We start from the raw sequence: 72,089 nt of genomic DNA, 5'->3' as shown, positions 1-72,089 counted from the left end.
CAGCCAACATGGCAGATGCCTGTAGACTTACTGATGACCAGTCTAAGCATTTTGTGGCAGTCCCTGTGGTTCAATGAATTGTGATTACACTTTCTAAAAACTAAATAGGAGTAACAAAAAAAATACAACAAAAGAAAAGGGCTCAGTTTTGGGGCCAGTCTTGTTTCATGTCTTTATTGATGATCTAGGTAAGGGGATTGAGCGCACCCTCAGTAAGTTTGCAGATGACACCAAGCTAGGTGGGAGTGTTGATCTTCTTGAGGGTCGGAAGGCTCTACAGAGGGACCTGGACAGGTTGGATCAATGGGCCAAGGTCAATGGGATGAGGTTTAATAAGGCCAAGTGCCGGGTCCTGCATTTCGGTTACAACAACCCCAGGCAACGCTACAGGCTCAGGGAAGAGTGGCTGGAAAGCTGCCCAGCAGAAAAGGACCTGGGGGTGTTGGTGGACAGCCAGATTAACATGAGACAGCAGTGTGCCCAGGTGGCCAAGAAGGCCAACAGCATCCTGGCCTGCATCAGGAATAATGAGGCCAGCAGGAGTAGGGAAGTCATCGTGCCTCTGTACTCAGCACTGGTGAGGCTGCACCTTGAGTGCTGTGTTCAGTTCTGGGCCCCTCACTACAGGAAGGACATTGAGCTGCTGGAGCGTGTCCAGAGGAGAGCCACCAAGCTGGTGAGGGGTCTAGAGAGCAAGTCATATGAGGACAGGCGGAGGCATGGGCATGTTGGGCATGTTTAGTTTGGAGAAGAGGAGGCTGAGGGGAGACCTCATTGCCCTCTGCAACTACCTGAAAGGAGGTTGTAGAGAGGTGGGTGTTGGCCTCTTCTCCCAAGTGAATAATGACAGGACCAGAGGAAATGGTGTAAAGTTGTGGCAGGGGAGGTTGAGATTAGATATTAGGAAGAATTACTTTACTGAGAGAGTGGTCAGGCACTGGAACAGCCTGCCCAGGGAGGTGGTGGAGCTGCCATCCCTGGAGGTATTTTAGAAACGTGTAGACATGGCACTTTGGGGCATGCTCTAGTGCCTGAGATTGTTGGTTTGTGTCTGTTTGTGGGTGGGTGTGGTGTGCAGTTGGGGGTGTTTGTTTTGTTTAGGTTTTGGTGTTAGGTGTTGGGGGTTTTTTGGTGGGTTTTTTGATTGTTTGTTTGTTTTTGTTGTTGTTGTTTGTTTGTTTGTTTTGTTTTGTTGGGGTTTTTTTGTTTTGTTTTGTTTTGTTTTTTGTTGGTTGGACTCAATCTCAAAGGTCCCTTCCAACCAAGAAGATTCTGTGGTTGTGTGATTCTGTGAAAACTATAGGTAAAATTGAAAGGTTCAAAAGGTAAACAACTCCAGACTGTCTTGTGGCAGACATTTATAATAACATCCATAGTTTGCTTACCATTTCCTTACTTAATTTAACTTAGCAGATGAATGAAGCTAATAATATTTTCTGACAGCTATTCAGCAATTTTATCAGATGCTAAGGTTTGGGTTTAAACACTGGGGTTTACATAACTCTTTTGAATTCACTTGAGAAAACTTAGCAGAATGAACCATGTTTCCCTGAGTTACTGAAGCCCAGAAAAATGTGTTAGTGAGTCCCTGTTGAAGAGACAGTGAGATACAATACACAGAAATAAAATCCTCCTACACACAGAGGCAGAAAGGAAAGGAAAGAAAATGGAAGAAAAGAGGAAAGAAAGGGAAAAAAAATGAGATAAAATTCTGCATTTATGTGAAGTAAACTTCTGCATTTCCTACTTATATCAAGATAGGATAGATGTGTAGAGTGACAGTTGCAATTATTTATAAACCTTCACTGTGATAATCTCTTTTCTGTGAAAAAGAGGCTCTTGGAAACAGAACATCTTTGTCCATCTCATACTTTTAAAGTTTACAATGAAAGAAGACACAGCAGAAGGACTGTATACAACTGAAAAATGGTAATATTTTCATAGTCTTCCTCTCTGAGTATATGATAAAAAAATATATTAAATAAATGGATTTGTGTGTGTGTAAAAGTATACATACTTTTAATATTATGCCTTGCCATAATATCTATACAAATTGTAACTCATTTCCTCTTCCAACACAAGTCCTTTAAAATATGACATTTCATCCTAATATAGGATTTAAAGATTAATCTGGCTTTCCCTTTTTTTCTCTCTTTGTTTCTCAGCTTTCCACTGACAACAAAAGAGAAATGGTAGTTTAAATGACAGAGGTGGGTTCATAATTGCAAAATAATATACCTAAACCCCTCATAAAATAGAAGATTCAGAGTGTAGTTATTTTGCCAACAAATACAGTATTCACTGCATTGGGAATGTATTTGTCAGAGGGAAAAATGATAATTCAGGTGGTCTGTGTACATATGGATGATAACTCAGAAATGTGGCCAAAACTTGGAAGGGAAAGTTTTTTTGTTCCCTGTTTATCTGGAAGAAAATGAATAACCTGTTTTGAACACATGTATGATATTATAGGAGAAGAAATTAAAGAAGCTACTTTAACACTGAACATCAGCTCTTCTAACATCCTGTAGCATCTATGTTTTGTTATCTTGCCTACATTGCCAATATGATATTACTAATACTAGGAGACTTTAGAGGTGACACCTTTCTTTTCTGTTCTTTGTCTAAAACATTGGAGTGACTTATTTTTTATATATAACACTTATATGAAACTTAAATGATGAGTGACCATAGTATTTATGAAAACTGAAGTCTTCCAAGACCTTAGATCAAGCTCTCTTGGTGTGGGCTGGGATCCATGAGTCAGCTTAAGGAAGTAAATTATCATAGGTGGAGGTGATGATTTATAGAAGTCAGAGTTTTCTTGTGCTGTAGATCGTTGTACAAATTGAGGTTTTTCTTTTCAAAGAATGCTTTATTACTAATCCTGACCCATTCAAGGGACCTTCTTATTTTAGTCATGCCAGGTATCTGCCAGATCTGTGTTGACTTTGTGGTAGATGAGAATTTAACTGGTTTAGGGGCTTTTGGTCATTTAAAATCTTGTTCTCTGAGTATTGAGAATTAAGCTTCATTGGTGCAGACTCAACACATCCCTTATTCTAACTGATGATTTCAGTTGATACAAGCAATTTGTGAGATCTTGGAGATGGATCCAGGAGTGTGCACCCTGATCAATGCACCAAAATGAGAACTAATGTAGGAGAACTTTCAATGTAATGCTGCTATGGACTCTATGCAGAGAGAGAGGTTATTTTCAAGAACGGTTCACATCCAAGCTGGTAATGGAATACCACAGTCTGAGCTTAAGCATCTTAGTCATATCTGTGAAACTACTGATAATGTTTTTTGATGTTTGTGCTAAATTCTCATATGACAGTTCCCTCAGCTGGAGAGAAATATGGGAAACTAGTGAATAGGGGACAACAGACAGCTGTGGCCTTTCCACTTACCAGACACATGACATACAAACCTCTTTGGGAAATAGATGTTGGTTTTACTTTTCAAAAATTAAGTTGGAGTCAGTCATTTATTTAGAAAATGCAGCCAGGTGAAATGAGATATTTGTCTGCTTCCATCCTTTATACAAAATTCTGTTGTTTATAGACTTCTCATATGTGATGGGGGAGATTGAAGTTCATATCTCCTGTCCATCTGCATGGTTTCAAATTGCGGTTGTCACTTTCAGAAAAAATCCAATTGTGGGTCTCAGAAAAACAGCAAAGTAGTGAGCAACTGAACAGAAATCTTCAGAACCACAGTTGGAGTTAATCATTTAAGTTGCAAGCTTTATTGAATCTAGTTATCCATTAGAACCATTCTATAAAATTGATGTTTTGTACTTGAAGTTAACATATTGTAATTGTTTTGGAACAGGGACTATAGGGTGGGTTTTTTTCACATGTTTAGGAATCTATTAATTACTAAATAATGCAGAATATGATTTCTGAGCACATGAAATATTTTTGATTTATCATTGTAAGGAAAACCAGACTTTTATGAAGCACTGATGACATAAAAAAACTTCAAGGTGAACATTTTCTTGAAGAGACTTATTTTTAAATGTACAAAAAACTATTAGAATTTTTTAATGTGATGGCAGATATTTGAGATTTGGAAAGGCACCAGAATGCTAGTATAAAAAATACTTTGGCAAATAAGACTACAATAAAAATATGGAACTATGAACACATTGAATCTCTGTTGAGGTTCACAGTAACGTCTTGGCTACAGAACAATTTATACATTTGAATCAAAATATTACTCTACACCTTTTTTCTCTATTAGAAATGTATAATTACGTGATAACAATAAAATGGAGATTTTATTCAAATGGAACAAGAGAGTCATCTTGCTGGTATAATGAAAATAAAATCATACCACTGATCCTGAAGGAGCTCTCACTGCCAGGCAGCAAAATTAAAAGCACAGAAAGCAGGAAAGCTGATTTTTTAGGAAAAACTAGATGGATGGAAGAAAAAAGGAAAGAAAGAAAGAAAGAAAGAAAGAAAGAAAGAAAGAAAGAAAGAAAGAGAAAGAAAGAAAAGAAAAAAAAGAAAGGAAGAAAGAAAGAAAGAAAGAAAGAAAGAGAGAAAGGAAGGAAGGAAGGAAGGAAGGAAGGAAGGAAGGAAGGAAGGAAGGAAGGAAGGAAGGAAGGAAGGAATAGAACCAGTAGAGATTCAATAGAAAAAGGAAGAGCAGGGAAAATGTAGGCCCACTGACAAATGAGGCGGGTGCCTTAGTGGTGGAAGACACAGAAGGCAGAGTTACTGAATGCCTTCTTTGCTTCGGTCTTCACTGCTAAAACTGTCCTTCATGAATCCCAGACCCTGGAGACAAGGCGGAAGGTCTGGAGAGAGGAAGATTTTCCTTCTGTAGAGGAAGACCAGGTTAGAGACCACTTGGTCAAACTAGGCATCCATAAGTCCACGGGCCCTGATGGGATGCACCCACAAGTGCTGAGAGAACTGGTAGATGTTATCACTGGGCCACTCTCTATCATCTTTGAAAGGTCATGGAGAACAGGAGAGGTGCCTGGGGACTGGAGAAAGACAAACATCACTCCAGTCTACAAAAAGGGCAAGAAGGAGGACCCAGGGAACTACAGGCCTGTTAGTCTCACCTCCATCGCTGGGAAGGTAATGGAGCGACTTGTTCTGGATGTCATCTCCAAACATCTTAAAGAACAAGAAGTTATTGGAAGTGGTCAACCCAGATTTTCCAAGGGTAAATCATGCTTGACCAATCTGGTAGCCCTCTATAAGTGCATGGCTAGATGAGGGGAGAACAGAAGATGTCATTTACCTTGACTTCAGCAAGGCTTTTGACACTGTCTTCCATAACATCCTCATTAGGAAATTAAGGAAGTGTGGGCTAGACGAGGGGGCAGTGAGGTGGACTGAAAACTAGCTGTGTGACAGAACTCAAAGGGTTGTAATTAATGGAACAGGGTCAAGCTGGAGGCCTGTAACCAGTGGTGTCCCCCAGGGGTCAATACTTGGTCCAGTCTTGTTCAACATATTCATCGATGACCTGGACGAGGGGACAGAGTGTATCCTCAGCAAGTTTGCTGATGATACCAAACTGGGAGGGCTGGCTGAAACTCCAGAGGGCTGTGCCACCATCCAGCATGCCCTAGACAGGCTGGAAAGCTGGGCAGAGAAGAACCTCATGAGGTTCAACAAGGGCAAGTGTAGGGTCCTGTACCTGGGGAGGAAGAACACCAGACACCAGTATAGGTTAGGTGTGGACCCGCTGGAAAGCACTTCTGAGGAGAAGGATCTGGGCGTCCTGGTAGATAGTAAACTATCCATGAGCCAGCAATGTGCCCTTGTTGCCAAGAGGGCCAATGGAATCCTGGGCTGCATAGGGAAGAGTGTGGCCAGTAGGTCAAGGGAGGTCATTCTCCTCCTCTACTCTGCACTGGTGAGGCCACAACTGGAATACTGCGTCCAGTTCTGGGCTCCCCAGTTCAAGAGAGACAGGAAACTGCTGGAGAGGGTACAACAGAGGGCAACAAAGATGATTAAGGGATTGGAGCATCTCCCTTATGAGGAAAAGTTGAGAGAGCTGGGACTCTTTAGGCTGGAGAAGAGACGGCTGAGGGGAGACCTTATTAATGCTTATAAGTATCTAAAGGGTGGGTTGAAGGAGAATGGAGCCAGACTGTTTTCAGTGGTTCCCAGTGACAGGACGAGGGGCAACAGGCACAAGCTGGAACATAGGAAGTTCCATTCAAATATGAGGAAGAACTTCTTTCTGATGAGGGTGACAGAGCACTGGAACAGGCTGCCCAGAGAGGTTGTGGAGTCCCCTTCTCTGGAGATCTTCAAGATCCACCTGGATGCAGTCCTGAGTAATGTGCTCTAGGCAGTCCTGCTTTGGCATGGGAGTTGGACTAGATGATCTCTAGAGGTCCCTTTCAACTCATATAAAATGCATGAAAGAAAATTATCTATGTTCCAAACAAGTTAGAATGTGTTTTGAAACAGGAAACTCATATACTCATTTGTATGACCAAAAGAAAAAAAATAAAAAAAACCAGACAAAAACCAGAATGTAGAGACTTGGGTACAAGTGACAAGAAGTCATAACAAAGATCATGGAGTTATGTGCACTGTGTAGAAATGCATGCTGTGCTAAGTAGTATAATAGCTCTACTTAGAATTGGCTAGCTGTTGATTTTCACCCTTTCCCTGTCTTGTGCACTTGTGTTGTATGGATTTGGAAAAAAGAGGCAAAAGACTAGGGTCTTTTGCTTTAGAAGTTCCATTGTGTCAAAAAATGAGATTTCATAACGTGTCTTTATGCCAATTTGCACAGAAGAGTCCACCTTTTATGTTTATTTACTTCTCCATCTTTTTTTTTTTTTTTTTTTTTTTTTTTTAAGAAGGAGGGAAGTAAATCCTAGAATAACTAGTAGGATGATGATATCAAACTCAAGGATTGAATTAGTTCTTAGGAACATGGATTCATGCTATTTATTTCTCCTGTGTATAAATGCCTACGAAAGCCTTGCAGGTTTTGTTTTGTTTAGATTTGGTTTGTTTTGATTTTTTCCTTCTCTGAGTTCCCAGGCTTGCTATTGGTATTTTAATAGAAACTGACACATTTCCCCAAATTTCCCTAGTTTGAAGTTACAACATTTCTCATCCATAACTGTTTTGATCAGCTTTACAGCAGATACCTTCATTTATTTATATGTTCCATAAATGGAATAAAGGAAGTCTGGGTTTGTTGCTAAGTAGTCTATTTTACACTAAAATCCTTCCAGTAGGTTAGCATGTAATGATTTACAAGTAATGATTTACAAATACGTGACTGGAATTGGTAGTATTTTAATCTTGGAAGTTTGTGGCAGTGTTTAATCAATCCTTTGACTAATCATCTAGGCTGAATCAATAGAGGATATAAGTTGTACTGTTCTTATTGTGAATATTTAATTCGTAACTTCAAAGAAGTAAAGTATAGGTTTTCTTTATATTTTTTTTTGTTTCGAAATACAGACCTCAGACTGTGATTGTGACAATACTCACCATGGAAATAGAAGCTTGTCTGGTATTCAGTTTATTGTTAGCATCAGATTCTCAGGACAAACTTAGTCTGTTCAGAAAAGATGGAGCACTGGCCAGGAGTCTGACACATCTTCCAGCATGCACGTGAGACTGGAGTAATTTGGCTAGTGTCTCTTTTGGTTCCACTGCTACTGAATTAGAATGACAGGAAATTTTTTTGCAGACCTTTGCAGATCCATGAATTTTCTTCTGTCTTTCTTCTCAGACAAAGCATGTTGCATGTGGACACAGAGGTGTGTGCAGTACGTGTTTGTCATCAGCAAATCACTATTGTTCTTTTTGGAAGGCATAGAAAGTACATGAACTTAGGATTCTGTTCAAAGAACCACGGTAGTTTCTTATACTTACAAAGTGGTATAGTAATACTTCAATTTACATTAGTGATGAAAATCCAAAATATTCCTGTGGAAAGTTCAGAAGTATGTCAAGATAATGGAAAATGGTATATATTGGTGGTAATTAGTATATATGGTGGTAATTACAGTGGCTTGTGGCAGATTTTTCAGGTTTGATCCCTTGGGTTGTTGGTTGTTTTTTGTTTGTTTGTATGTTTTTTTTCTTAATGCAACTGCTTCCTCTCCTACATCTTGTCCAGAACTCTTTACCCACTCTTGGGTAAGATATCGTTGCTGTGAAACAGACTAAATAATTATTCTTGCACTTTGATACCAGTAGAGATTCAAAATGTAATGCTCCTCAAGCATGGAATACCAGCAGTACTGTATTGCATGCACTACAGCTTCCTTCAGGGCATACACCATATTTCCTTGGGTTGTCATCATCCTTCAGTGCAAGCACAAAGCTGGTGAAGTGCACCTATGGAGGAGTACACTGGTAGGCTCTTTGTGAACAGGTTGTTTGTTCCATGTTATGAGTATTTATCTCTGGAGCTGTGTTCCTTTCATTCAGGTGCCCATTTGTTGGCATTATTTAAAATTTTGGCATTTGACAAAACTTCCACAGTTCAAATATCCTGATTATATTTTCTGTTTCGCACCAAGGAAGTGATTCTGTTCCTAAAACACAAAAGTATAGTTTGGATTATGGTGTTAAAGTGCTACTTAAACCTGTTCTGTTTTCTCATTAGAATGTTTTCCCCATCTTATTGGCCTCAGGAGACAGAACATGTTTTCTCCATGCAGATCCTAGGGGATAATAAGCAATATGCTACATGTCAGTTACATCATATTAGTTTAATAACACCTGGAGTAACTTAACTGTAAATGCTCAAATTATTCTCCTTACCCACAGATCTCTAATTATGAATAGGAAGCCAAGGATTTAATGAAGAATTGTATAATTCTTTAATGGCAATTTTATGACAGTATACTTGGCCAGGTTCTCACTTTCATTTGGATCCATTTGCACAGCTGGGGGCAGCTAGGCAATCCCCCAGGCAAACAGCTTTCCATAAATGCAATACTGAATTGTACTTCAGCTGTCTGAAGCAGCCGTTTGCACTGTGGGGTTCTGGAAACTCGGCAAAGCCACAGAAAATGCTTTATCTCTGTGTGCAATGCTGGATGGCCAGACCTGAAGATCAGAGCTAGTCATTCCTGACTGTTTTGTTATGCAGAGCTGCCTAAATTACCTTTAGATGACCTTGTTTATGAACCAGGGGTGTTCCAGCCACATCAGCAAAACTCTGGTTTTATTCTTCTGAGATCTAGGTCTGACTTTGCCTACAACCCTCAGATTTGGCAAAGGTGGGAAAATGAGTATAGGAAAAAGTGCTTTATCACCTTTGTGATTCATGTTTGAAACTGAATAAGAGGCACCTCTGTTGTAGAGAACTGAATGTGATGAAGAATCTGAAAAAAAAAAACTGAGATAAAATTTGCACTGATCTGAAAAAAAAAAAAAAGCTTAAAAATCCTCTGCTTCAACATGAACTGAAGGCTTATTATGTAGTCTGTCACCTGTTGTTGAAATCAGTGGATTAGAGCCTTGCAATGTGTATGAAATACACTGCTGAAGTTACTCTGCTTCCTGAGAAAAAACAAGGCTAGAACACAGGGACTGCCTCTAACTTATTTTTTTTCATCATTGTTGTGTAAGTTTTGTTTGAATAATTAAGTTGAACAATAATGTTGTCTTTATAATTCTGTGGTTTTGACTCATTCCCATCTCTGACTACTCACTTAGGAAAGGAGAGATTCCAGCATCCTTATCACACTGGCCTTTACAAGGTACATAAACTATTCAAGGCTGAAGCAGTGATCCTCCTGCCAATGTTGCCTCATGTTTAGTTTCCTGGGAAGAATTTTGCCCCCAAAGATAAATGTTTTCACTGTTGAAAAGCAGTAATAGAGCTGCAATAGAAAATGGTGTGCAATCCATCCCATCTGTGGGTAAACACAATGTTAGACTTCTTTTCAAAAGTAAACAACAGATGCTTTTCAGACACTATTCCTTTAGAGTCAATTTAAAATGTGAGAATTCCTACAGCATATAAATGTCTTGCAGTTCAAAGTATAAAATGTTTCAGCCTTGAATAATGGTCTTATAATTCAGAAGGTGATTAAAACAGCACATTGACTTTTTAATATGAGTGATGATATCCTAGGGATTGACTGTCTTATGGGACTCCTAAGCTGCTTTTTATTCATCGTCTTTCTAGAAAACACCATAAATTAAGTAGCTAAAAATTAATAGAATTATATGCAGATGTTGAGTGAGCCTTTAACCCAGCAAAACTATATAGTGTATAAGGTATTTTGTTTGCAAACTCAAGTTCAGCATAACTTCTAGGTGACTTTCAGGAACAGAATTATGGAGAAGTTATCATCATAATGGAAGTGTCTCAGATGTTAATATTAGTTTTGCATCACCGAGCTCTAACCAGGGTTATCTTTTCCTTTTGTAATGGAAGAAGTTCACATAAAGGTGCGATCTCCACCTAGACACTACTTCTGTACAGTTATGATGCCAACTATCTAACATATGAGGGAGTAGTGGTCTGGGAACTTGACAATTGAAAACTTAGCTAAGCAAATTTATTCCCACTCCACCCCCTCTTTACACACACCCCTCCCCGACCCCCTGGGACTTTTGGACGTGGTGTAGGTCACAGTCTCCATTTTTGCAAACTTAGGTGGTGCTGTGAACTGCCACAAAGAAAAGCCAATTATAATAATTATTGTAGATGACAAAAAATAAATACAAGCATACTCATTGTGGATTCCTTGACAAATAAACAAATCTTGAAAAGTCAGTAGCTTCATACACTTAAAAGCATTTCTTCTGTCTAATTCCAGCTTATCTTTTAAGTATGTAGAACTGTTGTTATAGTTTTTGCAGCCAGTAACTTTCAGAAAAATATATTTATCTAAGAGAAACTGTATTCACTGAAAGTAATAACTTAATAGTATAATGTTGTTTGACCATCTCTTCTAACAAGTATGGTATGAAGCAAAAGAGGATTTGCCTTCTGAATTTTTGTTTCATTTGATTTCATGTCTTAAGTTTGTCACTGTCCCAAATATGATAATCCTTTTTATGAGTAAAGCATAGACCTTGTTTTATTTTAATCCTTAGTCAAACAGCTAATTAAAAATAGTTCCATAGAATAGAACTTTCAGCTTTCAGAACTTAAAGTAGCATAAGAAACATCAAGAATAGACTCCTTAGGATCACTTTTGAGATTTGGAAATCCTCCTATCTGTATCTAGTTCATCAGTGGTATAACTGAAAAGAAATTAGTCTGTATTGCGCCCAGCTGAAGTGCCTTTACACAAATGCATGCAGCATGGGCAACAAGCAAGAGGAGCTAGAGACGTACGCACACCTCCAGGGCTACGATCTTATTTGCATTACTGAGATGTGGTGGGATGGCTCTTATGACTGGAGTGTTGGAATGGAGGGTTACAGACTCTTCAGGAAGGACAGGCTGGGCAGACGGGGTGGGGGTGTTGCCCTCTATGTCAATGACCAGCTGGAGTGTGTGGAGCTCCACCTGGGGATGAATGAAGACCTGACAGAGAGCTTATGGGTCAGGATTAAAGGGAGAACAGGGGCAAGTGATGTTACAGTAGGGGTCTGCAACAGACCACCAGATCAGAGTGACAGGGAGGATGGGGCCCTCTATAGGCAGTTAGAAGCAGCATCACGCTCGCACACCCTGGTCCTCATGGGGGACTTCAACCACCCTGATATCTGTTGGAAGGACAACACAGCAGGGCACGTGAAATCCAGGAAGTTCTTGGAATGTGTTAATGATAATTTTCTTCTTCAAATGATAGAGGAGCCAACAAGGAGAGGAGCCGTGCTGGACCTTGTCCTTACCAACAAGGAGGGACTGGTGGGGGATGTCAAGTTCAAGGGTAGCCTCGGCTGCAGTGACCACGAAATCGTAGAATTCAAGATTCATAGGAAAGTGAGGAGGGTGTGCAGCAAGCTTGCTACCCTGAACTTCAGAAGAGCAGACTTTGGTCTCCTGAGAGATTTGATTGGCAGGGTAGTGAGAGAAAGAGAGAAAGAATTGGGAGAAAGAACTGGAGGGGAGAGGGGCCCAAGAAAGCTGGTTGGCATTCAAGGATCACCTCCTCCAAGCTCAGGAGAGGTGCATCCCAAAAAAGAAGAAGTCAGGCAAAACAGCCAGCAGGCCTGTGTGGATGAACAAGGAACTGCTGGATAAGCTCAAGACCAAAAAGGAGGCCTATAGAAGGTGGAAGCAGGGATGGGTAGAATGGGCAGAATATAAAGAAACTGTCTGAGTGGCCAGGAACCAGATCAGGCCAGCGAAAGCCCAGGCAGAACTAAATCTAGCCAGGGACACTAAAAACAATAAGAAAAACTTCTGCAGATATGTCAGGGATAAAGGCAAGACTAGGGAAGTTGTGGGCCCTCTCCGGAAGGAAACAGGAGACCTGGCCTCCCAGGATATGGATAAGGCTGAGCTACTGAACAACTTTTTTGCCTCAGTCTTCACCAGCCAGGGCTCTAACCACACTGCCCAAGCCACGGAAGGCAAAACCAAGGGCTCTGAGAATGAAGAACTGCCCACAGTAGGAGAAGATCAGGTTTGAGACCTCTTAAGGAACCTGAAGGTGCATAAGTCCATGGGACCTGATGAAATCCACCCACGGGTCCTGAGGGAGCTGGCGGACGAAGCTGCTAAGCCGCTTTCCATCATATTTGAGAAATCGTGGCAATCTGGCGAAGTTCCCGCTGACTGGAAAAAGGGGAACATAAACCCAATATTCAAAAAAGTTAAAAAAAAAGACCCAGGGAACTATAGGCCAGTCAGCCTCACCTCTGTGCCTGGCAAGATCATGGAGCAGATCCTCCTGGAACCTCTGCTAAGGCACATGGAAAATAAAGAGGTGATTGGAGACAGCCAGCATGGCTTCAGCAAGGGCAAATTGTGCCTGACAAATTTGGTGGCCTTTTACGATACTGCCACAGGCTTGGTGGACAAGGGCAGAGCAACAGACGTCATCTACCTGGACTTATGCAAAGCGTTTGACACTGTCCCGCACGACATCCTGGTCTCAAAATTGGAAAGTCATGGGTTTGACGGATGGACCACTCGGTGGATAAGGAACTGGCTGAGTGTCCGCACTCAAAGGGTTGTGGTCAATGGTTCAATGTCCAATTGGCGGCGAGTGATGAGTGGAGTTCCTCAGGGGTCGGTACTGGGACCAGTGCTCTTCAACATCTTTGTCAGAGACATGGACAGTGGGATAGAGTGCACCCTCAGCAAGTTTGCCGACGACACCAAGCTCGGTGGCGCCGTCGACATGCTGGAGGGAAGGGATGCCATCCAGAGGGACCTGGACAGGCTTGAGAGGTGGGCTCGTGCAAATCGCATGAAGTTCAACCAGGCCCAGTTCAACTGGGACATGGCAATCCCAGGCACAAATACAGGTTTGGCAGAGAATTGCTAGAGAGCAGCCCTGAGGAGAAGGACTTGGGGGTGTTGGTGGATGAGAAGCTCAACATGAGCCGGCAGTGTGCACTGGCAGCCCAGAAAGCCAACCGCATCCTGGGCTGCATCAAAAGAAGCATGGCCAGCAGGTCGCGGGAGGTGATTCCACCCCTCTGCTCTGCGCTCGTGAGACACCACCTGGAATACTGTGTCCAGCTTTGGAGTCCTCAACACAGGAAGGGCATGGACCTGTTGGAACGGGTCCAGCGGAGGGCCACAAAGATGATCAGAGGGCTGGAGCACCTCTCCTATGAAGACAGGCTAAGAGAGCTGGGGTTGTTCAGCCTGGAGAAGAGAAGGCTCTGGGGAGACCTCACAGCAGCCTTCCAATATCTGAAGGGAGCCTACAGGAGGGCCGCAGAGGGACTCTTTGTCAGGAAGTGTAGTGACAAGACAACGGGTAATGGTTTTAAATTGGAAGAGGGGAGATTGAGATTAGATATTAGGAAGCATTTCTCTACTGTGAGGGTGGTGAGGCACTGGAACAGGTTGCCCAGGGAAGTTGTGGATGCCCCATCCCTGGAAGTGTTTAAGGCCAGGCTGGATGGGGCTTTGAGCAACCTGGTCTAGTGGAGGTGTCCCTGCCCGTGGCAGGGGGGTTGGAACTCGATGATCTTTAAGGTCCCTTGCAACTGTAACCATTCTATTATTCTATGATTCTAACTTGTGATAGTTACAGTTGAGGACAACAATACAAAATCAGGATGTATGTAGCCCTTATCTGATTAGGGTAAGAAGGAAGAAGGGGAAGGAAACAGTTAGAGAGCTACAGAGCCATGTGTTTCTTACTTGCTTAATAGCTACAGGCTGTATTGCTGCTCTAGGTAGTGTTAATAGGCGGAGTAACGCTCCTCTACCCTTCACTGTAAGTATGAGGCTAGCCAAAAAGAGGAAATACTTTCTTGCAATTTAGAGGACAGTTGTGGATAAAAGTCAGATTCCACTGAATTCGGTTAGTAAGAAAATACTACCTTGCTTTCTCAGAGGAATGGCTATTAATTTTCTAGTTCAAGAAAATTGATATGCCTGAAGGTTACATTTTGTGCATTGCATAAATTCATATCACTGACACCAGACAGGACATGTATCTTTGGCTGTAAAGATTTCATCTTGGTTTTCTTCGACTCAAAGCTAGTCTAGGTAGTTCAAAAAGGCACAATAAGGGCTTTCTAGTTAAGAAAACAAATCCAAAAATAAAGATATGCATTTTGGACTGGATCCCACAAGCTAGTCTGTGCTGTCTCACACTGAAACTCAGAATGTGCTTTGCATGGTTGTGCTCTCTACCCTTAACTAGATATTTGATTTTGGACAGAATTCTAACAGAACTAGTCAAATGAACAATGCAAGACATACAAGTTTTATTTCTTACCCTCAGGTAACAGAGCTATATAAACAAGTCTTAGTTTATCTCAGAACTAAAAAAGACTGTTTTCAGCTATAAAATAATACAGTTTTAGTGAGAAAACAATTTTGCAATTGAAAATCAACTGAGCTTTGATTAAACGTTAGCTTTGATTACAAATTGAGGACAGTAGTTTAGATAATAAAAAAATTTAATTGCACATTCCTGTTTTTCAAAACAACCCCTGGATTGACCTAAATAATTTTTACATTTCAGTATAAGATAACATTTTCTTTTATTTGAGTTTATTAGAGGAAATTTGAAAACCAATTTCAGATATTGTTGCCACATGAAGGTTAAAAAGGAGAATTCTGGTTAAATGAAGATAATACATGAAGTATCTGGAGTTAGTGGAAAATACAGGACATTTAAATTTTAAATCACACACTTCTAAACAAATATAGCATCAAAATGTTGGACCTTTAGAAAAACTCAATTTAAAATAGTTGAAATCACATCTGGTTTTCATTTAGACAAAGCAAACACACAAGCACTTTTCTTCCCAAATAAAGTTTGTCAGTCTTTTTGTTTTCCGCTATACCTACAATCAACCTACAATATAAAGAAACAAAAAAACCCACCCACCCAACCAAAAGTATTCTGCTAATTATTGAAATCAAGCTAATTATTGAAATAAAAAAAAATATTTTTATTGTATAAAATAGACAATATTTTATACAAGAAGGGTTAAATGAACACAAATCATTGAATTCAGTGATGTAAAATTCTAATTTTTAGATTCTGGCTTTGCAAAAAAGTCATGCCTCAGAAGCATGCACCTAAGGAGCCATGCACTTGGGAAAGCAGTAAGGAAGTCTGCAGGCTGACTCAGTAGCTCATGGAGAGGGTTTATCGTTTGTGTAATCAAGAATTAGTGGATGTGCCAAAGCATGTAATAGCAGGGGAAGGAGACAGCAGCATCTGCACTTTTCTTGCTATTTTAGGTGAAAGGGCTACGTGTAATCCAACAAAAGGAGAACAAACAGATATATTCTGTAGAAGGATTGGGCAGTATTACTGCAATAAGTATAAGGTAGGAAATAGAGTTGCGTAAAGAAACAGAGTGACTATTGAATTTTAAATGCTGGGATTTTCTTCCTTTTGGAAATCCCACATTTCACCAAATATGTCCAATTGACATAAAAGCTGACGTCTACGGTAAATTATGGAGAATAGGTCACATAATGTTTTTAAAAAGAGCTGATTTTCAAAGATGAAGTGAGTTTTCGATCACGCACTTTAAAAAATTATCTTATAAACTGTATTCCGTAAGTCTTTGAGAAAAAAGGATTTTGCAGATCATTATATGATTTTACTGGCAGGAGAAGGGAACAGGTTTTCTGTTGGCTATTAACAATTATTACATGACTGTTTGCAACAATTATTGTACATTATGTATCACATTTGCATTTTAGATCAAGTTTTGTTCTACCAATACTTTCCATATCTAGAAACCTCTTAGCTCTATAAAGACTATTTTGCTTCAACCCTAACTTTTCTTTACTCTTCCCTCCACACACACTGCCCCTTCCCTCCTCCGTCTCCCCTTGCCCCCCCCCCCCCCCCCCCCCCCCATCCCCACCCTGGCCTTCTTCAATCCCTGGAAAGGAAGCAAAAGAAACCTAAGATTAATATGGACAGTCTCTGCTATCTCCTCAACACAGGGCCTGTTTTCTGATTGTGAATTTTTTGCGGGTTACCCAACAGACAAGGGAGTTTTGTTGCTTGGCAACTCTGCCTGTCTGTTAGGACTACTGTGCAAAGGACAAGGTGTTAAGGGTGTTATTCCTGCTTGAAAAATGCAAACACATCTCAGATGTAAACTGGAGCAGAGTAAGCTCCTAGAACTTGGCTAAAAGTTTATCTAATAAGCTGTCCAAAGAAATGAAATGAGTTTGTCATAGATACTATATTGCACAATATGATTTTGTTTACATTGAAACTCTTGAAATTACTTAAACAGTGTATATGAAGTACTCTTGTTAGCTAAGTGCTTTTACAAGTGTTGCTGGAATCAAAGTAATGTACACAGGGAATTTAATAAAGATGTTAAACTGCAAAATGATGAGGACTAGTGTTTACAGATGCTAATACTTCAATTTCTAATCAAGATATATGATACGCATGTGCATTGCCCACATGTGCTGCAGATGGCAGGCTCCATGAAGGTATCCTATAATCATTATGATATTTTAGTAACAACCTTTTCAGGCAGGAAGGAACAAGCGTGTGGGAGAAGAATAAGAGAAGTTATGGGAGATCTGGAAGCAGGTGCGATAAATCATAACAGATTTGTGCTTTTACCCCCAAAATATATTTCAGTTATTTCAAAGCTAGCAGTCTGGGGAGTAATTTTCCTTTTCCAGGCAGAATATGCTTCCTTGTGAAGATTTTATGCTTTTTTGATCAAGAAGTGACCCAGAGAATTGTGTAAGAGCAAGAGCAGGAAATATTACTCACTTTAAATGATCACTAATTCAAGAAGTATGCTTTGTTCTAAATTAAAAGTGAAGATAAATATTTTATCTGGAAATGCACACTTCTTTATATTCAAAGTTTTAGGAAAAAAAAGTAGGACAAGCTAACTTTTCATGCAACAATGTGTATAAAATGCTTACTGACCTAACTGCAGGCACTGCACTGTTTTCATGATCTGATCAGCAAGCATGGTGTGATCGCTTTACAATACTAAGCGATTGCTAAGTATTGTCATTAATTGGGTATGGTCACATTCAAGACTTTGAAAAACTGAAATGAATTTGAGCACTAATTCATTATAGTTATAATGGGTGCTTTTATTCAGGACAATTTTAGTTTGTCAGTTTGTACCAAACTAAATAACACTTAGGTATTCCAAAACAGTCATCCCTGAAAGAATGACAAACACACTGCTCTCACATTAAACCTGCTCAGTGAATAAATAGAGAGATTATTATTATACATTTTTTCTAATTGCTTGACTCATTTCTTTTGTGAAAAGCTTCCTAGATTTCCAGGTCATAAGGAGTTGTTAAAATAAGATAGATGTACAGCTGAATACAAGGACCCTTTGGAAATAATTTCTGAAACTAATCTCACACATCTAACTGAAATGAAATGTATTTGTTTATAAAAGTGTTCCAGACTTGAAGACATAAGCAAGCTGATAACAGCTTTAAAACATACTGCTTCAAGTTCATGAGGCATTCCAAATACTAGAAATCTGGTTAGATGCAAATTGAGACAAAACAAGCGTTCTTTAACTTTTTTCCTTCAGAAATAGGAAGTATTTCTTATCAACATCTCCACGTGTGTATCGGTCCATAGCAAAGATTCTGGGTATCTGTCAGCTTTCAGTGCTTTTATTGAGAGTGAAAAATATCAGTACTGGTTAGTCACCACTGCTGTTTTCCGTATAGCTCTGGCTATGTGGCAATCTAGAGGACAACTCCAGGGTGGCAACTTGGAGCTTCCAGCAAAGCTGGACTCCTCTATCTGCCTCCTCAAGAACAGTGCATGCACCTGGAGAGACCTAAACCCCTTCTACAGCTTTGAGTGGAGGTATGCCTCAGATAATTCATCTATCTTCCATCAAATGCAAGGACAATGAAGTTGTTAATTTCCTTTCTCAGTTGATGGCCAGCAAAAATGGAAGCCCTGATGTCTTAGCTGAAGTATGTGAGGTAACGCTTTGAGTCCTTCTGGGACTGTGGAACATGGCCCAGGCACTTTGGCACAGCTGGCTGTTACAGAATAAAGTATCCTCCAAGTGAATAAATGAAAGCAAATTTCTATCTATATTACATAATATATAAATAACCACTTATTTCAGGTCAATTATATATTATTAATTAACTTGGGTTTTTTTTGTTCTTTAAGTCCATATTAGCTTGAATAAAGATTATGTAGGAATATACACATTCAGCAGTTGCTAATGATGTAGGAGGCAGAAGAGAACTTTTCTTCTGTACCTTCAGTGTCCTGCCATGTAATTTATAAAGTGAACATGAGCAGATGATAATGAATATATTTATTTAATGATTTTTCCCCCAAAAGGTAGTTTTGCAGTAGAGTGTAAATTGCATGAATATAAATCAGGATTAAATAAAAATAAAGATTAAATTAAAAGTATGATTTTTTTCAGTGCAAAGTCTGTCCACAAAGTTCTCCAAAAGATCTGCTGAATATATATAGACTTTCACAGAGAATAGATTTTGAAGCAAGCTGAAACTAAAGGACTGAAGCTTTTCAAAAGTTCAGAGTTACCAAAATTGAAAACTAAAATTTAAACCAGCATGTAACCTTTATGCAATAGTCACTACCACAATTTTTATGTAAATTTTATCTTGACCATAGATACAATTCATATATTTGCATAATAAGAAGCTGCACTTTTCTTTCATTTGAATGAAACACAGTAATGTATTCATTTCAGTAAAAGCAGTCTTTGACTTCACAATAGTTTACTTAGAAACATTACTCTGAAGGTTGCTATAATATACCAATCAAAAAGGATATCTTTCACAAAATCTTTTTACCAAGACGGTTTTTCCTATTGAGAAGTTAACATAGAGTTGTGTATTTTAAAATAAAGCCATCTGTGTGTTCAAAACTCTATTATCTTTGTCTTCCTCAGTTCACAAGTATGCCACCCTCAGCTTGAAGAAACTTAAAATATTCTGTTTTGAATACACTGAATTACTTGTGCCAAAAGTTTCTCATTGTGGAAAAAGATTTGCTACACTTAGTTATGTTTGACATTTCTGCTGTCAATTTAGAGCTACATATAGATTGCATAATGGAATTATATTGGCATTTCAACATATAACGTACATTCAACTTGTCTAGTATGACTTATGATAGCATGCCTGTGTTTCAGGTGGAGGATTTCAGCAGGAGGGAGGGCAAAGAGGTATCAACAATTCAATGTGATTACAGTCCACTCAGATTGAGTCTTAGCACGTTTCTGAACTGCTGCAGAAGAAAATAAAGGGCTAGAGAACTGTACCATTTTCCAACAATGTCATTCTTGGATGATGCTTAGATGCTATCTATGTTTGAGGTGGCTCTAGATTGCCAAGACAAATAGACTGCTTTTTAACATTTCATCATTTCATTTCATCCTCATGTCAGAATACAAAATGACATGTCAGATATTCTGATGATTTGACATAAATAATGTCAAGTGACACAGAATAGTAAGAGACTAATACTTATAAACAATGGGTTATGAATGCCAGAAAACTAACCAAACATGTACCTGAAGTTCACCTATTTGCTATATTTAGCCTTAGCACTGCCTGAGAGAAGTATAAGCACAGGCTCTGGCAGTTTACGTGTATTTTTCCTCTGTTGTATTGTATTACTTCATATACAATATAGTAAGTCACTATAATTAAATTGAACCCACATGCTTTGAAATCTGGACCATAATTTAATCTACCATAATATTCCATATATAGGAAACCAGAAGTCACATAGACTTTGGAAGGAAGTAACTTGGAGATTATTTGACTCCTTTAAATTAAAAATACATTAGAAAATATAGAAATGCCTATTGTTTGTTTGTACACATAGTGGAACGCTTCCTAATTTCCAAGAAATAAATTACAGAGGAATTTGATTTGAATTCACACTAAACTGTGCTCATATTCCCTGAAACACAGAGTTAGTATTGGCTGTGCAATATAACCCCAAAGGCCACACTTGATTTTTATAATCCAAGTAAATATATCTTGGTGCCCGATTTTCTGTTTTGATCAAATCTATTTTAAAACGATATTTTATAAGTGTCTGAATAGTTTGATCCCCCATAATTTAGAAACCAGTATTTGAATACCTTTGTTTCACTCAAAGACTTCTTGTTATAGTAACTAATAATCCACTCACTTCTGCTGTGTATCACTTCCGCTAATTAGAGTTAGTTTCAAGGGCTAACCATTTCCATTGGACTGGAAAATCCACAAAAATCTTGAAAGTGAGTCAGTTTTGGTTAAATTCACTCTTTCCCTTTCCCCTCCCCACTCAACCTTAAACTTCATTTGAAACATGAATTAGAGCTTTTCAACCAGGCCAAAAATCAAATCCTTTACTGAGTTCAAAAAAATATGACTGTTTTGTTTTATTTTGCTTTGTTTTTCTGTTTTTCCACATAACCCTCAGATCTTTATGGAAACAGAAGTCCTGCACTCTGTGAGGAGGATTGGGCTGTTGACATTTTCAGCTGGATCAGCTGTTGGATCATCGCCTAATTTTCTAGATGCTGTTCTGAAGTGCATTTCTTAAAAGGCTGAAGTTACCCATTATGCCTCCAAAGAAACATTAAAACATTTTCTAGGTGTTTAACTTGGTTGGAAATAATCTTTTTGCTGTTGTTGTTTGGTTTGTCTCAAATAAAGTGAGGTGCTTCAGTATTTTAGTGACCTGTCTTGGTTCTGCTGCCCATATTCAGAATCTGCCTTTGTGTCCCCTTGGCGCATAGGTTTAACCTGTAGCTAGATCCAGGACTCAAGAACTGTGATCTACCTCAGTGCTTCAGTTCATGGCATGTGTACATCCCCAAAAGTCTCACCTACTGAAGTTAGGATCATTCTTCAGTAGGAGTACAGATCTTGCAGGACTTAACAGATTAAACCTAGACATAAAAATGAATGGCTGTAAAGTTTTTGGAACAAAATGAATATTCTCACCAAAAAAAGTATGAACTATAATTTGCACTAGCTAAATTTCCTGATTGTCCTGAAAGGTAGTCCCAAACTGGGCACTCTTCATTATTATTGGTGATAGAGGTATTTAAAAGACATGTAGATGTGGCACTTGGAGACATGGTTTAGCGGTGGACTTGGCAGTGTTAGGTTTACGGTTGGACTCGATAATCTTAAAGGTCTTTTCCAACCTAGATGATTCTATGATTCTGTGAAAAAAGTGAATAATCCTCGTGAAATGTGCATCAGAAAGGATAGATCCTAATTTCTTCGCCACTTGATACATCCAGGAGCTGGCCTTGCTCTCAAGCAAAATAAACCTCTTAAAAATCACTGTAAATGAAATATTTTTTGGATTTTCACAAAAACTGCTACTTGCTTCTCCTTCTCTTATTCACAAATACACATAATTTTGAAGGGTGCAGAGAAAGAACCAATAAAATGAGATTTATTTTATAGCTACACCATTAGAGCAAAACGAAAAATTTCCCTATTTTTTTTTGCTCTCAACACACAGAAGTCAGTACTTGTTTCTCTTGTAGATGTATTTTACTTCAGTAAAATATGTTAGCTGTGAACTTGCTGGCAAAATATAGAGAAACACTTCTTATGGACACTTATAAGAAGGATGGAGGATTTGTGCTGTGTCTGGTCTGAAATAGGAAGCACCAAGGTATGAATTAACTCTACACAGCTCCCTACACATTTGATGACTATTTGAAATGTAAGATTGGTAAATCACAATCATTTAGATAAATATCAGCTAGCTAATCTGGCTGACTCAAAGAAATTGCCCAAATGTAGCTGTGGTTGAAGCAGCCCATTGTATCTGCAGTGTATTCAAACAGTTTAATTTTTGTTGCTCAAAGACTCTGTCATACCCCAGGGATGTGCTGGAATGGTTTCATTGTAATCAGAGGTTCTATGCACATGAAGGATTTGTTAAACTCATTCTGATCAGTTCATTAAAAGCTTGAATGCCATTTGAAAGCCTTCTGTACTGATTGGATTTCACTCAAAAATTCTAATTCAGAGTAATAAGCATAGACCAAAAGTTACAATGGGGATGGATAACAAAAAATATCTATTTCCCCATGATATATCTTCTTTGAACAGTACTGTCTTGCATGTGATGTGACACAACAATACACTAATACTCAAAAAAAAAAAAGATCTTTCCCCATTTTTTTCTCAGGTATATTTTGTATTTATATTTGTATGAAAGAAATAACCACAATGGGTATTCTGTCTCAGAATTTAGAAGGGACTCAATAAAAATTTGTAAAGCTATACTTTCCTCATTTAAACATCTGACTTCTAATCCTTTGTTTTAGAATAAGCCTTCCCAGTAAATAAACAAAGTGAATAAACAACACTAAGCTCTATTCCATTTCAAATGGTTTTATTCCATTAAAGGATTGGGTCATAAAGAATGGGCTGTAAGTGATCTTATCAGTGCCTTGTATCTAAGGCATGATGCAATTTTCTACTGAAATGCATAAAACCATAATATTTGCATTTCTGATGACATATTGTGTTCTATATTTTCACTCGTAAGAGGCAAATAAGATTGCTACAAAAAGAAATGAACTGGAGGAAAGAAACCCTGTTTACCAGCTAAAGCAAGTATCTATATTCAGTCATGCCTTAAAATCATCTGATCAAATGCAAAGGAAACATTTAAGCTTCCATTTCAAATTTTTATGCAGGACAATTAAGTCATTCAACTGTTTATAGAAGAATATAAATATGGTTGGTCTTACAGGGTTAGACAAAAAGCCTATTAGCCAAGTATTTTGCTACTCTGTAGGGGCCAAAGCCTGGGGAAGATGGTGGAGATAAGGTGAGTTTGTAGTAATATTTCTTCAGCATATGTCAAGTCCCACAAGGGACTTCCTGAAGTAGAGACAGTGTTTTTGCACACATTTATAAGTAACATGGAAAAGTGAGAAAATAAATTCCTCTCTATGATAGTTTCTCTTCTGGAGAAGAGAAGGCTGATGGGGGGATCTGATCAACACCTATAAATACTTATAGGTGGCTGGGTGTCAGGAGGATAAGGCCAGTCTTTTTTTCAGTGGTGCCCAGTGACAGGACAAGAAGAAACGGGCACAAACTTGAACATAAGAAGTTCCACCTAAACATGAGAAGGAACTTCTTCATTTTGATGGTGGCAGAGCACTGGAACAGGCTGCCCAGAGAGGTGGTGGAGTCTCCGTCTCTGGAGATGTTCAAAACCCACCTGGACAAGTTCCTGTGCGACCTGCTCTACGAGGACCAGCTTTGGCAGGGGGGTTGGACTAGATGATCTCCAAAGGTCCCTTCCAACCCCTACAATTCTGTGATTCTGTAAAAGTATTTTTAAATTGTATTTTTAAATATTTTTCGATCTTTATCAAACAACATAGTTAACTTAAAAGAAAAAAATTACATAAAATAAAAAATTTAAATTCTCATTACCTCATCAATAACATTAAAATTGTTAAGCTTCGTTTTGACATATGGTCTTTTATTTATATGCTTTATTTATACTTCTGTACACAAGTGCTTATATAGTACTAAAATATTCTGATCTGCAGAAGTCTAAACCAAAGCAAAGTATTTTGCTGTTAAACACTAAGTCTAGTGTCTGAAAACTGCAAAGAAGGTATTTAATTTTCTCATCAGTTTTACTTCTGAGTGTCATGCTGTATATGCAAACAACATCTCAGAAGGTAGTTCCCTTTAGAAACATGATTTCATCACTCCTACTTTTATGCTTTTACGTTATGATAGTTTCATGTGTTATTTAAATTTACTGAAGCCATGGAAGTCCCATATTGTATTTTTTCTTACAGGGGGCAGATAAAGCAGGTTTTATTTGATTCCACAGAAACTACTCTCATACTATCAGGCGTGACTGGATCTAATAAGTAGAGAGAATCTCATATTTTTCTGTATGACCTGAAGAAACAATGCTTCTTTAAAGAGGGAAGGAATGGGGGGAAAATACCCTAGAATGTTTCTGTCTTCTCTTCTTGTGACTCTGCCCTTCAGACTGTAAATTAATGATCTGCTGTCCCTGCTAGAGACTGAAACAATGTGCTACAGTGCCAAAATACTTCCTGTATTTATCTTACTGAAATATTAACTCTGAAGCCTTGTTTTGACTGAGGTCAAATTGGGCGCTGGGGATTCTGGCAGGGAGGCATATGTACTGCAAGAGGCACCTGCCTTGCTGGAGAGACAGTTGTGCACTTCTCTCCCTTGGTGCTGACCATGGGCTGCAGCAGGGCCCTTCCTTCTTTCCTTCCTTCCTCCCTTCCTTCCTTCCTTTCTTCCTTCCTTCCTGCCTTCCTTCCTCCCTCCCTCCCTCCCCCACCTCCTTCTCCTCTTTCTTTGTCCTTTTTTCTCCTTCTTTATTTGTTTTGTCTTTGTCTTTCTCTCTTTCTCTTTCTCTCTCTTTCTCTTTTTCTCTTCTCTTTTTCATTTCCTCTCTTTCTCACTCCCCCTCCCCCTCTCTTCCATTTTGTGTTCTCTTAGAAAATGAAATCTCTTGTGATGTCTTCATGGACTATCTAATTTTACACAGCAATATACACCTTGAGTCATCATCTTATTTAGAATCCCATATTTATATGTTCCAATCACAAAAAGATTTTCAAATTTCTCAGTTTAGGGAGATTTCTCAAAAGTTCACTCAGGCATCCAAGAGAAAACTGCAGTTATGAGTTAAAGAGACTGTTCTTGTGCAGATAATGTCTAAAGATATAAAATCTTACATCAATTCCTACAAATGACTGGACAAACAATGTTATGCAGGTATAAGCAATAATAGCTGTCTTGTAAAAGGTCTCCTTTGGAATATTATGGGGTGGACAGTGAGCAGGGAAAGGATCAGAATGAGTACAAGCAGGCACCAAGCATCTACCACACTTGTGCACATTTATCTGTCTAAGATTCACTGGTTGCTTCAGAAAAAGAGACTACTCAGAAGGATTTCTTCAAGTATTATCTTACTACTATGATTTAACAGCATGTGCTGGTGGTTATTAAGATCAAGAATGATATGACGACATGGGTAAGATGATGTGAACAAATGAGCTTCAGCTATATCATATTTTAATATTGCTGCATATTAGGATGAACCAGATAGTGACTATTCCATGTGATTTTTCCCACTCTATTCTAATTTTGTTCCTGCTGTTACTAAGATGAATCACCAGTCATTTCCCATTGAAGTGTGGGGGCATCTATGTCTAGTCCACTCTTTTGTAATAATTGTTAACAGGACTCACACCAGCCCAAGAATATTACTCCCTTTCTCAAGTAACCCATTTATGAATTCTTTCTTACACAAAGAAAAAGCACCTGCTCGTTCTATCCTATCACCTATGTGAGCTCTGCTGGAGGTCAACTTTTTAAAGAACCACCTTTATGTTCAATCAGTTCCTTTTATTTCAAGGATAACATGGTATATATTTTTGGCTTGTAGGAGAATGAAGGAAGTAACTTTCAAGAAAATAAATTTAGAAGCAGAATTGACACTGACAAAAAGGGTTATATATGAGCCTGTGGTTCTGTACACAGGTATGTGCGTTGCAGTGGAGGAAAAGAGATTCTTAGGAGAAAGCTACGAAATTAATGAACTAAAATACCTTGTGAATTTATAGACGTCTAAGAAAATACAATTAGAAATACATTAGCTGTGTATTGTGGAAATTTCTGAATAACAGGAAATCAGCATGCATTTCACTTGACCTTTCCTAAAATTAATTTTTTGTGTCATTTAAAGCATAGAAATTGTCTACAGAATTCTAGGTATGAATTCTTCCTAGCTCCTCTGATGTCAGTTTCCTTCCTCAATTATGGGATTAAATGAGCTTTAAATACTTTGCTTTCTCAGGACCTGGTTTCTTTTTATAAGGATCACAGAAGGAAGATCACCACAATCAGGGATTCTTTCTCAGTTTAACTGATACAGCAAAAATGTCACCTATATGATCATAATTAGGCTATTTTCTTTACTTACCTAGGAATTGCTTAAAAGTGCATTGAAGGTGCAAATAATGAACTTTTCTGTAGTAATTCATTTGTAGTGAAAAACTTCCAGTAACCTTCCATTCATCTGAAGTGAATCCTGGTCTGCTGTAGTGACCCTGCTTCTACTCTGACCCTGTATATCTACTCCACTATTAGATCAAAATTAGAACAACTTAGATGTCATATATGACTTAAAAAAGCTATGGAAGGTAATGATTTTTTTTCATCTCCAATGATTCATCATAGCTTCACTGATATAACCTCTGTTATAACTTTTCTTATCAATTTTCAGTCATAGACACGCATATATACAAAAAAATAAAAAAAATACTAGATTTTCTCTGACCTCTGTTTTTGAACTAAATTAAGAATCAAATTATCTGATCTAAGCAGACTTTGCTTAGAGCAGAACTTTGTGAGAGGGCAGTGTCTTTCATTCACTATTATTTGCCCATGATCCTAGTATCCAATATTGCAGTACTTGCCATTCCTAAGAACCAGACAGATTGGGCTGACAGCAGGAGACTCCACACAGACTGATTATCCTACCCATCATCCCAGTCAGGTTATCCTTCCTGTTGCAATGTGTTTCTAGGTGGTACTTTGTGGTAAAGTTTCTAGGTGGTTACAATGTGTTTCTAGGTGGTAAAGTTTCTAGGTGGGTACTTTGTGTCTTAGAGATTTCCTCTGATACAAGATGAGTGAACTGAGGACTGACAGAATGGTTTTATCAATGGTTTGTCAATGCAGTAGGAAGGCTTTAGGGTGAAGTTGTAGTATGCTTTGATTCTGAATATCTGTCCACATATTTTTAAAGGATGAAAATCTTCGGTCTGAAATGTAGGAAACACTGTTTCGAGTAGGTTCAATGACATTAAAAGGCACCGTATTATTTGGAAGCTGAGTGCTAAAATTTATCTCCAAAATTTGGGATAATAGGGCAGAGATTGAGGTTATTTTTATTTAGCTTGTCCTCTTTTCTCTTGTGGGTTATGGCAGTTAAAAGGGCACCTCCTTGAAATACAGGAGACTAATTCCAAACATAATTTCCCATAACTGAAAGTGGAAAAATATACCTCGTTTAACAACAGTAAAATATTTCTTACCCATCATTCTGTTCAGGATTTGAGAGCAAACAATGTTAATATTTTTAATTACTCATATTGTAAAAAAAAAAAATTCATAAAAATGAAAATTTTTCCTCCTGGTTGCATGATAATTACAAAATAAATGAGTCACTTTTAAAATTCAAGTGCATGTTTATTTTATCTTTAAGACTGAAAAACAGGGAGATTTTGTCATCAGGTGCTAAATTATATCTTAATCTTAATTTTAGTAAGGCTGTAGAAATGACAGTTTTCTGGTGAGTAAGGGCTGGCATACCCTCTTCTGTTGGTAGCTCTTGATCAGCTACCTAAGATGAGTGATTCAATTCCATGTTTTGACTGAGGGGATATAAATCAGAGGCAGCCTGTGTACATAGGTATAAGCAGGAGAAAAGAGACATTCTTACAGAAAATCCTTTGTCCTTTGGACATTCTGGAGATTGTAGTGGGAAGTAGTCTTGTGTTTTCTTTTCATACTTGTATATATTGTAAGGTAAAATCTAATCTGTATATATAATACTATAATTAGTGTTATGGAAAATATTGTTGCTTTGAAATCCTTTGTTTCTTTACAAAAGAACTTTAAGCCCAGTTTTTTATATATATATTTTTCCTTAACCTACATTCCCTCAAGGCCCATGTCCAAGTAAGAAACAGTTCACATCACAGCTAGTTTGCACAGGTGTACACACACTTACCAAGTAACCAAAATAGACCTGCAATTAGCTAGTCCTTCATATGTGCTGATTGGCTTTTATGGAGTTTCATTTGCTTTTCTCTTACTGAGGGTACTATCTTGAATCACTTTCCTCTGTACAGATCTTGTTCGTTTAGAAAATTTGGTTGATGTGAGGAGAGAGGGGAGAATTGGTAGTGTAAGTATACAGGCTTCAATTCCAAGCAGTGGATGTAACAGATCTAGTGTTTTCAACAAATGTGCTTGTTCATTAACACTTCGATATGACAAGCCTATATTATTCCCTTTTATGATTTTTTTTAATCTATCTATAGGTTAAAAGGAAAGCTTTACTGATGGTTACCACCACCTCAGGCTTTAACGAATTCTTTTAGCATATGTTCTGAAATCCTGTTATAGTGTGATACTTACTCAATAGCATACAGTAGTCTCCACTACCATATTAAAGCTGGGTGGAGAAGCAGTTTACTACATAGCTCACCACTAAATGCCTGGGAGAGGAGCTTGCTTGTGTTGATGGTCCTGATGTTCCCGGTGGCCCCTGAAGTACTTGCTTACTACTGCTGTTGCCACTTTGCGAAGTTGAGCAGTGTCACTTGTTTTGGTATTCTATGCCAAAAAAACCTTCTCCTTTTCCTGAAAGATGGAACATAAAAGCAGGTCACTGAACATTAGCTGTGACTCCATAAGGTTGAAATCTGTAAGAAGGAAAGAAAAAAAAGAGCTGACCCACATTTTTGACTGAAAAGTAGTTTTATCCATTTTAAGAGAGAAAATGTGTCACTCGATCTCACTGTGCTACGTATGCCAACATATAGAGATTTTTTTTTCCTTTGTTTTCTTTGTTAAAATAGGAATGTATGATGATGGAAAACAAATATTCAAAGGGAAACTATGTTTGTGAATGGCACACTGGAGACATTTCTAAAGAACAATGGAAGCAAGCCATACTTCTGACAAAATCAGTGTCTACTGGATTATGTCTGGTGTACTGTGGCTGTCTCATAAATTTAAAGTCCACAGGAGAGATTATTAAAAATGGTGAATCTCAATTTTATGATATTTTCTTAAGAAACCATAGTTAAATTCAGAGAGATATCATCCACAAAGGAGGAGTTTAAGACAGGAATGAATTTTCAATACTACTGTTTTTTTTAATGTTTTGACAGATTCGTTTTCAAGGAATTAATCTTAAAAAAAACCCCAAGAGATCTGAGCAATATGATATGTAGGCTAAGAATAATTTTTCCAATGAATATTTATTTTTCAGAAAGAAGCAAGGGTATGGCATCATCGTTCAATTGATTTTTCTTTTGGAATAGATAGGATTGTATAGTCTAATTCTCAGCATTGTTTTTCAGTGTAGAGTATAGATGGAAAAAAATAGCATGAGTAATTTGTGGAACTCAAAAAAGACATATAGGATGCAGCCTCAGAGTGTGGAATCACTTGAGAAGAGAATATGACATTTATGTATTTTTTAAAACTTTTTTCATTTTATTATTCCAGAATGAATTGGCTTTGGGAATATAGGGCTCTGTGACACTTGAGAGGGATGAAGGGATGAATTGTCATGCTGACTTTTATGATATGGGATTCAGTTTTTAAATTGTTTTGACTTCTAAAATTATAAACACTTAGCGTGAGATTGATAATGGTTATTTGTCATATAGAAAATATGACTTGGATTTATAGAATTATTTCACATTTTTTATTCCTTGTCTTACACATCTAGAGTGATTTTATTCTAGTTGTATATGCTTTTGGAATAAAAGCTACCAGCCTTCCTAGTAGATAAGTATACTTAAAATCTCATCCTCTTGTATAAGTGGAGGCAGTGACATATATACACACAAGCATGCACATACCATGCTGTCACAGCCTTGCCAGGAGTAGTATATTTGAACCAAATACTTCCAGCAGTAACATTATTCCTAGAACACCCATTTTTAAAAACGGTAGAAAGGAGGACCCTGGGAACTACCGACCTGTCAGCCTCACCTCCGTGCCTGGGAAGATCATGGAACAGATCCTTCTAGATGCCATGCTTGGGCAGATGGAGGACACGGAGATGATTCAAGATAGCCAGCATGGCTTTACTAGGGGCAGGTCCTGCCTGACTAACCTAGTGGCCTTCTATGATAGTGTGACTAGGTCAGTAGATAAGGGACGACCTACGGATCTATCTGGACTTCAGTAAGGCCTTTGACACGGTCCCTCACAACATCCTACTTGCCAAATTGGAGGGATACGGATTTGATGGGTGGACTGTTCAGTGGATAAGGAATTGGCTGGATGGTTGCACCCAGAGGGTGGTACTCAATGGCTTGAAGTCCAGATGGAGAGCAGTGAGAAGTGGTATCCCTCAAGGGTCTGTGCTGGGACCCGTACTGTTCAACATTTTTATCAACGACATAGACAGAGGGATTGAGAGTACCATCAGCAAGTTTGCAGATGACACCAAGCTGTGTGGTGTTGTAGATACACCAGAGGGACGGGATGTCATTCAGAGGGGCCTGGACAGGCTGGAGAGGTGGGCCCAGATGAACCTCATGAGGTTCAACAAAAGCAAGTGCAGGGTTCTGCACCTGGGCCGAAATAATCCTCAGTATAAATACAGACTGAGGGATGAGGTATTAGAAAGCAGCCCTGAGGAAAGGGACTTGTGGGTGCTGATGGACGCGAAGCTGGACATGAGCAGGCAATGTACACTTGCAGCCCAGAAGCATAATCACATCCTGGGCTGCATCAAAAGAAGTGTTGCCAGCAGATCCAGAGAGGTGATTCTGCCACTTTACTCTGCTCTGGTGAGACCTCACCTGGAGTACTGTGTGCAGGTCTGGAGCCCTCAATATAGAAAGGACATGGACCTGATGGAGCGGCCAGAGGAGGGCCACTAAAATGATCAGGGGGTTGGAGCACCTCTGGTACGAGGACAGGCTGAGGGAGCTGGGGTTGTTCAGCCTGGAGAAGAGGAGGCTCTGGGGAGACCTAATAGCGGCCTTCCAGTACCTGAAGGGGGCCTACAGGAAGGCTGGGGAGAGTCTGTTTACAAGGGCCTGCAGTGACAGGACGAGGGGCAATGGGCAGTTGGAGAAGGGGAGATTTAGCTTGGATATTAGGAAAAAGTTCTTTACTATGAGGGTGGTGGAACACTGGAACAGGTTGCCCAGGGAGGTGGTTGAGGCCCCTTCCCTTGAGATATTCAAGGTGAAGCTTGACGAGGCCCTGGGCAACCTCGTCTAATTGGGGGTGTCCCTGCTGACTGTGGGAAGGTCGGACTAGATGACCTTTGGAGGTCCCTTCCGGCCTGGACCACTCTATGAATCTATGAATCTATGAACTACTGTCTTCTGGGAATGTGGTTAGAGCTAGGGCCATAAATAACATTAGAATGATACTACACCTAATAAAGAGAAAAAATTTCTGATCCCAATCAGAAGCTGCACAGCTGATACTAGCGCTGTGACCCAAATCATGTTAGTATCAGCTCAGCTTAGGCAAGAATCAAGCTTTCCCCCCCTCCTGTCTGTCACCTACCGCCAGCCACATGCTAATGTTTTCCAACCGGAGGGAATATTACTGTTCAAGAAACAGTGCCTAAAACCACCATTTTGGGGGAAACATGTCAGCAGCAGAATTAGGGTTTTGTTATTTTTTTTGCAAAGAACCATGTTTGTAATGTAACAGCTCTGAACATACAGGGAGTACACCAAAACTAAGACCCAAGTATTCTGGCTTTTGTACTGTCTTCTAGTAGCTTTTAGTTCTTTAAATATATAATCTGAAATATCATACAAAACAGAGCTTTAGAGAAGGGTCTCCCTAAATGTAACATTAATAATCTAAGGAAGCTTGGTACCCCCAGCTGCTGTTGATACAGCTCCTTTAACTCATACTTTTAAAATACATTATAGTCTTGTTTTTAATTTTATTTCTTACCTTTTCCCCACCTCTCTCTGCCTATAAATAAAGAATACCTGGAAGGAAGTATTCATCTGAACAGTTTACAAAAAGTCCCCAGTGGAGTTCAATTTGAGTTTTGGCTCGAGGCCTAGAGAGGTAAGGCAGCTTTGTGCTTTTAAAGCGTTGGTTGGATTGACAAACAATGGTTCAGCTCCCTGGTCCATCACATAAATCCTGTGTGACCATGGCAAAATTGCTTACAATCCTGCTGTGTCTTAGTTCCCTTTGTGAAAGATGTAGTTTGTAGTAGTTCCTTGCCTCAATGAAGTAATGTGAATAATAATAATGAAGATAGAAATATTCTAGTAACAGAGGTCATAGAGTACCATGGTTATTTTCTCCTCAATAGCAGACCCATTTTAAGCCAAGAGCCCCCTTGTCCTATTGCAAATGGAATCGTTTTCCACAGATGTCACCACAAAATATCTCAATCTATTCTATGTGTCAATAATGTTCTTCCAAAACAGTTCACTTCATAATGAGTTCCTCATGCTGATTTCTCCCAAAGACTACTTCTTATTTACAAACGTGCATAGGGAAACTAGGAAAACCAGGAAAAATAAAGAGTAAAAACCCCAAGACTATAGACAATTAAAATATTGCATGAATTTAATTTTAGATATGTTGAGGTCTGTTCTTCATTTGACATTGGGAGATGATGCTCATTTTTATTAATCTCTGCTGAGAAATAAGAAGTTTAAAAAAAATAGGAATTTAACTCTTTCAGGAAAATAAACCCATTTCTCACATAAAAAAGTCTTTATCTATCCTTCTTCTCTTTCAGAATTTTCTTGTTCTAGAACAAAACACTTCATAGTTTTTTCTCCTTTTTTCCTTGAAACTGGAAAGAACCAGTTTATCTGGAGTAAAATAGACTTCTCTATCTTTTCTACCCAGGGCTGTTCACTGTGCTTTTCAGAGGTTACTCTTCAAAACTCCACTTTGTAATCAGGCCCTCTGTTCACCTTCAGACTCTGTATTACAATTAAATACTTGTTCTTCTCAGACGTTCCTTAGCTTTCTTCTCACTGTTTCATCAGTGATAGACCCTTTTGAGGCTTTTTATTTTAGAACAGCACAAACTCTTTTATTGGTACTTCCTTGTATTCTAAAGAAAAACAATAACTTGTATAGTCTTTACTTTGCCCACTTGATTTGTTTTTGCAGGTACTTTGGCTTTAGGCAAGAGGTTAGAAGATCTTGGCCTGTGGATGGACAGTAGATCTTTAGATAACCATCTCTTCACAACTTTTTTCCTCTTTTATCCTGTACTCAAACTATTGCATTGTCACTTTTACACAGAAAAGTTTTGAAGAAGACACCTGTACTACCTTTTCTTTTTGTGAAGCCCTTATTTTTTAAACAACACCTTCAGCCATGTGTGAATGGTTCCTGATGTGTATGGCAATTAGTCCTAATTAGTTAGTTTAAATTATGCATGCATAGTAACCTCTCATTGGAGAAATATCATTTGCCAATCAGACAAATGACTAGAATTCACTTAGAACAGGTAAAAATTAAAGTGTGTGTTTTATCTCTGAGTGACATAAGTAGGATTCACTCTTAATGATGTATACTATGAGCAGAATGAGGCAGAATTACATCTGCGTGATGTGCCTACCAACTGGTAACCAGATGTTATTACAGACTTTACTAATTATCAAGGTTGCTTTTTGGTAGTGTACTTGCTTACTACACACAAATGAAGCCAAAAGTATAACCAGACTCGGATGGTCTGCAAATGTACCTGGGGCGCCAAAAATATGCAGTCGCTGGCTAGGTCCAATGAGCTGCATTGGAAATTGCCTGTTTTATGTGTTGTATCTAGTTCTACTCTTATTAAAGTAGGCTGAATCTGGAATAATTCTGCCAATCTCAGAGAAACTGATTTGTGATCTTTCCACATATATGACTATTGTCAGAAGAAGGCTCCACATCTCTTATTCATCTGCATTATTTATTGTGAATTAAGGTCTAATTGTAGTTTTAAAAGAAATTATATCCTTTCCACTGCAAATGTGAAATAAACCCTGCAAATTTGTGGAATAATTATTCACAGTCACACTTACAATTAACAATGATGGAAAGGTCTTACTTAATATTATCACACATAAGTGAAAGTCTTAAGGCAAAAGTAATTAAGAGATGACAGAAACAGAAAGAGTTATTGCTGGCCAATGTGAGATTGAACAGATCTGATTTTATATCTTATAGGAAAGAGAGGATGTAGAAAAGCTGTGAGGGCACTTAAATTTAAATTATGTAGTATGACTGAGTTGCTAAAATATTTCAAAATTAATCACTAATGAAGAGTGTTGGGAAAATCTGGAGAAATGAGAGGAAGAGAGAAATAAAACCACATTATTAGAGGACAAGTTTGTGAATGAAGTGTAAGTAAAGATAAACCACTCCTCAGCATTGATGTAATACACTTGAACTGGGTTTAAATTACTTTATTTCAAGCACAGCTTGTAACTAGTGTGCAGGTGCACACATTACAAAAAAGTTTTCCATAAAGTCTAAGAGGCAAAAAGATCTATAAAATTCTTCAGAATTAATTTTAAACAGGATCACAGCATCCCCTAATTCACAGAAAGTTGTAGCAGCTGTTAAAACTGATCTGAAAGAGATGTAGGTGAAGGTGACCACAATTTCTACGCACACATAGGCCTGACTTTCAGATATCATGGAAGTCTAGGAACACCAGGGGAATAGATGCAGTCCTGAACAGTACCTCAGCCTCTAGTCTCATTAACAGGGGCATGTACGGGCGTCACAGCTGTTGCTTTGTAATGGGACTGAAAACAAATAAGTAATTGAGCTTCTGTGACTCTTAGAAATGGGTTGAACAAGGTTGTTTAAAGGAAAGGCAGAACATAGGCAGCTGAAGGCCTTGACATGATCAGTGGGTGCATATGCTACTGGAGTGTTACACAGTTTGATTGCAACACTCTAAGGGCAACTGCAGGCAAAATTGTTCATCTTAACACTGACACTGGTCTCATATCACATGTCACAGGTAGAGCAATAATGAAAAGTTCATGATATGAACATCAGTCTGTGCTGGATGAGGGATTCCATGTGGCAAGGAAGACCAGTTGAAAGAATTAAATAATTCTGAAATGTTGTTCCTGGCAACTGACATTTAGTGATGCATAAACCACACCCAAAATGCAATGAAGTAATCTGAAATGGAGTTCTACTCTGAATAGTCGTGATTTCCATATGAAAATTTGCAAATTCAGTATGGTTCTTTATTACTTAAAATGACTAATCTGTGTCATTCCAGATTAATTCCTTCTTCCTTCATCAAACTTTTATTTATATTTTAGTCCTAGAGACGAGTATTTATTCCAAAAAATGTAAGTATTTTCTTCCTCTTGGACTGCAATCTTCGTAAGACTTCTGTCTTTCCTTTGTCTTAACCTTCCGGTAAACCGGAGGTAGATCAAGAGTAATCAGACCCTGAATGAACCCTCTGCAGCTATGAATATCATTAACTAATGAGATAAACCTATTATAAAATTTCCAGAGGAACAAAAATACCAGGAAATTATTATACACTTGTTGTCAAAAGGAGAAATTAATTTGTACCTCTAGCAAGAACATAGTGACTTGTCTGTGGTACGTTCCATTATGTTGCTTTCTGCCATTCCTGTCAATATTTTGATCTCTTGGTGTACATAATGACAACAGCAGGAATTGACCACACGTTTCAAACACTTGCAAGTGGTGCTCAAAAACAACGTTGCTTGTCATCTATTACTGTCTTTTAATTGTTGAGTATTTTCTTTGAGAGTAAATTGCTCCCTTCAGTAAACTGCAAATATTTGACTGTCCTTGGAAAAAAACCAGTAATCTTAATCTCCTAAAGGACGCAGAGGAGTTCATGTAAAATGTCATACTACCTTTGAAACAGCTGGTAATTGACATAGTGAGTATCATGCAAAAATAATAATTTGAAAGCTGGACGCATGTAACGTCACACTAGTACGACTCATTTTCAGTTTTACAGCTAAGCTGCTTTAAATGACTTCATAGATGACTGTAGAAGCAGCCCATCGAAAGCTCTCAAAAATACTTGTGAATACAAATGTATAGTGTAAGTACACCTGAATATGATTAGTTGATTTGGAGAATGAATAGCAAGCAAAACCAAAAGAAAATATTTTATAGTATTTCTTGGATTTTTTTCAAAAAAGTATTTACAAGAAAACATGGAAAGATTGTTTGAATTCTGAATATTTTGAGAAATAGTTTGCTATTGAAAAATATTTTGTCTACAATAATAAACAATTCAGTGTTACCAAAATATACCAGTATGACTTTTTTTAAAATGGAATATTTTCGTCATTCATGACAAAAATATTTTTGAGAGAAAGCATGTTAGATTATTTTATAAATCAAAGTTAAAATACAGAAACTGGCTTGACATACTTGAATTGCATGAAAGGATTGTATCTCAGTGACCTCAATAGCATCATTTTGGCAGATGCAATTCCATTTTGTAAAAGATTTTGACTTCTGGTTTGGGAATTTCTTTTTGCAACAGAACATTCTCTCATAAGAAAGATAATTCAACTCTAACAAAAAACTTCCACTCTAGCAATGACCACCCAAAATGTTGGAGAAAAGAACAAAAAATATGGACAGAACAAAAAGCACTACATTTGAGTATCACAAAGGAAATAAAGGCACATGTGTACATATTAATTGCTCTTTTTACTGTTGTTTTTTTTTTTTCTTTTTTTTTTTAAATTTGCATTTAAAATTAAAATTACAATTTTTTTTTTTTTTTTTTAGGTGGAATTATAATTGTTTCCTTTTCCCTTTTTGTAATAATAAACAATAGAAAAAGATCTTAAAAAAAATGGTCTGGTGTTTTGGATGTCTATATAATCCTGCTGTTTTTTCTTTGCTCTGAAAGAATTTTTGAGTATTCTTTACAAATCAGTTATTTTCTCTGTACTTCATTTCCTAATCCATAAAATAAGGATAAAGCACTTCACAGTTTGTAGAAAAGTTGTGTTGACAATTAGATTAAAGGTTATGGGCACTCATATACAAGGTGCCATACTAAAGAGCACACATGATACAAATTAAATCAAACTACAGAATGTAATCTAGAGATTTTTAACACACAGAGTGCACTTCTGAGACTCAAATTGCTGGTGTGTGTTGACTTGTTGAAGCATGGTACGTGTTACGATTAATAGCAGAGGTGATGTACGTCACACAGTCACCTTTTACTGGTATCTACAGGATCTACATGATTATGATTCTATTAGGATGAAGATAAGATATATGTGTAGTTTCTTATCACTGAAGGCTGTAGAGCTATAAACTTTAAATTATGATTAACACGAGTAAAATGGAATGAATTTAATGCTAGGTTCTTTATTTGCTACTTTAATAATTTTTAAGTTGTACAAAAATTGCATTTGGGCTGAATCCTGAGTTCTTCATCTTCATAGGTCACAGCTGGGAGATATTTTTATAATGTTTTTACTTTTCAGGTACTATAATGTCTTTTACCTTAATTATTTTTGTTATCAAAATTAAGTTAATCTACCTAATTTATAATTATAAATAAAGCTGCTAAATATAGAAACTATAATTAATGTGATTAAAATCTAACTTCTGTGACTTTCAATTTTCAGTCCAGAAACTGTGATTAATGGAATTTGCATAGAGTGAAAATACTGAAGTCAGTGCAGAGTCCACAAAGGAGTTAATTTAAAAGGACTTACTTTTATTAGTACTATATCCCCCTTAAAAAATGTTATTCTGAAGAAAGGCTGCACCAAGTATTGTGATATAAGTGCGAATCCACCTGCTGTAGAATTCTCCATTAGTACTTTGTTTTCTCTGATACTTGTGGTCAAATAGTGACAATCTTTTACTTCCAGAAATCAGTGCTTTGCTTGAGATAGGCCTTCTTTTTGAGTTTGAGTTTCTCCTGGAACTTCTTGTTCATCTACACAGGCATCTCTGGTTTTTTGCCTGATTTGCATTTTGGTAGGATGCATTGCTCCTGATCTTGGAGAAGGGGATCCTTGAATATTAAGCAGCTTTTTTGGGCCCCACTTCTCTCCAAGCCTTTATCCCATGGTATTCCACCAAGCAGATCCCTGAATAGACCAAAGTCTGCTCTCCTGAAATCCAGGGTAGTGAGTTTACAGTGCGCCCTCCTCACTGCCCTAAGGATCTTGAACTCCACCATCTCATGGTCACTGCAGCCAAGGCTGCTCTTGATCTTTACAGTCCCCATCAACCCCTCCTTGTTGGAGAGAACAAAGTTCAGCATGGCACCTCTCCTTGTTGGCTCCTCTGTCACTTGAAGAAGGAAGTTATCATTGATGCCTTCCAGGAACCTCCTCAATTGCTTATGTCCTGCTGTGTTGTCCCTCCAACAGTTATCAGGTTGGCTGAGGTCCACCGTAGGGACCAGGGCATGTGAATGTGAGGCTGCTTCTATCTGTCTGTAGAGGGCCTTATCTGGCTGTTCTTCCTGGTTGGGTGGCCTGTAGCAGACCTCCACTGTAATGTCATCTGTCCCTGCCCTCCCTTTAATCCTGACCTGTAAGGTCTCAGCTTCTCATCCATCCCCAGGTGAAGCTCCATACACTCCATCTGGTCATGGGGATATCTTAGTATGCTTCTCTACATACATTGAATTTGTTTCTGCCTAAGGCTGAAACAGGTGAAATGTGTCAGTTTTCCTCTGTACGCTTAGTGCACAGCCCTTTACTCTGCTGAGATCTCTGTATGTCACTATTTGTGGAAGCCTGCACATCTCTACTGGACTGTATGGTGTGAGGAGGAGTGAATTCAATGATACTTTGAGATCCTTTGCACTCCCCTTTCCTATCATTTTATATTTTAATTTCTTCTGAAAGAAGGAAGGGGGCAGAAGTATTGTCCTTATAATCTGTCTTTAGAAATTAATTTAATGAATAATGTGTCAAATCACAAAGATTTGATCACTGTGAAGTAGTTATGAAGGTCAAAAACTGATATTTTACTATTATTCTCAAAATTTAGTTAAAACAAAAGCAAGACTATCATTCAAGCTTTACTCCTCTAACAGATGTTGGGTTCAGAAAATGTCCAACTTTGGGATATTTACATTGTTTCAATACAAGACAGTGAAATACAACACAACACATTAAGTTTTTAATACTCTACTGTAAATGATCATATTTATGTGTAATATTAAAACCGTGAATAGTATACCAGCTGGCACTACACAACTATTAGTCCAAATAATTGATTTTCAAATTAACCTTTCTGTTTTTCTTACTGGTTTATGCTGTGAATGAAAACTTTCTGTCAAATTGCAATTCTGTAGCTGTTGTATCCTTTGCTTTCTGATAATGCCATAAATCGCTCGTGTTTATTATTTAAGCTCAGCAGCATTATTCCCTGGTGATGTTTTGCCCATGCAATATGTAACTCATAGTTATATCAAATTACATGTTTTGTGTAATGCAGTTTCTATGAGAGTATATCCAAATTAAATTTGCTGATATTTTTAAATTTTGCACTTTTGTCGAATCATCCTGCCAAGATATTTTTTGAAAGCTTTATTTGCCTGTAAAAATATAGGAAGAAACTTGAGGTTGAATACCCCTTTGCATGGATCTTATGGATTATTATGTAATAATTACTTAATAACTGTACTTAATTATATTCAACTTTGAATGTTTGTGGTAGTCTACTTGGGTAAATTGATTCTAAACCACTTTGTTTATGAACTACACAATTTTCTTAATTTTTTTCTTAAATACATTGAATTAACATGTAGCCCAAAAGTACAGAAAAGTTGCTCTTTTATTTTGAAACTAGGAGAAAAGTTATGAGAGATGATCTTTGATATCTTTTCCAGGTAACCAATTGAAATTGGTAGCATAATCATATGCTAAATATATGTAAAGCATAATCAATAGAAGTTCCAAATCCCACCTTCAACATTATACCAGAAAGCACGATTAAATAATGAGGCTTAATAGAAAATAGCATTATTATTATCTACTAAAAATAAGCATCAAGATAGGTTTGGATTTTTGTGCCTGTACTTATTCCAGGCATTGCCACTAATCTATCGGCGCACTTCCAATCAAGGGAAAGCTGTTGGCCTTCACAGCCAGCAGAGAAGAATAAGAGTTGGAATTTCATAGAAAGAATGGCTCCTTCAAGACAAGGGTGTCCCACTAGTAGTACATTTAGAATATATGTCCTTACTTCAAAACTGTTATTCAACATGCGCTCTGTACACAGATGTGAGGTGCAAACAAATGTAAGGAGGTGGAAATATTACCCAAATAGACAAATACCACTGCATTAGAAATGTCACGTTCAGAGAGGTATGAGCATCCAGGATCTGTGTGCAAGAGTGAAACAGCAGGCCTGAAATGGCAGTTTTCTCATGCCAGAAGCAAGCTGAGGGCTGCGACTTGTGGGAAAAAAGGACTGGAAGGCTGTGATTATGTATAACTACAAAAAGTAATTTGATAGCTTCAGCTGGAGCATACATTCCTTGTTCTGCAGGCTGCAAATTGCAATGAGTTCTTTTTCTTCCTGTCATACCATGGAAAAACTTACCTCCGAGTAAAAAATCCATCGTTCTCATTTTCTAAAGTGTTATCAATGGCTTAGGTTTATTTTTGGTTTTAGGTGCCCATGGAGGAATCCTACTTGCTGTGTCCACACCATTGCCTGGCCAGGAGTGCTTTGAGCACTAGGAGGGGAAACACACGGTGAGTCAGCACCTTCCCAGGAATGCAGGGTGCTGGGAGGGATCTGCCAAGGCAATGAACTAAAATGTTGTAGATTGCAAATGCAACCTTTGGTGGTGACATTGCCATGCAGCAAGTTAGGTTTTTTTTAATGGAATCCACCCCTTCACACCACAAAAAAACCCCAAAAAACAAAAACCAAAAACCAAACCAACAAAAAACAACAACAAAACACCAAAAAAAAACCCCAAACCAAACCAAACAAAACAAAACAAAAAAAACCAAAAACAAAAACCAAGACCAAAACGGTAAAAGAAGCCAGAGTAGACCCCTGAAGAATAATAAGCCCCTCAGCCCATGCATACTGTCCCCCCACCACGCCCCATCCTGATGGGCAGTAGGTGGCTGTGTCAAGGGCAGAATGCAGCCCTTTGCTGTCAGCTTGGAAAAAGATTTCTGTCTGCTCCTGGTAAAAGCTGTTTCCATTTGAAGAGGGGGATTTTGAGCTTTAATCCTTTGTTTCACTGTGTTGAAAAGTATAAAAGTCACAACACCATGCAGAATGATCAAATACAGTCTGGACTGAATCGAATGTGGAGGATTTCTTTTCTTTTTTATTAAAGAAGAAAACTGATTCTTTAAAACTGTCAGGATTCTCCCCTCCCCCTAAATAAATAATGTTAAGCTATAATAAAAACTGTGTCTTTTAAAACGTAGCCTTCCTAGAGATGTGCATAATAAATTATTCCTGACTGCATGCTATCCCTAGATTATTTAAAACATATGCCTGTGCTGAATCTGATATTTTCTTTGGGGTGGACACAACTCTTACAGACAGCCGCAGTTGCAAAGTGTATGCTTGATACATAATTTTGGTATTTTTGCATGTAACATACCAAGTATTTAACAATAAAGTACAGATACGGGTAATAGCTTTTTAGCTCTGATTATAAGACATTTGCAGAACACTTCATTAAAAAAGCAGCATCAGTCCTTTTCTCTCCTTCTCCCCTTAGATTTTCTGCATCCCCGTCATGGAGATGTTAACTGCTTAGCAGACTGAAACTTCAACTGTGTCACGTTGTGTTCTACTGAAAAGATATTTTTCAGATCGGGATGGTTTAAAAGCTGTGGGATTAATTGTCATTACATTTGGTTTGGCAAGTTAATATCAGCAAGCATTTGTGCTACAAAAACAAATATGAGAGAGAATTAATCAGAAAGTAATCATGCAAGATAGTGAATGATATCTGGAAGAATTGGGGGCCAAGGGAAATGAAGGTGCTCGGCACTTTCAGTGATTGCTCTGTTTCACAGGCCAAACCAAATGTTTAACACAAAGATTACTGATGCATTTAATTTTCATGGCTTCCTGCTGTACTCCATCTCAACTATGATGATCTCTGTCTCCTTTCCTTTTTCTGGATTTTGAGGTTTTCTGTCCTTCCTTTTGCAAATCTCCCATTATGTTCAACTTCTGATAATTTTGCTATTTGTCTCTAGGTGATCTATTAGGCCAGTAGTGTTCTAGGTTGCCAGACATTGACTAGCTACTAATTGAAGACTTTTTCTTTATAAAAAGAAAAGAAAAAGTGTTTGTAAAAAGTAAAAGTACAGATTGTAGGATGTGTAAAAATTGTTATACACTGGTAAAAAATATCCTATATTGCCCTTTGCTCTGCATTAAAACAACCTCTTTGAATGCTTAAAGAGTATGGAAGGTAGGCTACATTATGTCAAGTTTATATAAACTTTGTACATAAATTTGCATGTCTTTTTTTGGTGTTATTGACAACTCTGGTACTTAAACATCCTGACATTCACCTCTAAGCACCCCATTATCTTTGTATCATTCACTGCTTTGCTTTACTCTTGGGGAGTTAGTGATGTACTGTTTGTGACTTTTACGGATGATTAAAGAATACACTAGTAGATCATAAAATTTTGAATATAAAAACATTCTGCTTGGTAGAAGTCAAGGCTTCTCAACTTTCTCCTCAGATCACTGTTTGAAGATCCATTCCTGCAGATTACTGCAGGTTGTTTGAAAGATGTTCAGCACTTCAAAGTCCACAATCACCTCCTCACAAACTAATGGTTATACTTTATGAGAACTTGTCAGATGTCTGAAAAGTATTTCTGAACAAAACTTTATTTAAAAATAAGCCCAGGCTAGATGTAGTTAAGATTCTCTCTGTGCTCCCTCACTATCAATAAGTTCACTTATTGAAAATTCACTTCTTTTTTATCATTTCACTCCTATCTGGAGAAGTTCATTTTACTCTGGCAATAGTATTGCTACTTAGAAATTGTAGGTTCCACACAAAATTTGTGATTGTTCATCTTCTGGGAAATAAAAGTGCATAAATTAAACAGGTTAAGCTTACTCACTAGGATACTATTCACTTCCCAATTTAATAATATTTTTCCATCACTACTCTCTGTCCAGAATTATATTCTAGTAAAATCATCCTTATTATTTGGAAATCCCACTGTCTTTGGGGATCTATTTGGATGGATAAAACTCATTAAAAGTCCACCTAAGCACTTTGGTTTCTTTGACACCAATGCATTTAGATCAGCCCATTTAAAGAGAACCATGTCTTAACGGCTGTCTGCCTGCATTTTCTAAGCTGTATTCTTTCACAGGATTATCACTTGTGAAAGCCTCTTTTATTAACCGAAAGACCATTTTATTGCACACTTCTGCAGCAGTACCCATCCTCAAGCTCATTTGACCACCCTTCTGTCTCATGTGGTCTATAGCAAATCCACAAGAGTCTCACCACATTGTTTGTGAAAAAAAAAGCAACAAAAAGTCACATTTGCATTGTATGATTTATTGATTTATTTAGGTTTTAGTGCGTTTTATCTTCGGGAACAGTTTCTACAGTGAGAACTTCTCTATGTTTCTCTGTTCTGTTAACTTATTCTTTTTTAATGGTTGTATGGTTTAACTTCTTTTACTTTGATAGTGAAAGCTATTATTTTAGGAAAGTTTGTTTTTGTAAAGTGTTTCCATGAGAAAATTACCATATAGAGTTCAAATGTGAAACTATTCTGTCATGAGATAAATCTCTCTAGTAACTCTGTTTCCAAAAGCTGGAAACATTGGATTGTAGGTAAAGAACTTAGTTATCCTTGGAATGTGAGCACATAAAAATAAAAATGCAGAATTTTTCAATTAGTTAGCCTTTAAAAGTAATAATTCAGCTTCGAATCCGTGCAGCAGATATTGTACAGGCAAGCATTTTTACTGAGTTGCTTAACTTTACTAAATTTTCTCCAAAATATTGACGTCCATAAAAAGTGAGATCCAAAGACTGGGCGTTAGAAGGACATATATTTTAGTCTAAGAATCTACAAAAAATTATCAGGCCTAACTGCTTTATAGCAGTATTTCAGAATTTTTAAAAATTCTCTGAAGCATTCCTAGTCCTGATACAATGAACTTTAGAGTTTCAAGATTTATATAATCACTAGGTGAATATGCTTTTTAGCAAATAAATTAATTAAAAGATTTAACACTGGTAGTATTTATGGAAGAATATTAATTTTTGGAGTTTACTCCAGACTAATCCAGCAAAACCTTTTTCTGGTGCACAAAAATATGTATTTAAGTCCTCCAGAAGTCAATTTTATCAACCTTTTTTCACAATTTTTTAGTAGTGTTTACACTTATAAATGTTTTGTTTTCTCATTGTATCTCTGTGTGTATAATACAAATACCATAAAAATACCCTAAAGAGCTTCTAAGACTCTGTCTGACTTTCATAGAATCATAAAATGGTTGGAGTTGGAAGGGACTTTAAAGATCATCGAGTTCCAACCCCCCTGCCACGGGCAGGGACACCTCCACTAGACCAGGTTGCTCAAAGCCCCATCCAGCCTGGCCTTAAACACTTCCAGGGATGGGGCATCCACAACTTCCCTGGGCAACCTGTTCCAGTGCCTCACCACCCTCACAGTAGAGAAATGCTTCCTAATATCTAATCTCAATCTCCCCTCTTCCAATTTAAAACCATTACCCGTTGTCTTGTCACTACACTTCCTGACAAAGAGTCCCTCTGCGGCCCTCCTGTAGGCTCCCTTCAGATATTGGAAGGCTGCTGTGAGGTCTCCCCAGAGCCTTCTCTTCTCCAGGCTGAACAACCCCAGCTCTCTTAGCCTGTCTTCATAGGAGAGGTGCTCCAGCCCTCTGATCATCTTTGTGGCCCTCCGCTGGACCCGTTCCAACAGGTCCATGCCCTTCCTGTGTTGAGGACTCCAAAGCTGGACACAGTATTCCAGGTGGTGTCTCACGAGCGCAGAGCAGAGGGGTGGAATCACCTCCCGCGACCTGCTGGCCATGCTTCTTTTGATGCAGCCCAGGATGCGGTTGGCTTTCTGGGCTGCCAGTGCACACTGCCGGCTCATGTTGAGCTTCTCATCCACCAACACCCCCAAGTCCTTCTCCTCAGGGCTGCTCTCTAGCAATTCTCTGCCAAACCTGTATTTGTGCCTGGGATTGCCATGTCCCAGTTGAACTGGGCCTGGTTGAACTTCATGCGATTTGCACGAGCCCACCTCTCAAGCCTGTCCAGGTCCCTCTGGATGGCATCCCTTCCCTCCAGCATGTCGACGGCGCCACCGAGCTTGGTGTCGTCGGCAAACTTGCTGAGGGTGCACTCTATCCCACTGTCCATGTCTCTGACAAAGATGTTGAAGAGCACTGGTCCCAGTACCGACCCCTGAGGAACTCCACTCATCACTCGCCGCCAATTGGACATTGAACCATTGACCACAACCCTTTGAGTGCGGACACTCAGCCAGTTCCTTATCCACCGAGTGGTCCATCCGTCAAACCCATGACTTTCCAATTTTGAGACCAGGATGTCGTGCGGGACAGTGTCAAACGCTTTGCATAAGTCCAGGTAGATGACGTCTGTTGCTCTGCCCTTGTCCACCAAGCCTGTGGCAGTATCGTAAAAGGCCACCAAATTTGTCAGGCACAATTTGCCCTTGCTGAAGCCATGCTGGCTGTCTCCAATCACCTCTTTATTTTCCATGTGCCTTAGCAGAGGTTCCAGGAGGATCTGCTCCATGATCTTGCCAGGCACAGAGGTGAGGCTGACTGGCCTATAGTTCCCTGGGTCTTTTTTTTTAACTTTTTTGAATATTGGGTTTATGTTCCCCTTTTTCCAGTCAGCGGGAACTTCGCCAGATTGCCACGATTTCTCAAATATGATGGAAAGCGGCTTAGCAGCTTCGTCCGCCAGCTCCCTCAGGACCCGTGGGTGGATTTCATCAGGTCCCATGGACTTATGCACCTTCAGGTTCCTTAAGAGGTCTCAAACCTGATCTTCTCCTACTGTGGGCAGTTCTTCATTCTCAGAGCCCTTGGTTTTGCCTTCCGTGGCTTGGGCAGTGTGGTTAGAGCCCTGGCTGGTGAAGACTGAGGCAAAAAAGTTGTTCAGTAGCTCAGCCTTATCCATATCCTGGGAGGCCAGGTCTCCTGTTTCCTTCCGGAGAGGGCCCACAACTTCCCTAGTCTTGCCTTTATCCCTGACATATCTGCAGAAGTTTTTCTTATTGTTTTTAGTGTCCCTGGCTAGATTTAGTTCTGCCTGGGCTTTCGCTGGCCTGATCTGGTTCCTGGGGACAAGAAAGACAAGAACGTAACAAGAACGTCATGGGGCAAGAAAAAGAGCAAGTAAAATGACTCCTATCAACAAGATTATAGATTTTTACTAAGACACAAACATTTACCTTTCTAGATAAAGAGATCTAGGTATCATGAGATGAATAGAAATTAGATTAACATAAAGGTATATTAAATACAGTTAATCCACAAAATACATAAACTATCTTTTTATACCTACCCAAAAATAAGTTTGTAAAAACCCACTTTTAAGGATGCAGTCAAAACTTGCCGGTTAAATCCATGACTTTCTCTCATGGTAGTGGTTAGAAATTTGAGAACAACATCTTTTCCTTTAAGATAATGTACTATACCATAAACAACTCCTTAGTTATTCTTAGAGTGATGTGATCTGTAGTTGTTCATGTGAAACTTTATCTACAAAGGAAGTACTCAGATCCCTTGCTTTTGTGTTTATTGCTATATGTGTTAGGTCAACATTAGGGTTTGAAAATTGTCTCATTTCTGAATCTGTTGACACTACTAGCATAAGCACATGGGTTTGAAAACTTCACCTTTTTCTCTGTTTTGTGTGATTCACTCATTCCAATGTTAACAACACAAAAGTGCTATAAGCATGGTTGAAGCAAATTCAGTTTTACCACTGAGTCCCTGTAAAGTTTTCTGCAGTACTTAACCAGTTTATCTATGTTTATGACTTCATGTGTCCCCAAGCCCTCTGTTCTATACACCATTGCTAATAAAGCCCCTATCTGCTTTATCATAAGGGTTGAATCCACCACACATCTTCCTGTGATGACCTTGCACAGCTCAGTCTGGAATCTGAGATCCATGGCCAGTGGCTGGAGCAAGGTGCAAAAGTCCAGTCATTGGAGTAGGGAAAAAGTCCAGTCTCAGTAAGAAACCCGAACAAGTGACTTTATGGGAAAAAAAGATGATATCAACCACTCTATCTTCATTTTCACTATTATTCTGAACATAGTAACAGGAAAGAGACCCTGGATCACATATGAGAAAGTTAAACAGGATGTCTTTCAGTGAAACTCAAATTACCTATGCAGCTGCCGATGGATTAGAATTAAGATTTGCAGTCACAAATTGATGACAGAAGCCAGTTTCAGCTGCTTGTGTCTTTTTCAGATCCCATATGTAATGAACAGTTTTCTATAGATTAGCCACAGAAGAAAGAGTAGACAGTGAAAGAGTAATGACATTTTTAAAGGGTGTAAGCATGTTCTTTTAGGGCATAGAAGGATATCTGCCCATGTTTTTCTTTGTTTTGCAGTATGTATTCTCACATGTGAATGAATACCAAAACTGCTCACACAGACATATCTGAAAGTCACTGTACCTTTGGGTCTGTGTAAGACAAAGAACAGGCTGGCCTGTTCATTATCAAATCATTATCAAATGATGATAAACACCCAGATACAGAATTTAGTTTCTTACTTGTTGATTTTATTTTCTCTTTTCCCTTCTTATTCCATTGCATATTTCTCTATTGTACTTTTACCATGATGAACATCTCTCATTTTTTCTAAACCATTCTCAATATTTTCATAGCTATTTCTTAAAATCACCACAGGTAAACCAGACATTCTTTCCTATGTAATTTAGTTATTCAAAGAACGTAATTGATAAAGGTTTTTTTCATATTCATCCTTTTAAAGGGTTAGAGGGGTGGGAGAGCAATCCAAATTTATTGATCTTTAGATTCTGTCTGAATAAAGGTTTTATTCCAGGAACTGAATTTTATTCTGAGCATCTGTTCATAAAATACACCAGTAAAAGCAATACCTCTGTGTCCAAGATACATTTTTTCCACTATGTTTTTACACCTAACACATGGTGTAGATTATTCACACGTAAGAACTCTGTTAAAAATTACGGTAATAGTCAGGTTAAATGCTAAAAGGCCATGACATTCTGAGTTAATTTTGGAAATCCGCATATAACTCATTCCATCATGTTTTTGTATAGTAGATCATATGACCCAGAAGGCTTTCTACTCTAGACAGAGACATGTCTTTAGTATCTGATCATACCAGAGACAACGAGAACATATTGCATACATATCTGTGATCAATGCTGGGATTCAGGAGGTGAGGCAAATATATTTTTAATTATGATTTTCAGAATGGAAGTGGATGAAAGAGAGAAAGCCCAGTTTAAAGTGAAGAAATATAACGATGAGTTTTCTACGTGGTTTAATATAATTTGATTAGCTTTATTTAAAAAGTCCTCTATTTTTTCTTAAAACAAAATAGAAATAAAAATGTCAGGTACACCCATAAATGAATAAAAATATTACTTGTCTTTCTTTAAAATAGTCTTGTACAATTCATAAAAATATTAATTTTTACTAAAAAAAATATAACTTTTGTAGGAAGCAGGAATAACAAATTTGTTTCTCACAGTTTTTTGTAGTTCAAAATGCTTCTTATTTAAGGGTATTTTAAAATGAATAATCTTTTATATTTCATCACTCAAATTTTCTTAATTTTATCCATATTCAAGGGAGGTTTGTAATCCAATAGTTTGCAATGGTTTCTTTGGAGATGTTTCAGCCATTCATGTCTGAGAGTACTTGGAGACTCTTAAATCCAAAGCCATTTGTCTGCTGTGAATATTCACTGAGTCTACACCTTAAACGCTCTTGTAAAACTCTCATTGCAAAGGACAAAGGAATGTTATGTGCAGAGGTTAGCAACAGCTCAATAGTTTTGAAGAAGAGAGGAAAAAAAAGGAAAACTTTCACACCGGGGAAAACATTTTTGGATCTGCATGGTTCAGAGGATTATAATAAGATACTTAAGCTCTGTTCTGTAGCTGACTAGTGATCAGGGTCGTGTCTTGGGTCCAGATAAACCATGCTCATACAACATCCATGAGGAGGCCAGGTGATTTTCTGTTATCTTTTCAGTATGAGAATGCAGACTGAAGGCTAGAGGTTGCTTTAGTATCTGCTTTTTAAAAAATATCTTCAAGTGAACATGGATCCCTACCATACAGCTACTATCTCCATACTAGCTCCAACAAAGTGTCCCTCAACTGCCTTCTCTATTACACTGGATTCTCTGTATGAGGAATTGTAATGCCAACAGCATTGGGGAAGAAGATACTGTCCTGAGTTTATGTTTACTGGCAAGAACAAGATAAGTTCAGTAGCTGAAAGGGATGAAATCTCATGTATTTTAACTGATGAGATAAACAGAAGTGTAAAAATGATTCTTCAACCAACTGTGCCACATTAGACCCTAAGCCTTTTTAATGAGCAATTTATATTTGATAGACACCTTATGTGGTTTTTTTTCTTTTGTCATCTTTTAATGTGTACTTTTAGAGAGAAAATTAAGTTCTAGTAAATTAGATGAAATAAAATAAACCTAATATTTTTTAGGTTTTTTAGGTTTTAATTTGGAAATATCATTTTCATTCTTAAAGACACCTATGTTTTTTCTCCTCTTATCTTTACAGCTTCTTTTAGTGAATGGATTTTCTTCTGGCTGTAATTTCTGATTTTTTTTCTATATTAGCTTTTTCTGGGAGGATGGCCAGCAAACCTGACTTGCAAACTTCCTTTCAAAGACTTGATGTGAAAAAGTAGCTCAGCTACATGGATATTGAAAGAAGAGTTTCCCTGATATAGTGACATTTCAGTTAGAAGGGTTAGGTGTGCTTATGGATGAACAGGATTGATTCAGACTACATAAGAAATCACAGTTCACACAGGCTAGGTTACTCAGATCAACTGTAACTGTAATGACTATTTGATGATCACAAAAACTCTGCACAATTGGACACGGTATTTGTCTCTGAGTACGTGTGAAGTACAGCAAAGCAGGCTTTACAAACTCTTGTAAACTCTTACAAACATACAGGGATAACATGCATGGGATTTTTTTGTTTGTAGAAAAGAACATCAATAGACTAAAACTTTTTGATATTTAATGAGATAAACAAATTCTTCATAAACAACAGATAGGACTTCAGAAATTATGAAAAACATTTTCCATACAGCCTACATTTTCTGCTGTCTCCATTACATCTTTTGGGAACACAGGGACTTATGAAAGCATGAAGGGAAGTTTTGGTCTCACTTAAATCTACTGGAATTAAAACTTCCACATAAGTGTCCAGGGCCACTCTTTCTACATATGGTGTCTGTATTGACCTACAGGTTGGCCCATGTGAGTTAATTACAAAATAAAGGTAAAAATCACATTATGTCTCTTTGGTCATTACGGTTGTAGGTCACCAGGTTGAAAACAGTTACCTAGTGGAAAAAGAAGGACTTCTGAATCTAAAATTTTCTTGTATGTGTCTTATTGCTGAAAAGAGATCACCTCCGAGTAAAACAAAAAAAAAGATTTGAAACAAGAAATTAAAAAACACCTGGAGGAAAGATGTCAATTTAGTGAAATGTATACTTTCCCCTTGAAACACTTAAAAATTTAAGGGTGTGAGAATATGACTGTAAAAAATATTATCTATGCTCCTAGAACTGGCATATGAGACATGAGACATTGGGTATCTCCTGGAGCTTGCACATTTTGTTGAATTGCTGAAAAAAAAAAAGGTGTATAACTGCCTTGTTATTTTTTGGTGCACGTTTGTAGCTGTTGCCCATAGAAACAAAATATAGTAATTACATGTGCTACTTTTGGGAATTTTTGCTTTGCAAAATAGACATACTCTGTTTTAAAAAGAGGAAAGGGAAGTTTTCTTCCCTCTTTTCTCCCAGTTGGCTTTATCCTTCCTTGGATTTGTGCACCATTCAGGTATAAAAGAGAAGTATTACATTATAGGAAAAAAGTCTAATAAATCACAAAGTGGACTCTGTTTCATACGAAACATGTCGTATATTTTGGCCATTTATACAACATGTAATTAATTGAGAGCTGTTTTGTCATGAAAAGAACTGTTAGATTTTCATCTCTTTTGTGTGCATTCACAAGTTCTTGAAAGTTTGAGATCAAATTGTGATTATGCATTTTATGATTCCTTTTACAACCCATGTTCTTTTTCCTTTTTCTTTTTATGAAAGGTTTTTTTAACACAGGCAACTAGAAACTAAATATGATGTCTGGCATATAAAAGTTCTGTTTTCTCAATTGTAATGAATCAATGATTAGCTATGACCAAGTTGCTTGCATACAGGTAGGCAGACATGCTGTTGAGTTCAATGTATGCAGAATTTTCTCTTGATTATCCAGCTGGGCTGGATGTAGGTCAGAGTCCTAAGGAAGTGCATTTCATCTTATCCTTTGAGAATGTCTTAATGAAAAGCAAGGAATTTCCTGCAACGGTTTGATATTCCAACACATTTTCTCAAAGATATGAATCTGTTTCTAGTTCAGGTTCACCAAAAAGCAAGCTTTTTGAAGCTAATTTGCTCCTACATTTCGCATGAACGTGTTTGCTGCCATATCTGGAAGAGCTGAATTAGGAGTGCATGTAGAAAAAATTCCAGAACATAAGAAATCAGTTTAAATCAGTAAAATTTCTTACACCAAATTTTGCCTATGCATATGTGCTTTACCAGATTAGCATTATTGTATTTCTTATTATTTGTTTGTGGACACAAATGTGTCAAGTTAAAAAGATACATTTTCTAAGTCTTTGAAAATGTCATTGGTGCAAACACAATATCTAGGTAATTTTTTCAATTATTTCCTTTGGCAAACAAAACTTGTTTATACTGTGTTGATATTACCAACACCTCCCCAGCTCATCAGTCTTGTATCATCATTGCAGACCAAAACGTTCTCTTTAAAAGAAAAATCTTACATGAATAATTCAATTTGGAATGTAGGAGCATACTTCTTTTTCCTCTGTTCCGTTATTGATACCCCAGTGTCACATTGACTACACCTGTGTACTTTGTGGGGTTGGTGTATAGTGTAAAATGTAATTTTAGATTATCTTTGCTTTAGTCTTCAGGGAAAATTATTCAACAAGACAGGCTTGAAGTGACCAAGTTGACCTTTTGAATTTCAAAAATACACACTTTCTGGTTGTTCTTTTTTTGTTGGTTTTTTTTTTTTGTTTGGGTTTGTTTTTTTTTTGTGTGTGTGTATGTTTGACAAACCTAGAAGACCAGTTAAACTTTGTATTAACAGCTACAGAACAGCTACAGGGGGAAACAATATAAATGTGATGGTTTATAATTACGACCTTTTCTAAGGTAAATATTTTCTGCAGAAAAGTCAAAGAACAAAAACAAAAGAACAAAGAAAGAACAAAAAAAAACCATACAGGAAATCACTTTTCCAAGAAGAAGCAACTGATCATTACAGAAAACACAACACATATAAATGAGAATTGTATAACTTTTCTTAGTTCCAAAGGGGAAAATAAAAATACTAATGTTTCTCTGAATGAAAAGGCAATCTCTGAATAATACTAATAATAAAAAAAAAAGAAACAAACAAAATCCCACACCTGAAATTTCAGTTTTATGGTCCAAAGTGCTTTTCATACTGGAGGAGCACAGAGGAAATGAGGCTTCAATACGTGACTTGGGTAGTTTATTGAAAGCAAAGCCTTCAGTAGAATGACACACAGACTTCAATCTAGAGACACTATTATGATTCAGTATTTTAGAGGATAAAGTTGCTTTCCTTACTCAGACCTATAAGAAGAACAATGCAGTCCTTATATTACAGTGGGTTTTATTGTCAGAAAGAAGACTATTATGACTGCCTCCGAGCCAATGAATGAGGCTAGATGTCTTCCAACAGGGAGAGGAAACAAGCAAGCATTAGCTTGGGTCCAGGAAAATTTAGTGATCTGTTTGTCAATGTTATTTTTCAAGTGCTTTTAATATTTCATATAATATCATCTAGATGTATTCTGAGTTAGGACAAACTGTTATACGGTATGTTCATATCGTTTTCAGAAGTGTGCTCATTAGTAGGAGAGACCATGCATTGTACAAGGATGGTATACTAAATACTGAGAGCAGGTGGAATATGCCAGGGTTAATGCACTACAAACTCAGAGCTTTGAGAGATTTGTCCAGCTTAACTTCTTTAAATGGTTTGCTAACCTTTTAGAGGTGCAGCAGTAGAGAAGCCTTATTAAATCCTTATTAAATCCTGTAAACCTTGAGATTGATTGTTCTAGCTGAAATTATTCCAAGAGGCACATTGTTTCTGCTCCACTTCCTCACATCTGATTTCACACTGATAGGTTTCTGTAGCATCCTTGAACCACTCATATATACTCCTAGAATAAATTGCAATGTGTTCAGTTCACCCTGGTAATTTTTGCCATACCTTGTCGGTGCAGGAGACTCTTTAAATAAGTGGGATGGAGAGCCTCTGTTTAGCTGCTGGTCAAGGAAGTATCAAAATGATGACAGAGACAAACCATCATGATCTCCAAAGTGCAAGAGCCTGAGTAGCCAAAGACTTAATGAAGAGGACAGCATAAACAGGGCACTGTGTGGGAATGCAATGACACATTCTTTCTTTTTGGCTTTGTTAAAGGGTTTATGGGGGGGATTCCAATGTTAAAGCTTTTCCTGAATTGAGATAAGAGTTAGTAGGCCATGCCGTTCTGGGAAACTTGCATGTCTTTTGCAGTAGATGTGTTTGAAGAAAGAATCAGGCACTCACAATGAATTTAAGGACAAGTGAACTCACAGGGAATGAAACTAAGGAAAATAAGACCTAAATCCCATATGAAGTTTGATGCCCAGGCTGAGCACAGCCCTATAAACCCTTTATTAAAAAAAAAAAACAAACCTTTTTTATAAACCCTTTAACTTCTGCCTGCACAGATGATCTCATATTCCCAAATTCCATTTTCATTTTGTTGTTAGAAGATCCACCCAGACTGCAATAAGTAAAATCCCCTGTTGGAGATGTATCCGTCTTTGCAAATCTGGTTTTATATTTGTAGGAGATAATAAACCAAGTTGAAGGGAGAGGCACAGCTGGAGAACTTCCTTGTCCCAAACCGGTTACCTTGCCATTTCCCTTTGTAGACATCTCCTCTTTTCACAAATTCCAGGATCACTTCCAGAGACATGATGCAATGAAGATGAGAGTGACCAGGCACCCACTGAGAGGCACACAACCACCATTCAGAATCATTTCTCTGGAATTTATCATGCAGTTACATGTAACTGCAAAGATAGAATACCACAGTATTCAGCACTCCCTTCCTGGACTGATGAAAGCATAACATTTCACACTTTCCAAAACCTAGCAAACCAAATTGTAGGCAATTTGTGCATTTATTCTCCTATAAAAAGCACCCATCTGGAATTCCTAGAATTGTAGACTAATATGAGCTAGAAAGAACCTTTGGACCTGGAATGATATGCTGCTGAAGAAACATCTGACAGTGCAAAGCAAATAACCTAATTGTCAGCAAATTAATCCTTTCTGCTGCCAATTCAGTGGCTAACAGTCCAAGTCGTCCTTACTCACTTGCCATGCCCACATTCACTTCAGGAAAAGAGCAGGCCAGGTGATGTGCAAAGCTGTCTTCTCTAGGCAAAACAGGTGAGCTCTGGAATGAAGGAGTCTGTCTTTCTGTGCAACAGAACAGAAAGCTGCGTGACTAATCTGATTGCAGCTGCTGAGGTATCATGCTGGGAAAGTGGCATTTTGTAGGGAAACAAGGAACCAAACCATTTGACCTTTTAAAGGTCACTTTTAATGTCAGTAACAAATCAGTTGGAAACCAGGACAGCCATGAAGAGCTGATGTTATATCTCCCTACAAAAGTATTTCAAAGTAAGCAGACAGTCATGTTTTTTCACTAATGTAGGTCCATGGAAAATGTATAATGCTTCCTCAAATGTATGGACAATAATGGAGAAACCCAAAATATAGAGGAAAATGGTTACAAATCCAACATATTTGAAAGTATTTAAATATTACATAGCTCATGAAAAGAGTTTAAAAAATTGTTTACAAATTCAAGAAATTCAGAAAATTTCTACTGAGTACAAAATATTCTTGATTGTGAAGCTCATAATTTAAGCTGTATGAGTGTACACTGATAAAGTATTTTGTATTTCTTCCTCCTGCTTCCTCTGGTATTTGGAAACCCAAGGGAAGAACACTTGGAGGTATAGCCATCTGCTCCTCTAAACACATCAATTTAATAGTGTATTTTAGTAAATTATAATACACCACATTTCATTTTTAAGGGAAAACTCTATGGTTCAGTGTGCTTGGCAGGAACTGAAAAAACTGCAAAGGACATTTGGCCTTCCTGTTAAAGGTTTTTAAAAATTGACCCTTCCCTTTTGTCTGATGTTAAATTTCTCATTGGCTGCCTGTCAGCTTCTGATGAAAACTTCCTTTTTTCTTTTATTATTTATTTCCTTCCCCAAAGGTGTTTTCACGTTTTCCATCAAACTCCATTACAAATACTAAGCTCCAATATGACAACTGTATCTTTTCAACTAACCCAAAGGATGGGTCAGGGAGTAGATGAGAAGAGTTAGCCCTGATGCTAAGTATAAAAACATCAAAATTCATCTTTCTGCTCTTTGATTTAAAGGTCCTTGAGACTTAGCTTGTATCTTTGTACAACAGTAATAGAAAAACAATACAGAAGAAATAGAAGACTATGCTTTACCATTGGATGACCTCAATACCATCATGGAGTCTTCTCTGTTTATTTTTTCCCAATTCCTACAGGAAATGAACATGAACAGACTGTTCATGTTCATATTTACGTTCATGTTCATAGAATCATAGAATTGTCTAGGTTGGAAGGGACCTTTAAGATCATCTAGTCCAACCATCAACCTAACTGATAAAAAGCCATCACTAAACCATGTCACTAAGCACTATGCCTACCTGTCTTTTAAATACCAACAGGGATGGTGCCTCAACCACTTCCCTGGGCAGCTCATTCCAATGCTTAATAACCCTTTCAGTGTAAAAATTTTTCCTAACTTTCAATCTGAACCTCCCCTGGCACAACTGGAGGCCATTTCCTCTTGTCCTATTGCTGGTGACTTGGGAGAAGAGACCAACCCCCGCCTCTCTACAACCTCCTTTCAGGTAGTTGTGGAGAGCGATAAGGTTTCCCCTCAGCTTCCTTTTCTCTAGGCTGAATAACCCCAGCTCCCTCAGCCTTTCCTCATAAGACTTACTCTTTAGACCCCTCACCAGCTTTGTTGCCCTTCTCTGGACCTGATCCAGAACCTCAATGTCTTTTTTGTGATAAGAGACCCAAAACTGGACACGGTACTCGAGGTGGGGCCTCACCAGTGCCGAGTACAGGGGGATGATCACCTCCCGAGTCCTACTCACCATGCTGTTCCTGATACAGGCCAGGATGCTGTTGGCCTTCTTGGCCACCTGGGCACACTGCTGGCTCATGTTCAGCTGACAGTCAACCAACACCCCCACGTCCTTTTCTACCAGGCAGCTCTCCAGCCACTCTTCCCCAAGCCTGTAGCTCTGCATGGGGTTGTTGTGACCCAAGTGCAGGACCTGCCTCTTGGCCTTATGGAAGCTTATCCCATTGGCCTCGGCCCATTGATCCAGCCTGTCCAGATCCCTCTGCAAAGCCTTTCTACCCTCCAGCAGGTTGACACTCCCACACAACTTGGTGTCACCTGCAAACTTACTGAGGGTGCACTCAATCCCCTTGTCTAGATCATTCATAAGGATGTTAAAGAGAACTGGCCCCAATACCGAGCCCTGGGGGACACCACTCGTGACTGGCTGTCAACTGGGTTTAACTCCACCACCACTCTCCTGGCCAGGATCTCCAGCCAGTCTTTAACCCAGCGGAGGGTACTCCCACCCAATCCATGGGCAGCCAGTTTCTCTAGGAGGCTACCGTGGCAGACTGTATCAAAGGCCTTACTAAAGTCCAGGTAAACAACATCCACAGCCTTTCCCTCAGCCACCAAGTGGGTTACTTTGTCATAGAAAGAGATCAGGTTTGTCAAGCAGGACCTGCCCCTCATGAACCCATGCTGGCTGAGCCTGATCACTTGGGTGTCCTTCATGTGCTGCATAATGGCACTCGGGATGATCTGTTCCATGACCTTCCTGGGCACTGAGGTCAGACTGACAAGTCTGTAGTCCCCAGATCATCCTGATGGTCCTTCTTGTGGACTGGCATCACATTTGCTAGACACCAGTGAGCTGGGACCTCGCCAGTTTTCCAAGACATCTGGTAAATGATGAAAAGTGGCTGCGTGAGCACTTCTGCCAGCTCCCTCAGTACCCTCGGGTGGGTCTCATCTGGCCCCATAGTCTTGTTTATATCCAGGTGTTGGAACAGGTCCCTCACCACCTCCCTTTGGATTGTGGGGGCTTCATTCTGCTCCCTGGCCCTATCTGCTAGCTCAGGGGTCCGGGTACTCAGGGAACAACCAACTCTACTGCTAAAGACTGAGGCAAAGAAGGCATTAAGTACTGCAGCCTTCTCCTCATCCTTTGTCCCTAGGTTACCTCCCACATCCAATAGAAGATGGAGATTCTCCCGAGTCCTCCTCTTGTTACTAATATGTTTATTGAAATTCTTTCTATTGTTTTTAACATCCAAGGCCATGTTCATGTTCATGCTCATTCCCTTTTTCTACAATCGGACATAATGAACCTACTAATTTTGATAGTATACTAACACCTTTAAGAGATTTTTAAAAAAGTATTCTCCCTGCTTAACTGTAGTCTTCTTTAATTAGAAGACTCTGGTCATTGTTTTGTTTTATAACGCAATTCCTTCTCAATTTTCTTTAGACACACCACCTTCCAGCTTTATTGTATATCTTTATTTTCCTTTCTTTATTTTTTTTTTCATGTCCTGTCATTCACCAGTTTAGAGCCATTATCACTTTTGGGGAATCAAATTTGCATTTTTCTGCGGTAGAATAAAAGATCAAGCAACTATTTAACCACTGTTCAGACAAAAAATGTATGTGTTTTTTGTGGGTTTTTTTATGTTTTATATGTTAAGTTGGGTTGTGCTATCTCAACTTGCATTACACTGTGAGCTTGTGTTTGTACATTGTGAAAGCAGAAGATGCATGACTTATGTCTAAGTTAAAATATAAAGCCTATGCTTTGTTTTACATATCCTTTCCTGAAGATGTGATACAGACAGACTGCACTGTAATTAATCCATTTTCAATTTTTTTTTCTTTTGTGCTTGGGCAATTTTGGTCACACTAAGTTTCTTAATTTTCAGGGAAACAGAAAGCTTGGAATCTAAAATCTAGTAATTAATCTGTAACTGCACGGGCCACTGCTTTAAAATGACAGTGCATCTTTAAGAATTAACATTCCATCACAGCATGTTGCACTAAACTCACTGAAACTTAATATCTTCTGAGAGACTTTTCAAAGCAGGCGTTTAACTGAAGTCATGTAATGACACTTAATTGGATATTTTTTGCTGGTTTCAGTCAATTGAAGTCATTATTAATGTGGAGCACAAATGGAGCTGAATTTGAAGAGGTGCTCATTGAAGCTCTTCTCTCATAATGTTAACAGAGTATAGTGCAACCATTGTAACTCCTGTGGCTGCTAATCTTCCGGATCTGATTAATTGTAAAAACTGATAAAAAAATGTCTACTTTCAGGGTAGTGTGGCTTTGATTCATTACTTTCTGTTGACTGAAAAACACATTTCCCAAACCTCAGAAAAATATGAACTAAATTAGTATTACCCTTGAAATAATCAACAGAGGGTTGACTTGCAAAAGGTAAGCTATGGATTTCATAGAGATATGAAACACAGAAGTGTCTCTGAGTGCCTCACTTTGCAATTCAGTAAGGAAAAATGAACGTCACTGTTGCTTTAAAAGCTTTCTTTAAAAAACCATTGCCAGCACAGTTTGCTACTAATTGTACCTGATCTCATTTATCTAAATCCTTCTCATCCTTGCCTATTTTCTATCACATTTATCCATGGCTACACTTTCATAACAGCCATTTTGCCTGCAGGTGGGATGGTGGGACATTAGGTACTATTACACTAGTGCTGGTTCTTTGACAAGTGACAGGTGGCTTGTTTCTGTCCCTGAGGGGTGGGATAATTTATTTCACCAATGAGTTTGGCCTCTGGCAGCCTAGAAACTAAGGGCCTTGAATGTTAAGTCAAATTGTGGCTGGGGATGCATAACAAGATTATCTCTGGAACCAGCACACTGACCAGAAGGATATCCAGCCTGCAGAACAAAATGCCTCAGTATATGTTTAGCTGCTACCTGCAGATACAACTAGAATGAAACACACTGATGTTTATGGCATATAAATTACATGACATGACTCATTTGTCATACCCTAAATAATTGTAATTGTAGATGTAGAATTTTCCAACAGGAAATATGTTAGACTTGAATTAAAATGTAGCATGTGTATCAGAAGTCTAAAAGTAATAATATTGAAATGAATAATATTAAATTCATCAAGGGAAAGCATATAACTTTTTTACAAACATAGACATCTCATAGAAGAGCTTACACATTTAGGACATTTACAAACAGCTATTACTAATACCTGTGGTGATGCATTGCAGTACACATGCAGCCATGATTTTTGCTGTTTATAATTTCAGGTGAGATTAAAATGGTTTCAAAAGGTCATATTTGTGTATATTTCACTTCAATCCTTTTGTTAAAAATAGGATATCTGTATTTTACAGAAGGTTGTCTGGACACTATCGTATTTTTCCTTGAGTCAGGGTTGGGAGGAAAAGATACCTTAAATATTACTCATTAATATTAAAGTTTTCCTTTATGATAATAAAAAATACCCGTGAAGTTTTTTCAGTCTGTTGCTAAAAGTACTCTGATTCTGCACTTTCTTTGAATGTATTGTTTTGAGTAACTGATTCTTTTCATGATAAAGTGTCACCAGATGGTGGGAATTCTGTTCCTGAGTGTCAGCGTCTATATGTTCCACAGGGGAGTATGTGGTCTTTTTCTCAGTGCCACCACAGCGCCAGGTTATGGAAAGAACTTTGATAATAATTGTAACTTAATGCAAGGGAATTCAACAGTAAAGGCAAATAAACGTATCATGTCCTCTCCATAAACTGATTTCTTAAAAACAAACAAACAAACAAACAATTTCAGCAGCTTATATGCATGTTATGTTTGTGTTATTCCTTTGCTTGGAACACCCAGGAGGAAGATGAGAAAGTTCTATATTTCCTAGAGATCTAAAAACTAGTAGATTTATTAGTAAATTCTTAGAAAATTCATCCTGCATGCAAAGGAAAATCCAAGTTACACATCTCGGGAGTAAATCATACATTTTATGTATCACAAAATATTGAATCTCTAGTAAGATTAAACAAAACTCATTAATATTATAGGTCTGTGGTCAGATCCTTTGTATTTTGGGAACGTTTAGCTTACTGATGAAAAATCACTTTATGAGTTTATACTGTATTCTTGCAAGTGATCACAGCACATTCAGTAGAAATATTACCACAAAACACCAAGGTAGAAACAGAGATGAAATAAGGTGCAGATTATAAACAGCTATGGCTGATAAATGCTAGAGCTCTTATGGACACATGGATAGTCTTAAATCAGGATTAGTTGTGCTGTAGCTCAGGTTGGGTTTTACAGAGAGTTTACTGAATGAGATTGAGATACACCAGGGACAAAACAGCTAACTGTAGTGTTTTTTTCTGACATTAAAATACATGGAAGAGGGAAAACTGTATACTGCCTGATATATATATCACAATGCATACTGAAATGCTGGGGTCAGTGGTAAAACAACACTTTCAGGTAGGAAATAAGAAAAAAAATGACGTTACTTTTGGTTTAATTAAAAGTTATCTTTGAACACGCAGAGCATTAGAAAGAAATTCCTTGTGAGAAGAGCTGCGAACACTCAGTGAAACAAAGAGGATGTAGAGTCTTGTAATATAGGAGACGTGTGTGTGTGTGAGTGTTATTTTCACCCTTACTTATAAATAAAATTATTAAACTTTTTGCAAATAATTGTTAAATTTGGCATTATTTTTGAAAGGATAAAATTTCAGACTTATTTACCCTCATTCTAGGTAAGTAGAATATTCTCCCTTAAATACTTCTGAATTCTTTAAACTGTGACCTTTAATGACACATTGAAACTAGTTTCTGCTGAGGATTTTAAAGGAGTAATGCATTATTTTAATATCATTTTAATACTAAGAGCTAAATCTCCCCTAAAATAAATGCAAACTAAAATGAATAATAAAGAATCGGTAGTAATGATTTGTTCTTCTAAATAATGATTGAAAACCCTTCAAATTTGCCCATTCTTCACTCAAAAAACAAAAAAAAAGCTTTTTTTTTTTTTTTATATTTCTTTGTATTGCATATGGGAAGCAAGAATGGTAAATTCACTATATGGTAAAATAATGTAATGAGTATATTTAGCCATGCAGTAATAAATCTAAAGTTTAATAGATAGAATAAAAGCTTTTCTAGCACATGCAAGCAAGATGCTTTCATACCAATCTTGTCTGCCAAGAAAAGAAAGAGCAAATAAATTTTATGATACGATCTGTGGCTATACGAATGCTGATGTGCACAAATATTTTCCAAAGAGAAAGCTTCCTCAGCTTTGTTTCCATTAATAAGTATAATTTTAAGAAGTCATTATGTAGCTAGCAGTATGTGTGCTAATAAATACCAAATAACTCAGGCCAAAGCTGGTGTTTAGATCTGCCATTTCATTTTCAGTCTGGATTTCATGAATTCATTTGAGTCATTTTTTCCTCTGAACAAGCAAGGGTACTGTTTCTCCCCTGTGGCTGTTCCCTGATTATGAACGAGGACCTTTAGAAGACCTGACCTGACAGGATCTTTTTTTTTTTTGGAGCAAAGCATTGAGTCTCTCATAAGGACTGAAAGCTAAAAAGGTTGTCTGAGTAAGTTCTAAATAATTTTTCCCCTTCAGACTGTATCATTTTTACACTTATGAAGCCTGCCTGGTGTCTTTGCTTTATTCCTCTTTAAAGCTTTTTGAATGCAGATTTAAAATTCATCTTCCTTTTTCTAGGCAAGCAAGTTCAGTTATTGTCCTTGTAACTTTCTCACAGGTGGTTAAGAAGGTCTTGAGTAAGCTTTTTTTTGTAGTTAAAATATTCCATAGAATCACAGAATCATAGAATGGATTGGGTTGGAAGGGACGTTAAAGATCATCGAGTTCCACCCCCCTCCCCCGTGCAGGGACACCTCCCACTAGACAAGGTTGCTCAATGCCCCATCCAGCCTGGCCTCAAACACTTCTGGTGATGGGGCATCCACAACTTCCCTGGGCAACCTGTTCCAGTGTCTCACCACCCTCACAGTAAAGAATTTCTTCCTAATGTCTAATCTAAATCTACCCTCTTTCAGTTTAAAACCATTACTCCTTGTCCTATTGCTACACTCCCTCATAAAGAGTCCCTCACCATCTCTCCTGTAGTCCCCCTTTAAGTACTAGAAGGCTACTATAACGACTCCCTGGAGCTTTCTTTTCTCCAGGCTGAACAACCCCAACTCTCTCCGCCTGTCATCCTGGAGAGGTGCTCCGGCCCTCTGATCATCTTTGTGGCTCTCATCTGGACCCATTCCAACAGGTCCACGTCCTTCCATTGCTGAGGACTCCAGAGCTGGCTGCAGTACTCCAGGTGGGGTCTCACCAGAGCAGAGTAGAGGGGTAGAATCACCTCCCTCAACCTGCTGGCCATGCTTCTTTTGATACAGCCCATGATACAGATGGCTTTCTGGACTGCAAGTGGACATTGCTGGCTTATGTTGAGCTTTCTACCCACCAACACTCCCAAGTCCCTCTCCTCAGGGCTGCTTTCAATCCATTCTCCTCCCAGCATGTATTTGTGCTTGGGATTGCTGTGACCAATGCGCAGGACATTCCTTGCACTTTGCCTTGTTGAACTTCATGAGGTTTGCATGGGCCCACTACTCAAGCCTGTCCAGGATGGCATCTCCTTCCCTCGAGTGTGTCAGCCATACCACACAGCTTGGTGTTGTTTACAGACTTGTTGAGAGTGCACTCAATCCCACTGTCTATGTCTCCGACAAAGATGTTAAGCAGCACTGGTCCCAGTATCAACCCCTGAAGAACACCACTCGTCACTGGCTTCCACTTGGACATTGAGCCATTGACTACAGCCCTTTGAGTTCAGCCGTGCAGCCAGTTCCACATCATTCATTCCATTTTCCTGTGTCCTCTCACTGGTCACCAGAGAGGAGATCAGCACCTCCCCCTCTGCTGCCCCACCTGAGGAAGTTCTAGGCTGTGATGAGGTCACCCCTTAGCCTTTTTTTCTCCAAGCTGAACAAACCAAGTGACCTCAGTCACTCCTTGTAAGTCTTGCCCTCGAGACCTTTCACCATCTTGGTCGCCCTCCTCTGGACACACTCTAATAGTGTGATGTTATATTATATTAGTATATTGTTGTTGTGGTTACGTTATTTCTTGAACAGGTTCAAACCAGGAATCTACTTTAATTAAAACAAATGCAAGAAGAGATTTCCTGCTAAAACACTATAAGAGATTAATTTTTTTTCTCAGCTTTATGAAAGGTATCAAATTAATGAATGGACTAGCTGATTACTATTTAACAAGTATCCAGTTCATAAAAGTATAGTATCACTGGAGGCACTAAATAACCCACTGTGTAACAATTTATTTCACCACAATATGAGAAGCAGGAGGAACAATAAGGTCTGGCCTTGTCTGAGTGGAAGAAGATACTGAAGACATCAGGGTCTTATGCCTTCTGGTTGACTGAAGTATGAAATTGTTCTGAGCTTTATAAACTGTTTCCTCTGAACAGAACTTCACTCATCTAATCTGATGAGAAAAGTTAGTAAATGTGGACTGATGTTGCATAGAATATTAATCCTTCACAAAGACTTCTTTCCAATTTCTTTTTGCATGGTATGAATTTTTTTTGATCAAAAAATATTTTGTGGAGAAACTGATGTGGTTACCCAGTGTCAAAGATCAAACCACCTCAGCTGGAAAATTTTAATATGCAGAATTGGAGGTTAAACTCGTAATTCAATGTGGATTATCTCAGATCTCCAGATCCCGCCAAACCTTGCATTATCCTGAGACTGGTTCACCACAGGAATCTCATTTTCACTGCTTATATCCTGCAGAGGCTTTTCTTTTCCCTGCAATACCAGTACTGAGTGGTGACATTTAAAAATTTTTTTGAGAGTCACCATTTTAACCTGCCTATCTGCAAAGACAGATATGAGGTCTTCCACACATTTTTAGGCTCAGAATCCATATTTTATAATTTCTTTCATGGAGCAAAACTAAGTGCCATGAACACTATTAAGATTATCCTACACTTAATTACAGTCTATTAGCTTTTTCACTTATTAACGAAATAGCAAGGTCATTTTTTTTATGTGTATGATCTAACAATGCAAAAGGAGTACTCATTGTCCAGAAGTGCTTTGGTGCATAAAGAAAGACAGAACAGTTACCAATTACACTAAAATACAACTTCAGTTCATACGAGTCAAGATAGGTCCAATAATTTCAGTCCCACTATATAATTTTATAGCAGTTAAGATTCCTATCTACTGTGATTTTTGTGTGAGAAGTCAAATGCATATGGGTCAAGAAATTACAGTGTTAAAATTCCCATGGCAACATTAACATGATCACTCTACACTTAAGGTTTGTGGTATTTTGGACTACTTGCTATACTGAGAAATGCTTTCATGAAGATTGTACAGTATGTGTATCACATCAGAATTGATCTTTACATGTAAATACTAACATCTTAATTTCCTGACTGCTGTATATTTTAAATCCATAACTTAATTTCTGTATTAGTATTCGGTGTTTATTTTAATGAAATTTCTAAGAAAAAAAAAAGTGGAGATGGGAAAAAAGACAATTATCAAAAGGAGAAAAATGAAAAGGAATAGATACATGCTTCATTTCAAAACCATCAGTAAATAAAGCTGCCTGAGGCTGCAACAAACATGCAGATACCAATGCCAGCCTAGATGACTTAGGCATCTTCATCTCCGTCCTTTATCTGTTCAGCACTGACATGGTGAATTCTATGTTTGAAATCCTACAATTCTTCCTGCAATTGATGTTGTAAGGTATTTCTATTGTAATATTGCTAACATAAAACATGTAACTACATCATGTTATTGTCAGAGGCTAGCACCTGACAAGATGTCCTTGGAGCGTAGCAGGAGCTGGTTCTTCTGACTGTCAGCATCTGCCTCACTGTTGGCACCAGCCAAAGCACAAAAGGCATCTGCGTTTGTCAGCTGCATCTGTTTTGTGGGTGTCCTAATCATTCTAAAGAGTGAGAAAGAAAGGTAAATGTAAAGTCTGCAATCATACTTCATGACAAAAATGATAGAAAATTGGGGCAGGGGCAAAGTGTTTTGGTTTGGTTCAGTGTGGCTGGTTTAGTCTGGTTTGGTTTGGTTTTCCTACAGAAATTGTAATAAATTAAGGCTCTGGCGCATCCAGTGCAGTCTGCTTTCTCCAATAATCTTCAGATGATTATGAAAAATAACCCATGTAACAATTGAGGATGTTACTCAGAATGTATTTTATCATTTGAGTCCAGTCTTCCCTCCAAATCTTTCTGACAGATGTTGCGTTTATCCTCTTGGAAGTGCATGACTTAAAAAGGTGAATTTCATAACCTGTGACAATGTTTATCTACTCATGTTGATGGAAACCTGTATGGAGGTTGTTGGAGCTACCATACTCTTGGCCTTAAGATGTATAAGACATTGCAGCATGTCACACAGCGTCTGCAAAATGACGTCATGGCATTTCTTATCCCTAATAACCTACGGATCATTATGGTGCATCTGGAAGGATCATACTACTTGTAATTTATACAATGACTTCTTCATTGAATTAAAACCTCAACAGCTTTTTTCAATATAGTTTCAGTGCTTTGTTCTGCGTTTGATTGTCCTTACTCCTGAAGATAATGGAGAAGTTTTGTCTTTTTATTTTTTTCCTGAAAGGTTAAATTTAACAAAAAACTTCCTATAAAGTATATATCTCCCTATTGGGAGATAAGCCTTGGTATAGGCTTCCTTTATGTAGCCACAGCGGTTTTATTCAAGTGATTCTTCGCTCCTTCAGTTCTATGTTTTCCAACATAATCAGATTATGATTAATGAGTGCAACCTTAACTCAAGTAGGAGATAAAAAATAACAAGTAACCAAAATGAATCAAAGCAAGCTCTGTATCCGCTTCAATCATACTCAGCTGCTTCTGTAGGCGTTAATCATTGTGTTGGTCTTTTTAGCTTGTATACTAATGTTATGTTTGTAAGATTGAGGGGAGGATGATGCAAGAAAGTTAATGCATGAGGAAATTTTGTAGACCTTTCTTTCCAGCTTAGAAAATTCCCTTAGCATAAACATAAATCCAAGTCTGTTATTTGCCTCCTGCTTGGCATCAATGACAATTTGTTAGTCACAGGCATGGTACTAGATCATAGTAGGTAGTGACTATCATCTAAACACCGTAGATAGGTGGCCTTTAAAAAGGTATGCAGCAGGGAATTTAAGTGCTCTTTCTGAGGAAATCTGGAAGTCTTCACAGTTGAGAGCAAACAGTGTAGCAGTTGTGAAAATCAACATTTCCAGTTTGGAAACTGTCAAGAGCTGACTTTAGATGTAGGAATTGGACAAAATCTGAGGAAAGACAGCAAACCAGCCCCAAATATAACTGCAATGTCACGCACAAACATTAGCAGAATAATTGTGTTTCCCTGTGTCTGAAGGTAATGTTGCTTACCTTAGGGACAGAGTGCTGTGAAGGGTGTGCTCTTCTTCAGCTCTGCAGGGAAGCAAGTTGTTTCCAAAGAGGGCTGACATAATTTGAAACTGCTTTTTTTTTTTTTGCATCCTTGGGGAAGTTTGTTTGTCTTGTGGCAATGAGAAAGTCCTTGAAGCAACTGAGTATCCCCAAGGGTCTTCTGGAAGGACCCAGCAGAGACCACTCCCATAGCTAATAGGGATCCAGTGGGTCACTCTCTTAAGCTCTTCATAATTCATCACTGAAGTGAATTAGCAGCTTCCATAGTTAGCCTCTGTCAGTGTATGATCTACACATTTGGGAAGCTGAGGAAAGTCTGAGCTCACATGAAGAGATGTTTGAAAACTTGTATTATGACAGTCATTCATATGCGTTCATCTTTTAGGTCATTCCCTGATCGCTTGGTGTGACTTAGGAAAAGCATTGCTCTGGTATGTTGAAGCCAATTGGAAAGTAATTAAGTATGCTTTCTGTTTGCTTTATTATTTCCTCATGAAAACTTATTTAGAGACCAGGAACTGCAGGCTTGACTCTCTGTACTCAATGGCCAGAACCAGGAACTCAGCTCCTCAAAATGCAGTCGTTTATTTAAGTGCTTTAAGTATCAGTAAAGCTATCTAGCTATCTAGCATTAGCCCAAATTTGTGCTAATTGCCTGTTACTTTGTTGCAAATGGATGTTTCAAAGTGCCAACTCACAATCACATTATGCATTTCACTGTATCAACACCCCATCTAAACCAGGGATTGTTTAAAATTGCCTACCTTTCAGTTTTCATGTACATAGTTAGAGAGATTGCATGCTATTTTATAAATTAACAACAGTTTCTAACCTGCTGATTCATTTGCAAGGGTGAAAGGTGAATGTTCAATGATTTCCACCACAGTTAACATAAACATTGACCTGATCGACTGCAGTGCTCCCTCTGTACCATAACATAGCCACAGATTTATCATTCCTGCCTCAGCTTTGCTCCAGGCGCCTGATTAAAAAGCACAGACCAATGTCTGCTTTTATCTGCTTACTTTGATTTTCACTTTGGAGCACTTTACCAGGACTGTGCTCATGCCTCCCTGCTGCTCACATGCTTTGTCGCATTTATTGTCTGAGTTTTCCTCTCAGTGTGGCACCAAGGTCTAACTGCATAGTATATCTTCCGCATGCCATCATAATCCGCATCTTCCTCATCACTCTACTGTACTAGGTATGATTTCTATAATGTTGTGTATATAATAGAGAAAAAAAAAAAAAAATCACAGAAGTCCCTGGGATTTTCAAGTTGCCTCAGAAGACATGCAAGAAGCTGAAAGTTTAGTGTGATGATGTCATCTAGACAAATAGTTTACCAGAGTTATTGTTATTAATCATGGCTTACTATTGGTCTGTTTAAAACCACATAGGGCATAGCACTAGTACAAAAAAGTTTATTAGGAAAAATTACTTTTCAGAAGTAAAGACTTATTGAACTTGCACATGACTGGGGAAAAAAAAAAGAAAAAAAAAAGAAAGATTGAACTACTCAGTGTTGCTTAGAATACGGGCCCTTTCAAATAAAAGACAGGGTTTAATGTTAATCTCATTATCCACACAAAAGAGTAGAAGAAGGCATTTCATCATGAGAAATGATGGCATTTATTTAAAAATGGATGCATGATAATATTTATTTTCAAACTTTACACATTTTTTAGTCTGTGCATTTTCATGTATTTTACTATTACTATAAAAATTCAATGCCTGTCTTCAGTTTCAAAGAGTTTGATATGACATTAATCACAGAATAGAAACTTCCAAGTGTGATACAAATTCCTTTGCTTGAGCAAAGCCAGATCTGCAAAGACTGATACAATAAAAATATAGAATAATTTAAAATATTTTGGTTTAGTAGCAGAAAGTATCTCCTTTTAAGGTCTGGAAGCAATATTGGATAATATTACTTCCCCTCCTGAATGTAAAATCCCAATAAATACACTCAGCAGTTATATGAGTTTAAGAGGAAAAGTAAGATCATCTATAAACAAAAAGAGGCTAAAATGACTGTCACACAGCTAACTGTCCTCATTCTTCAAGGGCTACAGTAAATTGATAAACAGCAATGATCAGATTTTTTTCTTTTTGTACAGTTGTGATATTTCTGATTCATTATAAATCTTCAAACGTTCCCAAGAATTGTTCACTATTCATATCCAACACGGGTAACAAACTGGAACATGACCTGAGCATTTGGAGGTATTTTCAAAGACAGTCATCACTGGCTTTTCAAGTCCACAGAAATCACAAAGTTTTAACATTCTAAAAATGGTAGCAAGGTCAGGTCATCTTTTTAATGATTTTGAAAGTTTTAATGATTTTGAATTTTTTTTTAAATTGGAAAATGCCTGTAAATCCAAAATCTAACTACTTTTTTTCCATGCTCAGCTCAAATAAGAGTTAAACCAGAAATAATCAGAATCAGAATCAGAATCAGAATCGTAGTGGTTGGAAGGGACCTCAGAGATCATCGAGTCCAACCAACAGTAAAAAAAAAAAAACAAAAACAAAAACAAAAAAAAAAAAAAACCACAAACAAAAACCACCACCCACCACCTGAACACACAACAACAACAACCAAACCAAAAACCATCACCCACCCACACAGCACCCCACCACAAACCAGTAATCTTGGACACTAGAGCATGCCCCCTGAAGAACCATGTCTACACGTTTCTTAAATACCTCCAGGGATGGTGACTCCACCACCTCCCTGGGCAGCCCATTCCAATGCCTGATAACCCTTTCAGTAAAGAAATGTTTCCTAATATCCAACCTGAACTTCCCCTGGCGCAACTTGAAGCCATTACCCCTTGTCCTATCATCTGTGACTTGGGAGTAATGTTAACCAAACAGGGTGTTTTTCATTATTCCTAACATAAATTATCAAACACCTACATTAAAATACCTCTTTATTGTATTAGACACTCAGTTCAAATTGATAAACCTGATCCAAGACCCTACAGGTCAGGATTAAAGGGAGGGTTGGGACAGGTGACATTAGAGTGAAGGTCTGCTACAGGCCATGCAACCAGGAAGACTGAGCGGATGAGGCCATCTATAGACAGATGGGAGCAGCCTCATATTCATGAGCCCTGGTCCTCACTGGGGACCTCAGCCAACCTGATAACTGTTGGAGGGACAACACAGCAGGACATAAGCAATCAAAGAGGTTGCTGTGACAGCGGAGTCAACAAGGAGAGGTGCCATGTTGGACCTTGTTCTCACCAACAAGGAGAGGCTGATGGGGACTGTAAAGATCAAGAGCAGCCTTGGCTGCAGTGACCATGAGATGGTGGAGTTCAAGATCCTTAGGGATCCTTAGGCAGTGAGGAGGGTGCACAGTAAGCTCACTACCCTGGATTTCAGGAGAGCAGACTTTGGTCTATTCAGGGATCTTCTTGGTGGAATACCATGGGATAAAGGCTTGGAGGGAAGAGGGGCCCAAAAAAGCTCCTTAGTATTCAAGGATCCTCTTCTCCAAGATCAGGAGCAATGCATCCCAACAAAGACCAAGTCAGGCAAAAAACCAGAGATGCCTGTGTAGATGAACAAGAAGTTCCAGGAGAAACTCGAACTCAAAAAGAAGGCCTATGGGGGGTGGAAGCCAGCACAGATAGCCTGGGGGGAATACGGGAAAATTGTCCAAGCAGACGAGGATCAGGATAGGAAAGCCAAAGGCCAGATAGAATTAAATCTGGCTAAGGATGTATGTCATGGGCAACAAGAAAAGCTTCTATAGGTATGTCAGTGATAAAAGGAAAACTATGGAACATGTGGGCCCTTTCTGGAAGGAAATGGAAGACCTGGTCATCCAGGATATGGATGTATTTATAATGAAAATGTCAGTGAAACTAACCTAAATTCCAAATCATGTTCCTACAAAACACACTGTAGCTCTTGTTGCAGTTAGAGAAATTCTGTTCCAGTTCCATTGCTCCTTAGGTTCAACGGCCTGATGTCCAAGTGGAGACCAACAATGGGTGGCATTCCTCATGGGTCAGTACTGGGACAGGTGCTGTTTAACATCTTTGTCAGTGACATGGACGGTGGGATTGAGTGCACCCTCAGCAAGTTTGTCAACAACACCAACCTGTGTGGTGCGGTTGACACGCTGGAGGGAAGGAGATGCCATCCAGAGGAACCTGGACAGGCTTGAGTAGTGGGCCCGTGCAAACTTCATGAAGTTCAACAAGGCAAAGTGCAAGGTCCTGCGCATGGGCAATCCCAAGCACACCACGGCAATCCCAAGCACAAATACAGGTTGGGCAGGATATCGATTGAGAGCAGCTCTGAGGAGAAGAACTTGGGATTGTTGGTGGATGAGAAACTCAGCATGACCTGGCAATGTGTGCTGGTAGCACAGAAAGCCAACTGCATCCTGGGCTGTATCAAAAGAAGTGTGTCCAGCAGGTTGAGGGAGGTGATTCCACCCCTCCACTCTGCTCTGTTGAAAGTACTCCTCACCTGGAGTACTGTGTCCATCTCTGAAGTCCTCAGCAATGGAAGGACGTGGACCTGTTGGAATGGGTCCAGAGGAGGGCCACAAAGATGATCAGAGGGCTGGA

This window comes from Numenius arquata, chromosome Z, assembly GCF_964106895.1.
Source record: "Numenius arquata chromosome Z, bNumArq3.hap1.1, whole genome shotgun sequence".
Classification (NCBI taxonomy): Eukaryota; Metazoa; Chordata; class Aves; order Charadriiformes; family Scolopacidae; genus Numenius; species Numenius arquata.
Note: the sequence above shows the minus strand (reverse complement) of the source record.